This window comes from Staurois parvus, unplaced genomic scaffold, assembly GCF_062004578.1.
Source record: "Staurois parvus isolate SC_StPar_1 unplaced genomic scaffold, SC_StPar_1.0 ptg001008l, whole genome shotgun sequence".
Classification (NCBI taxonomy): Eukaryota; Metazoa; Chordata; class Amphibia; order Anura; family Ranidae; genus Staurois; species Staurois parvus.
In genome coordinates, this window is record NW_028318804.1 from 1,869,135 (window position 1) to 1,921,995 (window position 52,861).

The window sequence follows — 52,861 nt, forward strand, 5'->3', positions numbered from 1 at the left end:
TAGGGGTTGCTGATAACTTGGGTCCCCCTATAGTCCTGCACAGCAGCAGGCAATCTGCATTCTCCACACAAGCTTACATTCAAAGTCTGAAATTACTCCTTGAGTTTTTGTTTTGTTGTTTATTGAGGGGATTTAGAATTTGGGTAGGGTAAGGGGATAGCTTGCATTTGTCTGGAAGTTGACTGAGGTTCTTAAGCCAACATTCAAACAATCTTTTTGTTGTAATCTTTGATCAATTTTTCTCTTTTATCCACGTCCAGAGAGATTAGCTACAGTGCCATGGGCTGGAAACTTCTTGACAATGTTGGGCACAGTGGACACAGGAACATTAAGAATTTTGGAGATGGATTTGTAACCTTGAGGTTGTCCATGCTTTTCCACAATTTTTGTTCTTAAATCCTCAGACAATTCTTTGCTGCTCTTTCTCTTTTCCATGCTCCATGTGGCATACAAACAACAGAATGGTTGAGTCAATTTTTCACCACTTTAACTGGTTGACAGTGTGATTTCTATATTGTCAGCAACTGTTAATTGATACAGGTGAGTTTAATTACAAACTACAGGAGCATCTTAAACTTGAAATGCAGTTATTTCTTACAGTTTTCTGAATGTGCCAATAAGTTTGTCCAGTCCATTTTTAGGCTGTTGCATGGAATGTGTCAGATTTGGCTTTTTGTTTCTCCACTTTTTTGTGTCATACCAATACAAACAAAAGAAATAAAAATGAGAATTCCAAAACATTTGTAATTGCAACAGTTTTCTTGGCGAAGTGATGCATTATCTGACAGAAATGCAGCGGTGCCAATATTTTTGGCCATGACTGTATAACTAAACCCAATAATTGTAAGGGACAAACATGATGGAACTATGGATCATATATAGCTGACACAAATATTAGAAGGGACAGAGATGGCAGATCTATGGATCATATACAGTCACATAAATATTGGAAGGGGCAGAGATGGCAGATCTATGGATCATATATAGCAGACGCAAATATTGGATGGGACAGAGATGGCAGATCTATGGATCCTATACAGTTAAATAAATATTGAAGGGGACAGAGATGGCAGATCTGTGGATCATAAACAGTTAAATAAATATTGGAGGGGACAGAGATGGCAGATCTATGGATCATATATAGCTGACCCAAATATTGGAAGAGACAATTTGACAGATCTACCGATCAAATACAGATGACTCAAATATTGGAGGGGTTGTGGACAGAGGAGACAGATGAATCACATACAGCTGACCCAAATATTTAAGGAGACAAAGATGGTGGACCTACGGGTCACATACATCCGACACAAATATTGGAGGTGATGGTGTCAGAGATGGCGGATCTATGGATGATGTACAACCATCCCGCAGATCTTCTGACACACGGCCGGCACGGTCTGGGCATATCGCACTCGTTTAATTAACATCTTCCATTCATTATAAAATCTCTGATCCTGTATTCCCCCTGGCTGCCTCTCGCTCACCTCCAACAAATGTTTATCTCGTTACTGGCATAATTGTTGAGCGGCGAAGGTCTAATTCCCCGCTAATTGCGTTCATCTGATCTCTCCAGGTAGTGAGTTATGTCACCGGCCTCTAGTAAATGATCCATGAAGGCATTTTCAGATATAATATAGCAAAGAAAGATTCTGTGTAATTAAGACGGGATAATGAGGAGGACACAATACCACCTGACTTGTTCATCGGAAGACGTGCACGTTACGGTGTTTATCCCCTGCCAGCGATCTGTCAGTGCTATCAGAAGACCTCAGAGCGGGATTATAATAATATCGACACACGCTCAGCTCAGGAACGGCAAGGGGAAAGTGAGAAATTGTGCTCCTGGGATCTACACACTGAATGTAACTGTAATATGGTATGGTGAACAACAACAGTACAACAGTAGCACCATCTAGTGTTACATTATTACATACAGGATTGGTCTGGCTGGTACCATCTTAGTTCTATGCTGAATATACAGTACAACAGCATGTTTCCTTTCTAATGCCAACTACAGGAACACTAAAAATCATCACTACAATAAAGAAAATGGATAAATAGTATTAGTCCAATTAAGGGCATGGAAGTCACAAGGAACCCCTTCCCCAGAGCGCCCCTGGCACCTAAAACCCTGCCAGTGGAGGGAATTTCTTCATTGCCCACAAGAAGTCTGTGGAAGGGGGGCTCTTACACAGACCTGCCATCACTGGATTAGACACTGGGGGGGGGCACCTTCAGAAATCGCTGGAACCTATGTTACAAATAGATTGATTAAAAGTGTTGTATGTTTATTTCTCTACTTTTTCTTACCTGCACCCATGGTGGGTTAGAGGTATGACGGACTAGAATACACAGGTGGACAATGGTGGGAGAAATAGACGTAGGGCGGACTGTATGACCTCTGGGATAACACATTCTCCCAGTTGGGGCCCTGTACCCCTATGTATAACAGAGGTGGAAGATAGTGGGAGAATTAGATGTAGGGTGGACTATATGGCCTCTGGGATAACACATTCTCCCAGTTGGGGCCCTGTACCCCTATGTATAACACAGGTGGTAGATAGTGGGAGAATTAGATGTAGGGTGGACTATATGGCCTCTGGGATAACACATTCTCCTAGATGGGGCCCTATACTCTGTATAACACAGGTGAACGATAGTGGGAGAATTAGATGTAGGGTGGACTATATGACCTCTGGGATAACACATTCTCCTAGTTGGGGTCCTAAACCCCTCCATATAACACAGGTGGACGATAGTGGGAGAATTAGATGTAGGGTGGACTATATGACCGCTGGGATAACACATTCTCCTAGTTGGGGGCCTAAACCCCTCCGTATAACACAGGTGGACGATAGTGGGAGAATTAGATGTAGGGCGGACTATATGACCTCTGGGATAACACATTCTCCTAGTTGGGCCCTATACTCCTCTGTAGAACACACGTGGATGATAGTGGGAAAATTAGTTGTAGGGTGGACTATATGACCTCTGGGATAACACATTCTCCTAGATGGGGCCCTAAATCCCTCTGTATAACACAGGTGGACGATAGTGGGAGAATTAGATGTAGGGCGGACTTTATGACCTCTGGGATAACACATTCTCCTAGTTGGGGCCCTGTACCCCTCCGTATAACACAGGTGGACGATAGTGGGAGAATTAGATGTAGGGCGGACTTTATGACCTCTGGGATAACACATTCTCCTAGTTGGGGCCCTATACCCCTCCGTATAACACAGGTGGACGATAGTGGGAAAATTAGATGTAGGATGGGCTAATGACCTCCTAGGGTAATATATTCCCCTAGCTGGCATCCTATACTTCTCTGTATAACACAGGTGGACAATGGTTGGAGAATTATTTATAGGATTTACTAAATGACCTCAAGAAAAACACATTCCCCTAGATGGGGCCTCCATATAACACTAGAAGATGATGGTGGGAGAATTAGGGTGGAGTCTATGGCCTCTGTAAAAACACATTCAGTTAGCTGGGGACCTATACTTCTTTGTATAAAAGAGGACAGTGGTTGGAAAATTAGATGATGGGCTATATGAACCCCAGGGTAACACATTCCCCTAGCTGGGACTCCATACTCTTCTGTATAACACAGGTGGATAATTGTGGGAAAATTAGATATAGGGCTGACTATTTGACCTCTGGGTAAAACATTCCCCTAGCTGGGGTCCTATGTTATAACACAAGTAGAGGATGATGGGAGAACTAGAGTTAGGTCCATATATATTTGGACACAGGAACAATTTTCATACTTTTGGCTCTGTATGCCACCAGAATAATTAAAATGAAACAATCGAAATGAATTTGAAGTGCAGACTTTCAGCTTTAGTTCCAGGGATTGAACATAAATATTAAGTACAAACCATTTTTATACTCAGTCCCTCCATTTTCAGGGGCTCAAATGTAATTAGACAAATTATTATTATTATACAGGATTTATATAGCGCCAACAATTTGCTCAGCGCTTTATAATATAACGGGAGACAATACAGAACAATACAGTTCAAAACAAGAGGGATAGGAGGGCCCTGATCCTTGGAGCTTACAATCTAGGACAAATGAATATAATCATAAATAAAATGTTCATTTATAATATTTTGTTGAGAATCCTTTACTGGCAATGACTGCCTGAAGTCTGGAACCCATGGGCATTACCAAAGACTGGGTTTCCTCCTTTCTGATGCTTTGCCTGAAGTCTGGAACCCACGAACATTACCAAAGACTGGGTTTCCTCCTTTTTGATGCTTTGCCAGGCTCTAACTGCAGCTGTCTTCAGTTCTTTGTTTGTGGCTCTTTCTGCCTTTAGTTTTGCCTTCAGCCAGTAAAGTGCATGCTCCGTTGGGTTGAGATCAGGTGATTGACTCGGCCATTGCAGAATATTTCACCTCTTTTCCTTCAAAAGCTCCTGGGTTGCTTTTGCAGTGTGTTTTGGATCATTGTCCATCTGTACTGTGAAGCGCCGTCCAATCAACTTTGCTGCATTTGGCTGAATCGGTGTCATCTTCGGTGTGGTATGGTCATCCGCGGTGTGGTATGTCATCTTCGGTGTGGTATGTCATCTTCGGTGTGGTATGTCATCCTCGGTGTGGTATGTCATCCTCGGTGTGGTATGGTCATCTTCGGTGTGGTATGGTCATCTTCGGTGTGGTATGGTCATCTTCGGTGTGGTATGTCATCTTCGGTGTGGTATGGCCATCTTCGGTGTGGTATGTCATCCTCGGTGTGGTATGTCATCCTCGGTGTGGTATGTCATCTTCGGTGTGGTATGTCATCCTCGGTGTGGTATGGTCATCTTCGGTGTGGTATGTCATCCTCGGTGTGGTATGGTCATCTTCGGTGTGGTATGTCATCCTCGGTGTGGTATGGTCATCTTCGGTGTGGTATGGTCATCCTCGGTGTGGTATGTCATCTTCGGTGTGGTATGTCATCTTCGGTGTGGTATGTCATCCTCGTTGTGGTATGTTCATCTTCGGTGTGGTATGGTCATCCTCTGTGTGGTATGGTCATCCTCGGTGTGGTATGTCATCCTCGGTGTGGTATGTTCATCTTCGGTGTGGTATGGTCATCCTCTGTGTGGTATGGTCATCCTCGGTGTGGTATGGTCATCTTCGGTGTGGTATGTTATCTTCGGTGTGGTATGTTATCTTCGGTGTGGTATGTCATCCGCGGTGTGGTATGTCATCCTCGGTGTGGTATGGTCATCTTCGGTGTGGTATGGTCATCTTCGGTGTGGTATGGTCATCTTCGGTGTGGTATGTCATCTTCGGTGTGGTATGTCATCCTCGTTGTGGTATGTTCATCTTCGGTGTGGTATGGTCATCCTCTGTGTGGTATGGTCATCCTCGGTGTGGTATGTCATCCTCGGTGTGGTATGGTCATCTTCGGTGTGGTATGGTCATCCTCGGTGTGGTATGGTCATCTTCGGTGTGGTATGTTATCTTCGGTGTGGTATGTTATCTTCGGTGTGGTATGTCATCCGCGGTGTGGTATGTCATCCTCGGTGTGGTATGGTCATCTTCGGTGTGGTATGGTCATCTTCGGTGTGGTATGGTCATCTTCGGTGTGGTATGTCATCTTCGGTGTGGTATGGCCATCTTCGGTGTGGTATGGCCATCTTCGGTGTGGTATGTCATCCTCGGTGTGGTATGTCATCCTCGGTGTGGTATGGTCATCCTCGGTGTGGTATGGTCATCTTCGGTGTGGTATGGTCATCCTCGGTGTGGTATGTCATCCTCGGTGTGGTATGTCATCCTCGGTGTGGTATGTCATCCGCGGTGTGGTATGTCATCCTCGGTGTGGTATGTCATCCTCGGTGTGGTATGGTCATCCTCGGTGTGGTATGGTCATCTTCGGTGTGGTATGGTCATCCTCGGTGTGGTATGTCATCCTCGGTGTGGTATGTCATCCGCGGTGTGGTATGTCATCCTCGGTGTGGTATGTCATCCTCGGTGTGGTATGGTCATCCTCGGTGTGGTATGGACATCCTCGGTGTGGTATGGTCATCTTCGGTGTGGTATGTTATCCTCGGCGTGGTGTGGTCATCTTCGGTGTGGTATGTTATCCTCGGCGTGGTGTGGTCATCTTCGGTGTGGTATGTTATCCTCGGTGTGGTCATCTTCGGTGTGGTCATCCTCGGTGTGGTGTGGTCATCTTCGGTGTGGTATGCCATCCTCGGTGTGGTAGGCTGACTTTTATCCCGGGCTTTCACTGGTCGCACCAGGACGTTCCTATTGGACCTTCAGCGGAAATGATGGTGAATGGACAGGCTCCAGCTTTTCAGGAATGTGATTATTAATGTGGGTGGAGTCATGATGGGTGGTGATGTTTGGGGGTGGAGTCTGGGTATTAAAGCAAACCTATCACAATCAGAAGAGCCACATTCCCATCCCAGAAATGTTTTCTCCACCCTTACAGACTCCGCCCAGGGTCACCTGACCTCTACTGAGGATACACCCCCGGCTCCACACTCAGACTAGAGAAGGGTGGAGTACAGGTCACAAATCACAATTCTGAGCGGAGAGCCGTGTGAGCTCCACCCACCTGTGTGTCACCGCTGACAGGAATGGAGAGAATCCTTACTGCTGAGACACACCCACACTTCAGTTGTAGGTGGAGTTCGTGTTGCCACCTGCACAGCCCTCAATGGCTACATGTTGCAGCGTCTGGGGGACAGACAGGAGGTGATATGGCCACCAAGTGATGCTCAGTACCTCAGCACATTCCCCGCCCCCTTTACCTTGTGGTAGAAGGCACCTCCGCACACAACACGCCCCGTTTTTGAAGACGGGGCGGAGTCACCGCTTACTGGCACCCCCCCTGAATCTTTCAGGCTCTCCGCCTGCAGGCAGGGGGCGTGGTCATATTTTGCCGCCTTTCGCCGTACGGTTACCAGGGCAACAGCGCCTGCCCGCAATACAGCCAATAGGAGAAAGATTACTGTTCACCAATCACAGCGCGCCTCCCTTCAGCGGGCGGGAAAAACGATAGTGTGTGACTGGCTGTGAGGTGACTCAGACACGCCTTTCCCGGGGAGTCAGGAGACGGTAGACGCCGGGCGTCCAACGAAAGGCCGACCACCCATCAACACCGTAGAAAACGGCTGTAATGAGAGTGTTGGATACTGATTGTAACTAGGCGCAGCAGGTTCGCGGTAGTAATTACAGCAACTGAGCAGTTAGTCTGCAGCAGTAGTCATGGTAACCGAACAAAGCAATTCCACAGCAGTAACCATAGCAACCGAGTACTGCCAGCATGCAGCAGTAACCATAGCAACCGAGCACCGCCAGTATGCAGCAGTAACCATAGCAACCGAGCACAGCCAGTATGCAGCAGCAATCCATAGCAACTGAGCACATCCAGTGTGCAGCAGTAACCATAGCAACCGAGCACAGCCAGTCTAAAGCAGTAATCCATAGCAATGGAGCACAACCAGTCCGCAGCAGCGATCCATAGCAACCGCGCACAGCCAGTCCGCAGCAGCCATCCATAGCAACCGAGCACAGCCAGTCCGCAGCAGCCATCCATAGCAACCAAGCACAGCCAGTCCGCAGCAGCGATCCATAGCAACCGAGCACAGCCAATCTAAAGCAGCAATCCATAGCAACCGAGCACAGCCAGTCCGCAGCAGCGATCCATAGCAACCGAGCACAGCCAGTCCGCAGCAGCGATCCATAGCAACCGAGCACAGCCAGTCCGCAGTAGCAATCCATAGCAACCGAGCACAGCCAGTCCGCAGTAGCGATCCATAGCAACCGAGCACAGCCAGTCTAAAGCAGCGATCCATAGCAACGGAGCACACCCAGTCCGCAGCAGTGATCCATAGCAATCAGGCACAGTCCATAATAGTAACCATAGCAAGCAGCCACAGCCAGTCAGCGTCAGTTACCATAACAATCAGGCACATACAATCTTTAACAGAACCCATGGTATCTTGGTAAAACAAGTCTGCAGCTTTAACCCTAGCAACTAGTTGCAGCCATTCCACTGCCAGTAACTACAGCAACCGAGCTCAGCCAGTCCACTGCCAGTAACTACAGCGACCGAGCACAGCCAGTCCTCAGCAGTAAACGTATTGGCTGGATACAGCCAGTCTGTAGCTCCTGGGACCTCACCAATGAGTGTAAGAAAAATATCTTGTTAAGTGTGTATAAAATGCTGAATATTGTGATACTCAGACAACATCAACATTGTATCTCAACACAGCTGTCACCAAAACATTCACATCTACCCAGGGGCGGACTGACCATTTGGAAACTCAGGCACTGCCCGAGGGCCCAGGGTCAGTAGGGGGCCCCATGAGATGCCCCTAGTACATTTCATAGGCTTTTTTAGGTGTGGTTTGAGTGTGTGTGGACACAGGGGCCCCATGATTTCCTATTGCCTGGGGGCCCCATGAGTTGTCAGTCCGCTCCTGCATCTACCTAACCCTGACAAGAGAAATGTCATATACTGCAGATTATTTGTCCTTAGTTGCATTGTTTTTCTCTTCCCTCCCCTCACCCAATGGGCTAATTCACCTCCAATTGGACCCTTTTTTTTTTTTTTTTGCAAAACAGTACACCACAACACAATAAAGTGGAAGTCCCACCTTGTATTTCACAGCAGTGTATCAGTTATATATGTTAAATACATTTCTGGAAGAATTGGAGTTTTCCTTTAAGGTGCCCTATGCTGGCAGTGACATTGACATGACTGAGTGCACCTTGTGATCAGCAGAAGAATGCCAAGGAACAATTTCCTTGCCATAATTTGTAATTATCACAGTGCGGCGTGGCATGTCTGTGCTGGACAGTATACACATCACCCTTCTGTAATAGAAAAAGCAATCTGTCACTGCAATTTATTTGGAATAAATTAGATGTCGCAGGCAGTGTGCCGCTTGTGCGGTCACAGATGAAACGCTGGATAATGAGGTGAGACGCTCAATCATTGACTATTATTATAGACATATTGTAGTAATTATCTCCATCCAGACAAGATAATCCCACAATGACACCGGGAGTGCGATCTGGAATAATAATAGTGTGTCTGAGGTGGGATATTTGAGTGCAAGCTCCTCTGGTGCAGAGACTGATGTGAATGCTTCAGTATTCTCTGCATAGAATATGTCGGATCAGGGGCGGACTGACCATTTGGAAACTCGGGCACTGCCCGAGGGCCCGGGGTCAGTAGGGGGCCCCATGAGATACCCCTGGTACCTTTTTCATAGGCTTTTTTGAGTTTGGGCAAGGACACAGAAGCCCCGTGATCCCCTATTGCCCAGGGGCCCCATGAGTTGCCAGTCCACCCGTGTCAGATATATGTATAATGATAACATCAGCCTGTATTTTTCTTGTGGTTACCTATGGGTTTCCCTTTGTATCCCTAACAATTCTTCTGTCAGTTGTGGCTGCAATTTTTCTTGGTCTACCTGACCTTGTCTTGGTATCAAGAGATCCCCGAACTTTCCACTTGTTAATAGGTGATTTAACAGTACTGATGGTACCTGAACAAAGCAATTCCACAGCAGTAACCATAGCAACCGAGCAGACTGTATGCAGCAATAACCATAGCAACAGAGCACAGCCAGTCCGCAGCAGCGATCCATAGCAACCGAGCACAGCCAGTCAGCAGCAGCGATCCATAGCAACCGAGCACAGCCAGTCCGCAGCAGCGATCCATAGCAACCGAGCACAGCCAGTCCGCAGCAGCGATCCATAGCAACCGAGCACAGCCAGTCCGCAGCAGCGATCCATAGCAACCGAGCACAGCCAGTCCGCAGCAGCGATCCATAGCAACCGAGCACAGCCAGTCCGCAGCAGCGATTTTTATTGTTAGGGATACAAAGGGAAACTCATAGGTAACCACAAGAAAAATACAGGCTGATGTTATCATTATACATATATCTGATTGGCATATTCAAGGCTTTGGACATCTTTTTATGTCCTTTTCCATCTTTATAAAATTCCATTACCTTGTTACGCAGGACTTTTGACAGTTCTTTTCTGATGCCCATGGCTCAGTATCTAGCCTAGTCAGTGCTTTCACATAAGAGCTAACAAACTCATTGACTATTTATACACTGACACTAATTGCAATTTTAAAAGTTGTGGGACATTAACCTCTAATTGGCATTTTAACCCGCCACCTTCTGTGTCTGTACCCAGGCCACACATTCCAGGGGATGGAAACTTTTGATCCGGGCCATTTTGGTGATTTCTGTTATCATTATGATTTAAAAAGCAGCCAAACAACTACTTGATAATAAATGGCTTCATATGATCATCATCCTTCAATAAAAGAGCATTTTTGGCATAATCAGTCATATTTTCAAAATCAATGCCAAAATTTTACAATTTCTGCCAGGGGATGCAAACTTTTGAGCACAACTGTAAATGTATCCATAAGGCCTAGTTCACACTGGCATTGAAAGCAGGTGTTTGAAGGGCATTTGTAATGCTCCTTAAATGCCTATGCAAAAGATACTAGGGACCTCACACAGTGCTGTTCACATTATCAAAGCATGAAGCGTTGAAATTTGAAGCCTTATGTCAAGTCTGGAGGAATTTGAAGCCTTTCAAGGCCTAACATTCTTGTCTGTGGTGACGCTCCGCACTGCTGTGTGGTTACGTTGCGTTAATAACATGACAGTTTATTGTAGGCATTTGTGGTGAGGGTTTAACACTTGTAAAACGCTTATAAAACGTGTCAAAACTGTGCACAGGGCGTTTTGGGAGCATTTTCCATGCTTGTAAAACACCAGTCTAACGCCCATATTAAAGCACATTAATGCCTGTCTACTGCCTGGACTCACGCTACAGGAGCATTTGTTAAGAGTTAAAAGTTTAGTCCAGCGTGAACAAGCCCTATCTCTATTAAAAAGAAGAAAAAACACCATCTTACATCAAGACGGGGGATTAAATAGAGGCAAAAAGGACATAGGACGGTGCATATCCCCGAAACCAGGGGTGGGCAACTGTGGCCTTCCAGCTGTTAGTGAACTACAAGTCCCATCATGCCTCTGCCTTTGGGAGTCATGCTTGTAACTGTCTGTTTTGCTAAAAAGGTTGGGAGAACCACAATCGGGCTCAGGGTAGGATTTCTGCTGCTGTTCCTAATTTTGAGATATGGATTGCGTGCACGCCGGAAAATAATTACACGGACAACTGTCCAGTACAACCACTTTCACATCATCTCATCTCTGTTTATTGCAGGGCGGTGCTTAACCTTTTATACATAGAGAACAATAGAGTATACGTCACTATTACGTATATACAGTCACATTCTAAAAGGCACATTCTGCTTGGTTGAAATATAGGAGAAATGTAGAAACTTGATGCTTGCTTCTCATCCCGTTATCTTTGCACTCCTCACATTCCCAAAGTCTAAGTGAAGTCCTCTGCGAAGGGAGGGGTTGAGAGCATCGCTCTGAGCAAAACAAGTTAAGGAGGACTACAAAGTCCAGCAGACAATATATATATATACACACATATATATATATATATATATATATACACATACATATATATATATACACATACATACACATACATTTAGAAATATAAAAAAAGTATAAAAGTAAATATGTATAAAATGTATATTTTAAACAGAAAACAGAATAGGCATTTTACCAAATCCATCACATGCAATGCCTCATGTGACTTGTAGTTCTACACCAGCTGGGGGGCCACAGTTGCCCACCCCTGCCCTAAACAGCTGGCAGACTGAATGCTCCATTCAGCACATGGGACACAATAGCAGCACTCTGGATTCAAAGTATTCAGCGGGAATAGCTTGCGATTTCCTCCATTGTGCCAAACGGAGTCTGCGGCATGTCACTTCTTCCAAACTGCACTTCTCACCACTGTTGCTTCCCCATAAACGGCACAGTTTGCCACTTTACACTGCATCGCTGTCCCCTACTTGTCACCCCCCAATCCCACACTGCAGCCCCCTGCTCCTGAAAGCTGTGATGTCTTGCTCCTACCCCCCCATCTTAATGTGGTTCCCCTCTCCTAGCTGCAGTCCACCACTCCTCACAAGGGCCAGTTCTAAGGGAAGGGGGGGGGGGGGGGTGCTGGGGTGTTCCCCCCCCTTCAGGGACCAGTGAAATTGGTATCAGGAAGTAAAGGGGCTGGGAGCAGAACGCCTCTGTGGTGCTAAGTGGGTATGACTAAACATTGCCCTGCCCCTGTTCACCGCATGGTATCATTGGATTCCATAGTGCATGGGGGTGGGCCAGGATGCACGGCATCATTTGTTTTGGAGGGAGTATGTTGTGATGGGAAAATGAGGAGGGGGGGGGGGGACTCTGTTGTGATAGGCGGGACTCCAACAGGAGGGGGGACTCTGATGCAATTGGGGGGGACTCTGATTTGAAGGAGGTGATGTAATGGGGACTGACTACGAAGTGCTTGGTGGAATCTGATGTCAATGGGGGAACTTTCTGATGTGGCACTAAGCAGCGGGTGACATCATCATCCAGGGCAGATGTCAGTGCCCTTCAGCCCATTAAATACAGCTCAGGACTGGCGTGTTGTGGGATTTTGCATACTTTCAATGGGTGCTATGATTAAATAAAAAAAAAGGTTGAGAAGTGCTAGCCTAATACATGTGAATTTTGTTGCAGCCAGATGTAGGGAACTAAGCAGAGGCACTAAAACCATAGAGTGTTGACATTATGTCCCCCCCCCCCCAAATCCGACAGGCTAGATCTGGCCCTCGCTCTCGTCCCCAGCTGCTTACCACTCCATCCAATGCATCTGTCCCCCTCCCTTCCCCTATATAAGGCTGTGGTTTCCCAATTCTCACTCCTCCATCCAACGCTGCAACCAGAACATTTTTTTGGGTGCAGCTGAACATCTGTCAGTATGACCACTAAAAACTCATCTTCCTGCATCCTCCTGACCCCCAAGAACAATTTATCATGGGGCACCCAGATGTAGAAAATCTACCTCTTTTATAGTGGCTGCAAAGTCACAGACAGCCACTTTATATTGTACAGTCCTAGTGACCCACATTAACAGGATTAGTAACTATTCCAAGGAGCAGGTGCCGAGACCAGAACCTCCAACACCACTGCTGGGATCCAAACCTGGCTCTCCAAAACAAGAATTTTCTGACAACTAGCAGAGGCTTTTTATTTTAATGTTTCATATTGTCATCTGTCCAGTTTATTAATTTTAAAGAAAAAAAAAAAAAAGCAAAGCTGGGCCATCTGCTAGACAAAGATCAAAAGGATAATTAAAGTCGATCCCAATGAACATTTTATGGTTTTTAACCCGTATTCACCTTTGAAAAGCTTACCGAGAAGTGTTTTACTTTAAAACCTGCAATAAGGGATTATATCCTCTATCAACATTGGTAGGTTAATTGGCTCCCGTCTAAATTGTCCCTAGTATATGTATGAATGTGAGTTAGGGACCTTAGATTGTACACCCCTTGAGGGTTAGGGACTGATGTGAATGTACAATATATGTGTAAAGCACTGCGTAAATTGATGGTGCTATATAAGTACCTGAAAAAAAAATATTGAACTTTGGCCCCTATGAAAGGATCCTATGGGTCGGGTCATAAAAAGTTGCTGACTTCAGGGCTCGTTCCCAGCACAATGAACCTTATAGCAGTGTTTCTCAACATTTTTTCACTCAAGGCACCCTTTAAAATTATGGACAGTCTTGAGGCACCCCATTCAAAAATGTGAAAAACTATTCTAATAATTTTAAACACAGCAACATCCACACATGTAGAACATCCAGCATTAGAGGTGATTTATTCTTCCAAAGCAAATACTTTTGCACACTGGTATCGACTAGTATTCCAATGTTTCTTTTCTCCATCACTGAGCTAATGTGACCCCAGCATGACTAAGAGGGGCAGGGGAGGGTCAAACAAGGATGCTGTGCAGGCAGCTGACATCAACTGATGTCATTGGTTGTCAGGACAGCAGCAGCTAGAAGGTCATAATGGTGCATAATGAAAACCTGTGGCTGTAACTAAGGCAGGCTTGTTCCACCTCCTGGCTTGTATACAAGCTTTGGGCAATTTGTAGACATTTTGCACCCCTGAAGAAACCTCAAGGCACCCTGGTTGAGAAAGGATGCCTTATAGAATCACATTGCATACTAGAGGCAGTCAGTTCCTGAATACCGGGAGTGGCGCTAGTAATAATGATGTGCAACTGTGGTGGCACATTAGAGTGTAAGCTCCTTTAATGCAGATACTGACTGCAGATGAACGAGCACTGAATAGTTCAGAGCCAAATGTACAGAAGTTTGACTGGTTGAACATTAGAACGTAAGCTTCTCTGGTGCAGAAACTGATGCACTTTGTACAGCACTAGTAGGCAGTTGCTCAGATAGCACTTTCCATCACCCCCCTTCCGTTTTTTTTTTTGCTCATCCCCCATCCAAGAGTGTAGTACCTGGTTTATCCCCCAGCACTGCTCATTCCCCATCCAAGGCTATGGTTCTCTGTTCCCTACCATAGCATGGTCTTCTGCTCCCCACCTATCAAACTATTCTTCACCCCTTTATTCAATGTATATTTTTTCATTCCACTGCAGTCTTATGCTCTTAACACCCACCCCCCTTCATTTCAAGCTGCACTCCCCCCACTCCAAACCTCCCATTCCATATGCCACACCAACTGTACACTATTGTGGTATTCTCCTCCTCCCCCCGCCCCCCCACAACCCTGTGGTTTCTTCCTACTTCTTACACTACAGTACCCCACACTGCTGTCCCCTCATACCAACCCCACTCCTCTGATCACCTTAATGCCAACCTCTCTCGTGGTCTGTGCCTCCATTTCCCCCATCACAGGACCTACCCCAGCATCTCTGCACCTTGCTCACAGGACGTCTCTGCTGCCCCCCACCTATCCACCCCCTGGGTCACGTCGGCTTCCACCCATCCATACCTCCCACAGAAAGGACACCTCTCTGGTCAAAATGCCTAACTCCACTCTGTCACTGTTCCTCACATAAAGGCTCAACATATCCAGGACAACAAACGATCATAGGAAACTGATTAGTTCTGAAGCCCAATCAGCTTTAGGCTTTTGACAATTCCATCCCGAGATGCTTCCAAGAGCAGTCAGAACTTTGAGATGACCTGCAAGGGTTTTTTTGCATACCCCTTAGAACTTGTATAGGAATACAAAAACCAGTTGCATTGAAAGCAAAAGATCAGGTATGAGGACACCCCTTTGTAAACACTGGATGCAGCTTGATTTCAGGTAACTTTCTAAACGTTTCAGTAAGCATTTGTTCATATGGGTGGTGTGCTGCACTCAGGACAAGCCCCATTTTGTATGTTTCTGTGCACGATTGTATTGTGGTAACTGAAGTGCAGTTAATACTCATAATTTTGGGTGTATGAATAACTTTATTTTTTCACATTTACACGCAAACTGTCCAGCAAAGTAACAGTTACAGGGTTTGAGACAAAATTTACACAGCCAGAAGCACTTAGAACGGTCAACTTTTATTCATAGGACTTAACCCTTTCTCCAAAAAAAAAAAAAAAAAAAGCCTGTCACAATACAGGTCATCAGAAAAAACCCTGCAGATATTTTAGATATTTTACAGCAAAACAGACAGCGTTCTCATCCTGATGCAGGTTATATCTACTGGCAGGATCAAAACAAACAAACAAAAAAAAAAATACATTTGTGGGGGAACAATATAAACAATTGTATTACTATGGACAGACTCATCCTTTTTTCCCTTCGACCAGTCTTTTATTGCACCTTGCTCTACTAAGAGAAGGCCTCTGTCCATCATTCCCTTCACCAGCCAGTTAAGGTACATCTTAGACAAACTACCAGAAAGGTCATCCCAAAAAACGGCAGCTGGGATGTTCTTGAGTTAGCTGAAGGAAAGTGAAGATCTTCATTAGCTGATCAATGAACTGCCAATTCCTGGAGAGCAAAAAAAAAAGAAAAAAAGAAGAATCCACATTAACATAGAACTAGATCAGAAGACACCGGTATTGAAGTTTCTCGGCAACAATGCTTGTCTGACTGCTCACCTGGCTCCACCTGCGGCGCTTTCCTTCTTTTAAAACCGACAATAGTATCGCTGAGCAGACAGTCTCCAAAGCAATGTACGGTAGTACCTGTACTACATGATGATCCATTACATTGTGACCAGAAACCTCTGCTTTCCCTGCAAGAGACATTGTACAGCTATAAATTACAGCAGCCACATATATCACCGCACACAGATCAGCACTGCTGGTGTATCAGACAAAACTGGCTTAGAATGTCAAACTATCACCATGGTCGATCTGCCGGGGAAAAAATTCTGTCATCACATCACCAGAAAGACCCGAAACTGAGAAAACCCAAAGAGTCCTTGCTTACAGGAGTAGCCCAAAGATTACAACGAACGATCATACCTGTTCAATTTCTTTATGCTGAAGGTAAACTTTACTGAACTCTAGTTCCTGCAAGAAACAGTAGAAAGTTATAAATGAGATAGTAAGCCTACTCACACTCCCTACTGAATACCTGATAGCATATTATTGGGAATATTCACCCAGCTCAGACCAATCTGTTGTCATTCCTGAAGCCTATTTGTTGCTATAGATTATTGCCAAGAGACCAGTCTAGTGTGGACACTGCCAGACTTTAGACTGAACTACAAATGATCTCAAGTGTCCACATGTCTGGGGCACTGGGAGCAAAAGATGGTGAACAGCAGACTGGTGTGGGACAAGAGAATCACATCTGAAGGTCTCTGTATTATACATCTAACGTCACTTCTACAAAAATCTGTGTACATTGTATCAGGATAATAATGGGTGTGCAATACTGGTTGGAGACATCAACACTTGAGAGATATATAGATATCTATCTCTAAATAGCCCCCTCCATGAAGTCCAGATACAATTTAATCAAAGCCATGCTTGGCTTGCAAATATTATTGTAGGGGTGGGCAAAGACACAGAGGGCACCACATATTATAGATCCTTTACCCCCATATATTGTAATGGAATTGTGTTGGGTGTGCAGTACTGGGCACTGCTTTGAATAATGGATCCGAACATCACCTCAGCCAGAAAAATAAACACTTAGGCTACGTTCACACTAGCTTTGTCAGCAGGCGTCAGGGAAGCTTTTAACACTTCTCAAACGCCTATGAAAAATCTGCACATGGCAGCACACAGTGCTGTTCACAGTGAAGCGTTAGTGTCGCGGCAAAACTGATGCCCCATGTCCAGTCAGGAGGAGTTGAAGCCTCCCATTCAAGTCTATGGTGCCTCTCCGCAAATGCCTGGCAGGCGTTTACGACGCGGCTGCGAGGCGTTAATAACATTTAACTTCATTATAGGTGTTTGTGGTGCCGGGTTAATGCTTGTCAAACGCCTGAAAACCGCACATAGGGCGTATGGGGAGTTAAAAACGCTTCCCTAACGCCTGTCAAACGCGATAGGGGCGTTTGCCAAGAGTTGCAAATAAAGTGTGAATGAGCCCTTACACTGGCTATTTATCATACAATTTTCTTGTAGGTTTACCAAAACCATATAATAGGAGGTCAAAATCTAAACTTTCAATTTGTATGCAGGCAGGCCCCTGCAATACATAGGTGAAAAGGTAAATCTAAAGGAAATTGAATAAGAAAATTGTACAGTGTATGGCCAGCTTGAGAAAAAAACATCACCTTTCCCGGCCAATACCCCATCAGTCCTCAGATATCTCCTCTGTTACATACACAATGTACAACTCCCCCTTTCCCCCGATGTACAAGGCCCAACACCGATGCATCAGATTAAACTGGTTTATAGCATCCGTCAACAGAGTCGATCTGTCGGGGAAAAATGTTCAATCACCACACACATCACCAATCTCAGAGAAGACCTCCAACCATGGCAGCTAGGTGGACTACAAGTCCCAGCAAATAGAACCAGATTATGGCATGACAGCAGTGAACATCGTACCTGTGCTACATGATGGTCTGTCACATTGTGGCCAGAAGCCTCTCCATTTCCTGCAAGAGACATTGTACAGATATAAGATCACAGCAACATACATCACCGCACACAGATCAGCACTGCTGGTGTATCAGACAAAACTGGCTTAGAACAGTTGTCTATCAACATGGTCGATCTGCCGGGGAAAAAAAATGGTCATCACGTCACCAGCAAGAGCCAAGACTGGGAACACCCAGAAGTCCCAGCAACCTGGAGCAGCTGAGAGATTAGACAGCGGATGATCATACCTGTCTGCTTTATTACCCTGCACGACAATCTTCATTGACCACTGGAGGACGCCAGTGCCTGCAAGAGACAGTAAAAAGCTATAAATGACAGTAAAAATATTCACAGACCCTACCAAATCTCTAATAGCATGTCATCGGGTGTATTCATCCAGTTCACAATCTGTTGTCATTCCTGAAGTCTAAAATCACAGATCAACAATATTGGTGTATCAGACAAAACTGGCTTAGAACATCCATCACCATGGTCGATCTGCCGGGGAAAAAAACTGTCATCACATCACCAGCGAGAGCGGAGACTGGGAACACCCAGAGACAAGTTCCAATAAACCAGAGCATCCAAGGAATTAGACGGCACATGATCATACCTGTTTAATATGTTATCCCGGAAGGTGATCTTTACTGAATGCTGAAGGACTCCTTTCCATGCCGCAGGACTCCCATTTCCTGAAAGACAGTATACAGCTATAAAGGGAGACGGTAAACCTACTCACAGTCCCAACGGAATATTTTATAGCACATTACTGGGAGTCTGCACTAAATCGGTTGCCATTTCTGAAGCCCAATTGCTGCAAGAGAGTATCGCTAAAAGACCAATGCAGTGTGAACACTACCAGTCAGCTTTAGACTACCATAACTGATCTGAAACATTCCCCCACCATGCCCAGGCCAGGGGGAGCAAAGATGGCGAACAGAAGCCCGGCATCACCCAAGGGCATTGTTTTGTCCCTACTACAAAAGTCAACGTGCATTGCATCAGAATTTGTATGCAACACTGGACAGGGAATTAATTATTGATGCAATTTCCTCTCAATGACCCCCTTCATAAAGTCCAGATAAAATTCATATCAGAGCAATGCTTGGCTTCCGAATAATACTGCAGTATTAGACACAGACACCAATGGCACTGTGTATTATAGATCCTAGAACACCTTATATACACCATTTCCTATACATTGCAACAGAACAGTGTTGGGTGTGTACTGGGCACAGACATTGGGCGATGTCCTATATCACTCAATAGAAGATTCTATCCGTTGTATCAGAAGGTTGCTGAGTGTGCTTCATGGTGTACTGACATGAGGAGGGGGGGGGGGGGGGGGGGGTGGGGGAGGTCATTCTGTGTTATAGATAGAACCACCTCACTCAGAAGAATAAAGACAAAAGAAAAAAAAATCTGTCCCTACCAGTGAGTCATTAGTCCTCAAATACCTTCTCTATACAGGATATGTAACATCAGGGGTGGGCAACTGTGGCCCTCCAGCTGTTGCAAAACTACCCATAATGCCTCTGCCTTTGGGAGTCATGCTTGTAACGGTCACCTTTGCAATGCCTCATGGGACTTGTAGTTCTACAACAGCTGGAGGGCCACAGTTGTCTACCCCTGTGTTAGATTATACACAATGAATGCTCCCCCCCCCTTTTTATGCAGTGAACAAGGCTGAAAACTGATGTATCAGATTAAACTGGCTTATAGTATCCGTCAACAGAGTCGATCTGTCGGGGAAAAAAGTTCAATCATCACACACACCAGCAATATCAGAGATGAACTTCAATCACTGCACCTGGGAGGACTACAAGTCCCAGTCAATAGAACCATATTATGGAATGGCAGAAGTAAACATCGTACCTGCGCTACACGATGGTCCATCACATTGTGGTCAGAAGTCTCTCCAGTCCCTGCAAGAGACATAGAACAGCTATAAGAATGACAGCAGCCACATATATCAGAGCACACAGATCAGCACTGCTGGTGAATCAGACAAAACTGGCTTAGAATGTCCAACTATCAACATGGTCGATCTGCCGGGGAAAAAATTCTGTCATCACGTCACCAACGAGAGCAGAGACTGAGAATACCCAGAAACAAGTCCCCGCAATCTGGAGCGGCTGATATTAGACAGGAAAATCATACCTGTTCTCTTTATTATGCTGGAGAACTCCATGCCACGCCCACTGGAGGACTCCATGCCACGCCCACTGGAGGACTCCATGCCACGCCCACTGGAGGACTCCATGCCACGCCCACTGGAGGACTCCATGCCACGCCCACTGGAGGACTCCATGCCACGCCCACTGGAGGACTCCATGCCACGCCCACTGGAGGACTCCATGCCACGCCCACTGGAGGACTCCATGCCCTGTAAGACAGCGTAAAGCTATAAATTAGATACTTAACCTATTCATAGTCCCTACTAAATATTTAATGGAACATTATTGGATATTTCACCCATCTTAGATCAATCTGTTGCCGCTCCTAAAGGCCAAGTGTTGCTATAGATTAGTTCTAAAGACAAATTGACAGCAAACGCTACAAGATGGTATACTGTGCTATAGCGGAACTGCCATCCCTCAAGTCTGGGCCAGTGGATGCCAACATGATGAACAGCACACCAAGGCCCAAAAAGCATCATGTTTGTGGGGGCTGGATATTATAATTACCAATGACCTAGTTACATTGTATCAGAAGAATAATGGGGGTGCACTACTGGTCAGACAAGTGGGGATGCTGTAAAACTATAGATGTGACCACCTCTCTATGGAATTCAGATATGTTAGAGCAGTGCTTGGTATGTAAATACTGTGTGCAGCACTGGGCACAGAGACAAAGGTGCGGTATATTATAAACCCTGCAACACTCCATATTATATCCTCCATTCATTGTATAAGAGTAGTGCTGGGTGTTCAGTTCTGAGCACAAACACAAGAGGGCACACTGTATAAAACCCTTTTTACACAGGGCAGGCTCCGTTTTGATCAGCAAGGAACCTGCCTGCTGATCAAAGCAGAGCAGGAAAATGACAGGCCCTTGTACACTACATTTATGCAGAGCGGACACAAAAAGGGTCTGCTCTGCGCTCCTCTGTTCATTTATGCCCAACAACCCTCCAATCAGCTTCACCTAGTCAGATGAACAGATCCCCTTCCTTTTATTTTAGCAGACCAGATTGGAGGTAGGTGGGTGTAAATGGACACCTCTGTTTACACCCATCAGCAGTCCGTAGGGGTGAATGAACCGTCCGATCAGGCTTGTCTGAAAAAAACCCGACAGAAAGACCTGATTGAAACCTTTGTGTGAAAAGGGCCTTATACTGTACATAACGGTTCATATAATGCAGCCAGAAAACTAAAGATGAAAAAGATGAAAAGGAAATATTGTACTTTTCTCTACCAATCTTCCCTTAAATATGGGTCCTGTTACATTATACACAATGCCTCCCCCCCCGCAGTGTACAAGGCCTGATCTGATGTATCAGAAAAAACTGGCTTATAGCATCCGTCAACAGAGTCGATCTGTCGGGGAAAAAAGTTCAATCATCACACACATCAGAACCAGATTATGGCATGACAGCAGTGAACATCGTACCTGTGCTACATGATCGTCTGTCACATTGTGGCCAGAAGCCTCTCCATTTCCTGCAAGAGACATTGTACAGATATAAGATCACAGCAACATACATCACCGCACACAGATCAGCACTGCTGGTGTATCAGACAAAACTGGCTTAGAACAGTTGTCTATCAACATGGTCGATCTGCCGGGGAAAAAAATGGTCATCACGTCACCAGCAAGAGCCAAGACAGGGAGCACCCAGAAGTCCCAGCAACCTGGAGCAGCTGAGAGATTAGACAGCGGACGATCATACCTGTCTGCTTTATTATCCTGCACGACAATCTTCATTGACCACTGGAGGACTCCATTGCCTGCAAGAGACAGTAAAAAGCTATAAATGACAGTAAAAATATTCACAGACCCTACCAAATCTCTAATAGCATGTCATCGGGTGTATTCATCCAGTTCACAATCTGTTGTCATTCCTGAAGTCTAAAATCACAGAACAACAATATTGGTGTATCAGACAAAACTGGCTTAGAACATCCATCACCATGGTCGATCTGCCGGGGAAAAAATCTGTCATCACATCACCAGCGAGAGCTGAGACTGGGAACACCCAGAGACAAGTTCCAATAAACCAGAGCATCCAAGGAATTAGACGGCACATGATCATACCTGTTTAATATGTTATCCCAGAAGGTGATCTTTACTGAATGCTGGGGGGACTCCTTTCCATGCCGCAGGACTCCCATTTCCTGAAAGACAGTATACAGCTATAAAGGGAGACGGTAAACCTACTCACAGTCCCAACGGAATATTTTATAGCACATTACTGGGAGTCTGCACTAAATCGGTTGCCATTTCTGAAGCCCAATTGCTGCAAGAGAGTATCGCTAAAAGACCAATGCAGTGTGAACACTACGAGTCAGCTTTAGACTACCATAACTGATCTGAAGTATTCCCCCACCATGCCCTCCCCTATGTCCAGGCCAGGGGGAGCAAAGATGGCGAACAGAAGCCCGGCATCACCCAAGGGCATTGTTTTGTCCCTACTTCAAAAGTCAACATGCATTGCATCTGAATTTGTATGCAACATTGGACAGGGAATTAATTATTGATGCAATTTCCTCTCAATGACCCCCTTCATAAAGTCCAGATAAAATTCATATCAGAGCAATGCTTGGCTTACAAATAATACTGCAGTATTAGACACAGACACCAATGGCACTGTGTATTATAGATCCTAGAACATCGTACCTGTGCTACATGATGGTCTGTCACATTGTGGCCAGAAGCCTCTCCATTTCCTGCAAGAGACATTGTACAGATATAAGATCACAGCAACATACATCACCGCACACAGATCAGCACTGCTGGTGTATCAGACAAAACTGGCTTAGAACAGTTGTCTATCAACATGGTCGATCTGCCGGGGAAAAAAATGGTCATCATGTCACCAGCAAGAGCCAAGACTGGGAACACCCAGAAGTCCCAGCAACCTGAAGCAGCTGAGAGATTAGACAGCGGATGATCATACCTGTCTGCTCTATTATCCTGCATGGTAATCTTCATTGACCACTGGAGGACTCCATTGCCTGCAAGAGACAGTAAAAAGCTATAAAATGATAGTAAAAAGTAGTATTCAGACCCTACCAAATATCTAATAGCACGTCATTGGGTGTATTCATCCAGTTCACATCAATTTGTTGTCATTCCTGAAGTCTAAATCACAGATCAACAATACTGGTGTATCAGACAAAACTGGCTTAGAACATCCAACTATCACCATGGTCGATCTGCCGGGGAAAAAATTCTGTCATCACATCACCAGCAAGAGCTGAGACTGGGAACACCCAGAGACAAGTCCAAGCAAACTGAAGCAACCAAGAGACTAGACTGAGGATGATCATACCTGTATTTTAGGATCCTGAAAGGTGATCTTTTCTGAATGCTGGAGGACTCAATTCACTGCACGCTGGAGGACTCCATTTCCTGCAAGACCATATAAAGCTATAAAATGAGACACCAAAAGCCAAATCACAGTCCCTTCCAGATATCTGATGGCACTTCACTGGATTTTTCACCCAGATCACAACAATCTGTTACCATTGCTGAAACCCCATTGTTGCAATAGATTATTTATTTCTAAAAGACAAATCCAGTGTGAAGACTACAAGACGACTGTGCACTGTACTATAACTAGGGATGAACAGATATCGGTGGCCAAAATGTATCAGCATTTTGCAAATAGAAAAAAAAAAAAAAAAAAAAAAAAAGCACTAATAAAAAATAATATATATAAAAATTTAGCAAAGACTGTCCATTTCGATACACCACTAACTATAACTGCTGTATTTGTATTGTAAATTCTACAAAACCCCATATAATATTGCCCATATATTGCATCAGAATAGTGCTGGGTCTGCAGATAAAAGGGAGCACTGTGTATTATAGATCCTTTAGCACCTCATATAATATTCTTTGTAAATTGTATCAAAATAGTGGTGAGTGTGCAGTACCAAGCACAAACACCAGGGGCACTGTATTCTAGAGCCTATGCACGCCATATACTACTCCCCATACACTGTATCAGAATAGAGCTGAGTGTGCAGTACTGGGCACAGACACTGGGGGCACTGTGTATTGTAGATCCTATACAGTCCATATACTATTCCCCATACATTGTATCAGAATAGAGCTGGGTGTGCAGTACCGGGCACGGACACTGGGGGTACTGTATTTTAGATCCTATACAGTCCATATACTACTCCCCATACACTATCAGAATAGAGCTGAGTGTGCAGTACTGGGCACAGACACTGGAGGCACTGTGTATTGTAGATCCTATACCAGGGGTCTGCAACCTTTAAGACATAAAGAGCCACTTGGACCCGTTTCCGAGAGGGAAAAAAAGACTGGGAGCCGCAAAACCATTGCAACATTTAAAACAAATCCGACACTGCATATATTGCAAAAAGCGCTCTGGTCATGAAGGGGGTTTAAGGGCCCAGTAAGCAAAGGGTTAATCAGGGCCACAGTGTATCGTCATAATCACAATCATAGCCTTAGGTCAGTGGTGGGCAACCTTTTTTTTCAACTGAGCCAAATCTCGCCAAAACCACGATTGAAACTTATTTTGAGAGCCACATTTTTAAAACTGAAAATACATCCCCCATATAGTAATTCATCCCCCATATAGTAATTCATCCCCCCTATAGTAATTCATCCCCCCTATAGTAATTCATCCCCCCTATAGTAATTCATCCCCCCTATAGTAATTCATCCCCCATATTAAGTCCCCAAGTCCCCCGTGTCAATTCACTTACCTTTGCTCCGCGCGTTCCTCTCACCGTGTTCCCGCGCCGTTCCAGTGTAGCATGAAAATCTGTCTCCTATGAGGATCTGTCCCCCTCGACGTATCTGCGCATGTGCCAGTTTCAGGCATTAGCAGCCGATCCGCGATCTCCAGCACATGCGCAGATACGTCGAGGGGAACAGATCCTCATAGGAGACAGATTTTCATGCTACACCGGTCTTCAGGGCGGACTGTGAGAGGAGCCTAGCGGGAGCCTAGCTCCGCGGGCCGGATTAAAAGGTCCGCCGGGCCGTAGTTTGCCCATTGCCTGTCACCTGGTGGGCAGTGTGCTCCGGAGCCGCAGCCAAGGTGAAAAAGAGCCGCATGCGGCTCTGGAGCCGCGGGTTGCCGACACCCGTCCTATACAGTCCATATACTAGTCCCCATACATTGTATCAGAATAGAGCTGGGTGTGCAGTACCGGGCACAGACACAGGAGGGCATTCTGTAATACAGTTCTTACAGCATCCCATATAATATTCCTAACTGAATCAGTCTAGTGCTGGGTATGCTCTGTATTATAGATCCCAATATATGCCATATAACCTAGCCTTACAGTAAACAAGAAAGGAAACATCGTGACCCATCTATGCCAGTCATCAGATCCTTCCTCCATACAGGGCCTGTACCCTCCTCCCCCTGCAGTGTAAAAGGTCCATCAGAGATGTATCAGATTAAACTGGTTTATAGCATCAGTCAACAGTCGATCTGTCAGGGAAAAAATTTTGATCAGCACACACATCACCAATGCCAGAGATGACCTCCAATCACTGCAGCTAGGAGGACTACAAGTACCAGCAAATAGAAACATTATGGGATGGCAGAAGTGAACATTGTACCTGTAGTACACGATGATCCGTCACATTGTGGTCAAAAGCCCTTTTGATCCCTGCATTGGGAGACATTGTACAGCTATAAATCACAGAAGCCACATGTATCACCGCACACAGATTAGCACTGCTGGTGTATCAGACAAAACTGGCTTAGAAAGTTCTATCAACATTGTCGGTCTGCCGGGGAAAAAACTGTCATCATGTGACCAGCGAGAGCTGAGACTGAGAATACCCAGAAATGAGTCCCAGCAAAGCGGAGCAACTGAGAGAACAGAGGATGATCATACCTGTCCGCGTTATCCTGGAAGGTGACCTTCATTGAACACCAGGGGGGGGTGGACTCCATTGGCTGCAAGAGACAATATATATATAAATGAGACATTAAAACTACTCCCAGTCCCTATCAAATAACTGATAGCACAATATTGGATACAACTGAAAGCCCATATCCCCTCCCCCCCACGTCTGGGCCAGCAGGAGCCAAGATGGTGGACAGCAGACCAGTGCGACCCAAGCGCATCAAACCTGCATGGACTCTGTATTGAAAAACCAATGTCTTCTATACAAAAGTCTATGTACATTGCATCTGCGTTCACACCACATGGAATCGCAGGAATTACATGCAAATGTCTGTGCGGTGCAATCTGAGCTATGTGCTCAAATCTCATCCGCAACAAAACAGGTGCAGGACTTTTTTTTTTTTTAAATCTGCACCTGAATCACATCACATGGGTGTTCTCACCGATGCAATTTCTTCTGGCAATCGCATTGCGTTTTGCGATCTGTTTCGGGGGTGTCAATCATTGACACCCGCACCAGATCACAAGAACACGATGCGATTTCAAGGCAATGCAGGAAAGGCAAAGGATTCACAGCGCCGCATTGGTTTGAACCCAGGCTCAATCAGAAGAATAATGGGTGTGCAGTGTTGGTCAGAGACATATAGAAAATATAGATGGGATATCCTCGCTACATCCCCCTCCATAAATATCAGATCACACCTTGGCATGCAAAAAGCAAATCCTGTTTTATCTGAATGAAACAAAAGATCTAGTCAAATAGAGTGTGATCAATAATAAACCAATGAGCATAAGAGGAGAGTGATCTGCCCCAGTACCGAGACGCATGGAGATCGGTGTGATCGGCGCCAGTACCGAGACGCGTGGAGATCGGCGCCAGTACCGAGACGCGTGGAGATCGGCGCCAGTACCGAGACGCGTGGAGATCGGCGCCAGTACCGAGACGCGTGGAGATCGGCGCCAGTACCGAGACGCGTGGAGATCGGCGCCAGTACCGAGACGCGTGGAGATCGGCGCCAGTACCGAGACGCGTGGAGATCGGCGCCAGTACCGAGACGCGTGGAGATCGGCGCCAGTACCGAGACGCGTGGAGATCGGCGCCAGTACCGAGACGCGTGGAGATCGGTGTGACCGGCGCCAGTACCGAGACGCGTGGAGATCGGTGTGACCGGCGCCAGTACCGAGACGCGTGGAGATCGGTGTGACCGGCGCCAGTACCGAGACGCGTGGAGATCGGTGTGACCGGCGCCAGTACCGAGACGCGTGGAGATCGGTGTGACCGGCGCCAGTACCGAGACGCGTGGAGATCGGTGTGACCGGCGCCAGTACCGAGACGCGTGGAGATCGGTGTGACCGGCGCCAGTACCGAGACGCGTGGAGATCGGTGTGACCGGCGCCAGTACCGAGACGCGTGGAGATCGGTGTGACCGGCGCCAGTACCGAGACGCGTGGAGATCGGTGTGACCGGCGCCAGTACCGAGACGCGTGGAGATCGGTGTGACCGGCGCCAGTACCGAGACGCGTGGAGATCGGTGTGACCGGCGCCAGTACCGCGACGCGTGGAGATCGGTGCGATTTGCCCCAGTACCGAGACACGTGGATATCGGTGTGATCTGCCCCAGTACCGAGAAGTGTGGATATCAGTGTGGTCTGCCCCAGTACCGAGACGCGTGGATATCAGTGTGATCTGCCCCAGTACCGAGAGCGTGGATATCAGTGTGATCTGCCCCAGTACCGAGACGCGTGGATATCAGTGTGATCTGCCCCAGTACCGAGACGCGTGGATATCAGTGTGATCTGCCCCAGTACTGAGATGCATGGAGATCAGACATGCATGCTGTAATGGATACTCACATCCTCAGCACACCCCTCCAGGACAGAGAAACACAAACATCACATACCAGACAGAGCTCACCCTCCATACACACCCTGCTGCCAACTCTCAGGGAACATGTGCTCTGCTCCCCTCCCCCTCCCAGGAAGTGAGAACAGCTACAGGGTTTCCAGAAGTCAGCAGGGGCAGGAAGAGACAATCTATCTCCCTTTAAACTTGCTGGTAGTTGTTCAGAAACCCATATCACAGTGCTATCCTATATAGATATATTCCAATAGTTACATTTATTTTTCATGAACAACTTTATCCGCTCTCTTTTATGATGCAGGAGAAGTGACAGTCGGTAGTAATCCTGGTGCAGCAAATTCAAATAATATTGTTATTAAATTATCACTATTATTGTTTCTATTATTAGGGCCAGTTCATACCCGAAAGCCGCGTTCCATGCATGTTTCCTGCACCGCATTCAAAAAGTACTGTAGTTGCGATCTGCAATGGGTGTCACTATTGCACTGCATTGCACCTGAGCACCACAAACCAAAAATGATTATTATTATACAGGATTTATGTAGCGCCAGCGGTTTGCACAGCACTTTACAAAATGAAGGTAGACATTGCAGTTACAATACAATTTGGTACAAGAGGAAACAGAGGGCCCTGATCCTGAGAGCTTACAATCTAGGAGGAAAAATGCATTTGAATTAATTTTTAACATTTAAAGCAAACTCTCAAATCCATCCATGTCTCCATGATTTATTTTCCTGCAAAAATCACTCTGAAAAACACTCCCTAGCATTTCTGGCTGTGACCATCTTAACTCCTTGCCTACCGGGCACTTTTACCCCCTTCCTGCCCAGACCAATTTTCCGCTTTCAGCACTGTTGCACTTTGAATGACAATTACACGGTCATGCAACATTGTACCCATATGAAATTTGTATCATTTTTTCGATATGAGGATGGATTTTGCCGTGATTGCCTCGGAGCCCTTCTCGGGTTTGTGTTTTTTTTGTTTTTTTTTCTTCTCGTCCGTGTCTCTCTACTGTTTGTCTCTTTCTAATCTATTGTCCAAACTATCCTTAATCATATTTTACAGATTGAATTTACTGTTTCATGTGCTACATTTGCATCAGTATCTAGGTATCCTAGACTTCTTTATATACCTAAGGTTTGGAACATGTATCATTCTTTGGAAGGGCCTTTTTTTTTTTTCTCATGCCTGTACGGTCTTCTATAATGTTGATGCAGCAAAACTCTCTTTTGAGCGTACACTGTCAGTACCCTGATTATCAGTGCAGATGTCTCCTTTGATAGTTGCCAGTTATCGGCAGTACTTTCCTCACACTGTCACAGTGTGAGGAAAGTACTGCCGATAGCCGGAAAAAATGTACATGGTGGTCAGCTGTGATTGGGTCAAACCAGCTCACACAATCTTATTCCAAAGATCCTTGTATTAGGTGTTGCTCACATAGTTCCACCCAAACAACCTCCAGTAATTCTGTGGGATCTCAAACTGGTTCTCTCAGCTCTTCAACGACCGACTTTTGAAGCCATCAGAGATATCCCTTATTCTTCTCTAACTCATAAGGTAGCTTTGCTCTATTAGATGACTGAATTGGAAAACCTTGTCTTCTCTTATGTTTTGTAATGATAAAACTGTCTTTAGACCCAGTGCTTCCTTTCTTCCTAAAGTAATCCCAGCTTTGCACCTTAACCAGGACATTGTTCTTCCATCTTACTGTCCTGCTCTGGTTCATCCTAAGGAGACAAGCTATTGATACAGCTCTTTTATGTTAAGTTGCTGTTATTTTTTTTCTTGGAGTGTTAGTGTTGTGTTTCTAGGTTTCTCCCCTGAGTTGGAATACTTTTGAGATGTCCCAATGTCCCTGAATCTACTGATTCTGTGTCCTTTGAATAACTCCAAGAAAAGGATTTTATGGTGAGTGCAAAACCCATGTTTTTATTATCATCAATTCACTATTCTTCTACATCTTTATATTCTTATTATTATCATCATTCTTTTTATTATTATTGTAGCACCCTCTAGTGTGCTATTAGAATAGTGTAGTGAATTGTAGGTAAAATCATTGTGTATGACTCCTGGTAATTGTGTGAGTCTGTGATTGAGGTCGGGTTACTTAAGGTCAGCTGGATGACTCAACAGGTTGTGGCTCTATTGCCTCTTACTGACTCTGGAGGACCATAGAACCTTCCAGAAGTCGGTAAGCAGGAAGGGGTGGATATCTAATCTGCATGTTCATTTCAGGTCTGGCCAATCCCAGTTTTGGAGGCCCTGGTAGAGTGTTGGACTGGCCCATAAAAATGGGAGAGTCAGGCTGACAGAGGAGTCAGGTGGAAGATGGAATGCTGAGGAGACTGTTGGTGCCTGGGCTGCATCCCCTTGGTCTGGGGGGGAAGGGGCTCCAGGCTAGGCTCGTTCTGGCTCAGGAGGATACATTCACAGTAAGGGATGAATAGGATCGAGACCAGGAGCAGCAGGGAGCAAAGAGGACACAGCGAGTACAATAGCACTCTCTGGGATCTATAAGGGGAAAGACTGCCACAAGTAGCAAGCTTTCTAAGGACAGTGCTGGGCTCAATCCTTTATCCTTGTCCCGAGAGATCTTCCAAGAAGCCAGGAGGGCTGGTAGTGCTTGAAGGCTGTGGGGCTGGGAGAGACGATATCTCTGCATGTAATTATGATAAGCTAAGCTGATTTTTGAGGAGCTGCTAGTTGCTGGTGCTGGTCCGCAACGACTGACTGCTTTCAAGCAAAGAACAGTCCAGAATCTGCTTTTGTACATAGGTTGGAAGTGTCCCCCCTTCATTGATTCAAGCCAACTGGGCATCCCATAATTCCTATTTCCCTATCCAAGTTGTTTTCCCCTAATAAAACAACAAAACCAAGCCCATGTACTGGTTACTGTCTCTTGGATGCAAGTCTGTGTGAGAAATACCTGTTGCCTGGCTGTGAGGAGCTTAGGGGTACCCACAACACAATGACCCTTGTGAGGATAATGCTACATTATTATAATCCATCCAGTATTCTTCTTACCTCTTTTTATTATTATTTTTAATTTTAATGATGCCAAAACTAGTTTTTGATTTTAGAATTTTGGGTAAATTTGATGTGTGCGCTGGATTTTGCAACCAATTTGCTTTTGGAATAAAATTATATTTGGACCCTAATATTATGGTGTAGCACTTCAATTCTAGACTCACCCAAAAGTGATTGTGGAAATCCTTCAGTGTGGAGAAGCTCCAGCCCAAAATTAATTATGTAGTCATATTACCATCATACCTTTGGTTGACAACAATTTAAGGGACACTTCAACCACCCAGGTTACCTGACTTCCAGAGACATTTCAACCACACATGTCCCCTAATTACTAGGAACACACCAACCACTTAGGTCACTGGTCGTCCTGGGATAATTTAACCATTTAGGTCACTGGTCTTCCAAGGACAATCTAACTACTCAGGTCACCTAACTTTTAAGAACACTCAAACCATTCAGGTAACCTGACTTGCAGGGGCACTCCAACCACCCATGTTACCTTACTTTGAATTCCAAACACTGGAAGCAACAAGGTTCCTTGTCTGTCTTCCAGGGACAATGCTTTGTTTTTTTTGTGAAGTTGTCCCTGGTATTCATTATCTAGAAGTGTTCAGTTCTCATTATCTGGATGTTGTATTATTAGATTACCAGTCTGAAAAATTGCAAATGCAATTTAAAGAGATTCCTTGTAATTGAACTGAGGTGTGCCAAAAGACCCAGTAGCATGGTGTCCTCGGAAATTATTGGCCCCGTGTGCTTTGAAGGGAGACTTGCAGATATTTTCCCCCTGTGGTTGGTTTACTTGGCAATGATGGTCATATGATCAGATAGGACATGGTAGATGTGGACAATCACTATGGACATTGCTAAGCATTATCATCAGTTTTCAGAGTGAAAAACAATGGGCACAGGAATAATGCAGGCCATAGACGTCCGCACGAAAAATCGGCCGATATTCACGCCGTTAGTGGGGCCAGCCCGTCTGTCGTTTTTCGCGGATTTTCTCATTTAGTATTATCAGTCATACTGGAAAATCCACAAAAAAATGGCCGTTTTTCGTGGACATTGGTGGCAGCATCGCTGCCAGCAACAACCGATTTTTCGTTTATCGGCCGAAAAACGACCCGTGTATGGCCAGCCTAACTCTGAGTGTGTTTCTTCTTCTTCCAGATGTGCCTGAAGTGGTCACACGTTACAATGTGAATGTCCAATCTCACTTCTCCACTAGCTGAATGCTCACAGTGTGCGTGGTGTGCAAATTTCAGGCAGACTGAGCAGGAATTCAGTTCCATCCAAAAACATAGTGATCATATGAGGCACAATGGTTGTCTTGTGTTCGATATTAATCATTAGCTCCACCTGGTTGGAATGTCTTCCTGTTTTCGAGTTTGTTGTGTGAAATCTGCAATGTGTAAATCCACATTATACAGTCAGGAATTCTCCTGAAAGGTGCTATTGTTGGGGATTGGCCATGATCCTTTAATCCTATCATATAATCGAGGCTACGCCGGTCCTGAGAGTAGAACGGACAGGCTGCGCCATGGAGGTCCTTCGAGATTTTCTGCTGATGTTCTGGAAAGTATTCGGCTGTATCGTTCCTTCGGTAATGCGATGGGTGGTCAGGCCCAAGCAGAAAAACGTGAGAGGTGCCATCTGCCTGGTGACTGGAGCCGCCAGTAATGTCGGGAGAAATTTTGCCCTTGAATTTGCCAGGAAAGGGGTACTTGCCCTTGTACTGTGGGATAAGGACAGAGAAGGAATGGAGGAGACAGTGCGCTTGGTGAGGTGTCTGAGGGCCCGCGCATTCCCCTACACCTGCGACATTAGCCAGAAGAATGAAGTCTACGCCATGGCCCGCAGAGTGCAGCGAGAGGTGGGAGACGTCACCATCTTAGTTAACAATGGCAGTATTGAAGCCGGCGAGCGATTCTTACAATGTGAGGATGACGTTATTGAGAGGAGGATGAGGATGAACTGCCACGCTCATTTCTGGGTAGGCCACACTTCAGAAGGTGGGACGCTGAAATATACGTATGTACATTGTCAGGTAACCAGTCGGAGGCCACTGTCCAGCAGTATCACCACCAGCCACAGAGGGTTGGTGAGTGTGTAGGTGGAACTCTAGGAACACAAATACTTTTGAGCCCTGGTTCACACATATGCGATTTGTGATGCATTTGCACAGACACTGATTTGAATGACAGGACACATAGCATATATTCCTATGAAGGTGGATCACACTCATGCGATCCAACTGCATTGCCTTTTTGGCTGCGTTTCTAAAAAGGGTCCTGTGTGAGTTTGGAGCGATGTGTTCCAAACTCGCCTGCTATAGAGTACTTTGGGACTCTGATATTATTGCTTACATATGAGTGCGATTTGATGCGTTTTTACCATAGAAGCAGAGGATTTTAAGGATAGAGAGACAAACTAAAAAAAAAACCCCAAAAACCTATAGACAATGCAGATCTAAAAATGGAGCACTTGAAAAATCTCATCAAAAAACACATAGGTGTGTAAACAAAGCTCATGGGAATTGAGGGGAAGAATCACACTAGCAAAACGGAGCGATTCCAGAACGCATATATGTGAACCAGGGCTGAATGTTCAAAAAGGCAAAAACCAACCAATTAAATTTTATCTTTCACTGATCCAGCATAAATAAAATGTCGTCTGATTGGTGTGGGTTACTGCAATTTGCATATCACCATTTCTATTGAATACATTATATCTTCTAAGTCAGCCTTTCTCAAACAGGGTGCCCAGGCACCCCGGGGTGCCTTGAGGTTTCTTCAGGGGTGCCTTGACAAAATGTAAAAAACTGCCCAAAACTTGTATAGAAGCCAGCAGGTGGAACAAGCCTGCCTATTAGTTACACAAAGCCACAGGTTTTCATTGTGCGCCATTACAACCTTGTAGCCACCGGCGTCCTGACAACTAATGGCATTATCACTTGATAAGGAGGATGTCGGCTACTTGCACAGCATCCTAGTTTGATCCTCCCCTGCCCCCCTCCATCAGTGCTGGGGTCACATTAGCTCAGTGATGGAGAAAAACTGAGGGAGAGGAGAAACATTGGAATACTAGTCAGTACCAGCGTGCAAAAGTGTATTTACTTTGGAAGAATAAATCACCTCTAATGTTGGGTGTCCTACGTGTGTGGATGTTGCTGCGTTATATAAAACTATTAGAATAGTTTTTCACATGTTAGAATTGGGTGCCTCAAGACTGTCCGTAATTTTAAAGGGAGCCTCGGGGCTGTTCATAAGTTTAAAGGGTGCCTTGACTGAAAAAAGGTTGAGAAACAGTGTTCTAAGGAAAACTGAGTATATCTGTCAAACTAAATGATTCGTTGACATGGCAACTTATACAGAGGGAAAGCTATACCTCCATGTAGAGGGTCAGTTACTGGAAAACGTTCATCCTGGGAGGGGATAGACATGCTAGGATGGGGTGGAGGGGGGTCACAGGTAATGAACTGAGTGTGGAACCTACAGAGATCTCATATAAAATGATATTATAATAGGTGTTATATGTGAGGGAATCCTGGACAGATGGAACTCTATGTAGTAGCACAATATCATCATTTGGGGGGTATAAATGTCTGCACAGAGCCCTCCCTGTACACTAGGCACCCTGCTTATGGGTCATGTGACCTAAATGAGTGACGCTGCACAGGGGTGCTGATTGTGGAACAGTCTTCCATTAAAGTGATTGAATATTGTTCCCCTCTGTTGCTTTCCTCCATGTACGAGAAATCCATATTATTACTAATCAATGAAACAATAAGTCTATAAAATGAACATTTTGTCTGTTTACTTCTACCTGCATGCATGTCAGTGTTCGTGATTAACAGTGATACAATATGCAGATACTGACACCAGTTGAGGTCTGCTGACACCTGCTGATTCCTGCTACCAACCCTTGATGTCTGATGTCACCTGCTGACACCTGTTGATGCACTGACACCTGCTGATTCCTGCTACCAACTGTTGATGTCTGATGTCACCTGCTGACACCTGTTGATGCACTGACACCTGCTGATGTCTGCTGAAGTCCACTGGCACCTACTGACAACCACTGACACCTGTTGATGCACTGACACCTGCTGATGTCTGCTGAAGTCCACTGGCACCTACTGACAACCACTGACACCTGTTGACACTCTGACATCTGCTGATCTCCACTGAACCTGTTGATGTGCTGACACTTCCAGCTGCCCGTTGACACCTGCTGATGCCCACTGTCACCTGTTGATTCACGCTGACAACTGTTGAGGTCTGCTGACAGCTACTGACACCTACTGATTCCTGCTACCAACTGTTGATGTCTCATGTCACCTGCTGACACCGGTTGACGCACTGACACCTGCTGATTCCAGCTACCAACTGTTGATGTCTGATGTCACCTGCTGACACACTGACACCTGCTGTCTCCCACTGACTCTTGTTAACACACAGACACCTGTTGATGTCTGAGAACACCTACTGACAACCACTGACACCTGTTGACACTCTGACACCTGCTGAACCTGTTGATGTGCTGACACCTCCTGCTGCCAGTTGACACCTGCTGGTGCCCACTGCCACCTGTTGATTCTCGCTGACAACTGTTGATACCACTGAGACCCAATAAACCCAAAGCTCTGCTCCATCAAGATCACCTGGAGATTTCAGCCCTGCTCGGTGCTAGTTTCCTAAAGGCCCCTCCTAAAATCTGAAAATGAAAAAGTGGAGGCGCACCCTGGAAAGTCAACTGATTTTAAGTATATCAAAAAGGCTTCAGCTTTGCCTCTTTCTTAGCCATGCCCCTAATGCGTTAAGGCCTTAATAGTGGACTATATTCCAGGTCAAATGCATTAGAGGAGGTGTGGCTTGGGAGGAGGCAAAGCTGAAACTTTTCTGATACACTTAGAACTAAGCAGCCTAACAGTGTGCTGCCACTTTTTCAGATTCAAGGTGTTGATACCAGAGAACACCTGCTGACTCCGGCTGGCACCTATTGATGTGCTGACACTTGCTGATGCTCCCTGACATCTGTTGTAGTGATGACATCTGCTGTTGCCCATTGACACCCATTGACAGTTTCTGCTGCCCACTGACACCTGTTGACATCTGCTAAATTAGCAACACCCATAATTTCACCCTATAAACTGCTGTGCCATGTTGACATCTTTGATGATCCTGAACTGAAGCACCACAGAAGCTGCGGTCAGAACTGTCTCTCACACCCTCATCTAACCTCCTGAAAAAGTCCTGCTCAGTGTGACCCCACCCCCCAGCACTTCTTGCCCACAGGACGGTGGAGATGTAAAGCAGGTGGGGCTCTTTGTACATACAGGCTGGGAGTGATTGCTACTATCACAGTGATCTGCAGCAAAAATGAGGCAAAAAAGCATATGCGTTTTTGCCACTTTTTACTGCGTTTGCAATGCAATTTTTTACAGGACATGTGACTCAAAAAACGCACCCAAAATGCAATGCAGATGCATTTTGTATGGTTTTTTTTTGCAGTGTTTTCCATTAATTTTAATGGGGAGGTGCGCTTTTGGTGCGTTTTCTTTACCACGCTAAACCTGCACCAAAAATGCAGCAAGCAGGATTTTAAAAAACACATCTGGCACACAACGTATACGTGTGAAGAGTTCCATAGGATTACATGGTCCCCTTTTTTCTTCTGCTTTTTTTTAACACAAAAGTGGAAGAAAGACGGATCAGTGTGAAAGCAGGCTACTTTCTGTAGGTTCCATAGATAATTATGTGATTTCCTGGCAGATGTTGAAGTGTTTCCTTCCCCGGATGATGGAGAAGAACGAGGGGCACATTGTCACCGTGTCCAGCCATCTGGGACTTGTGGCGGCACCATACCAGGAGGTTAGTGTCTCCACCATTACCGCCAACTGCACAATGAGAGGTCAGGAGGAGCCAACAGTGTAATACTGTAAAAAGTAAGATGGCGCTGCATGTAAATGAGGGGGAGGAGATGCTGACTGCTGATACTATACTGTATGTAAATAATGAAGGGGGGAAATGCTAATTGATGTTATATGTGAAAAAAGGGGGATGAGATGTTGACTGCTGAAAATAAACTGCTCAAAAAAATTAAAGGAACACTTTGAAAACACATTGATTCTCAATGGTGAAAAATCTCCTGCTGGATCTCTATACTGATATGGACTGGGTAATGGGTTAGGAACGTAAGGATGCCCCATCGTTTGATGGAAATGAAAATTATCAACCTACAGAGGACTGAATTCAAAGACACCCCGAAAATCAAAGTGAAAAAATAAAGCAGCAAGCGAGTCCATTTTTCTGAAATTTCATTGCAGCAACTCAAAATGGTCCTCAGTAGTTTGTATGGCCCCCACGTGCTTGTATGCATGCCTGACAATGTCGGGGCATGCTCCTAATGAAACCACGGATGTTGACCTGGGGTATTTCCTCCCAGATCTGGACCACGGCATCTCTGAGCTCCTGGACAGTCTGGGGTGCAACCTGGCAGCGTTGAATAGAGCGAAACATGACATCCCAGAGGTGTTCTATTGGATTTAGGTCAGGTGAGCGTGGGGGCCATTCAATGGTATCAATTCCTTCATCCTCCAGGAACTGCCTGCAGACTCTCGCCTCATAAGGCTGGGCCTTGTTGTGCACCAGGAGGAACCCAAGACTCATTGTACCAGCATAGGATCTGACAATGGGTCCAAGGATTTCATCCTGATACCTAATGGCAGTCAAGGTGCCATTGTCTAGCCTGTAGAGGTCTGTGCGTCCCTCCTTGGATATGCCTCCCCAGACCATCACTGACCCACCACCAAACGGTCATGCTGAATGATGTTACAGGCAGCATAACATTCTCCACGGCTTCTCCAGACCCTTTCACGTCTGTCACATGTGCTCAGGGTGAACCTGCTCTCATCTGTGAGGACGCCAGTGGTGGACCTGCCAATTCTGGTATTCAATGGCAAATGCCAATCGAGCTCTATGGTGCCGGGCAGTGAGCACAGGGCCCACTAGGGGATGTCGGGCCCTCAGGCCACCCTCATGAAGTCTGTTTCTGATTGTTTGGTCAGAGACATTCACACCAGTGGCCTGCTGGAGGTCATTTTGTAGGGCTCTGGCAGTGCTCATCCTGTTCCTCCTTGCACAAAAGAGCAGATACTGGTCCAGCTGATGGATTGAGGACCTTCTATGGCCCTGTCCAGCTCTCCTAGAGTAACTGCCTGTCTCCTGGAATCTCCTCCATGCTCTTGAGACTGTACTGGGAGACACAGCAAACCTTCTGGCAATGGCACATATTGATATGCCATCCTGGAGGAGTTGGACTGCCTGTGCAACCTCTGTAGGGTCCAGGTATCACCTCATGCTACCAGTAGTGACACTGACCCTAGCCAAATGCAAAACTAGTGAAATACAGTAAGAAAAGATGAGTAGGGAAAAAAATGTCAGTGGCCTCCACCTGTAAAACCATTCCTGTTTTGGGGGTCGTCCCATCTAGTGTACCTGTTGTTAATTTCATTAACACCAAAGCAGGTGAAACTCATTAACAAACCCCTCTGCTACTTCACTGATCAGATCAACATCCCAGGAGTTTCAATGACTTGATGCTATACTCTAATTAAAAAGTGTTCCTTTACTTTTTTTGAGCAGTGTATATGTAAATGAGCGAGAGGAGGACATGGTGACTCCTGAGGCTGTATGTAAGTGAGGGGAGGAGACAGTGACCCTCTCGAAGTGTATTTGCCATGAACTAATCCAATTTCCATTTCAGGATTTCTGTGCCAGTCAGTTTGCTGCAGTTGGCCTCCATGAATCGCTCAGCCATGCTCTGAAATCCAAAAACATTGATGGCGTGAAGACAACCCTGATCTGTCCTTATCTCACCACTCACACTTCTACTGACATCCCCTCCATCAGGTGGGCACTGACAATGTGACAGGTCCTCTTGTCAGTGCTGATACACTAATATATGGAGAACCAACACAGACTATTTTACACCCCAATGTATGTCTACACAGAAATAGTCTGGTGTGTGTGATTGTACAACTAAGAGAGTGTAAATTCCTCTGGTGCAGAGACTGATGTGACTTGATCAGTGTTCTCTGCATAGTGGTGTGGACTATGTCAGAACTATATAACTCATCAGTAATAAGCGTGTATCAATTATATGTCAGATCTACATGATTGTATAATAAAAACAGTGTGTGACTGTGGTTGGACATTTAGAGTGTAAGCTCCTCTGGTGCAGACTGATGTGACTGGCTCAGTGTTCTCTGTACAGCACTGTGGAATATGTCAGAGCTACACTATATTGCCAAAAGTATTGGGCCAGTCCTCTAAGGCTAGGTTCACATATGTGCGGGTGGTGTGGCTGCGGATCCGCACGAAAACCCATGCAGCCGCACCACCCGCACAGAGGAATTCGGACCTGCGGGCGGTTGCCATTAGTTTTAATGGCACGCTGCCCGCACTGGAAAGTGCAACCGTACTGGAAACCAAGGTTCCTGTGCAGACTGCGTTTTCAGAAGAAGTGCAGGGACTTCTTCCCTGCGTGTCACGGGGCACAGGAGCCCATTCAAATGAATGGGCTCTCGTGTCCACACAAAACGTGGCCCGCACAACCGCATATATGTGAACCAGGGGTAAATCATTGGATTCAGGTCTTCCAATCACCTCCATGGCCACAGGTGTATAAAATCATCGCCTAGGCATGCAGACTGCTTCTACAAACATTTGTGAAAGAATGGGTCGCTCTCAAGAGCTCAGTGACTCCAAGCGTGGTCCCGTGATAGGTTGCCATCTGTGCAATAAGTCCATCCGTGACATTTCCTGGCTACTAAATATTCCACGCTCAACTGTTAGTGGGATTATAACAAAGTGGAAGCAACTGGGAGCAACAGCAACCCAGCCACCAAGTGGTAGGCCACGTAAAATGACAGAGCGGGATCAGCACATGCTGAAGCGCACAGTGCGCAGAAGTCGCCAACTGTCTGCAGAGCCAATAGCTAAAGACCTCCAAACTTGGTGTGGCCTTCAGATGAGCCCAACTACAGTGTGTAGAGAGCTTCATGGAATGGGTTTCCATGGCTGAGCAGCTGCATCCAAGCCTTACATCACCAAGTGCAATGCAAAGCGTCGGATGCAGTGGTGTAAAGCACGCCGCAACTGGACTCTAGAGCAGTGGAGACGTGTTCTCTGGAGTGACCGACCACGCTTCTGGCAATCCGATGGACATGTCTGGGGTTGGCTGTTGCCAAGAGAACGGTACTTGCCTGACTGCATTGTGCCAAGTGTAAAGTTTGGTGGAGGGGGGATTATGGTGTGGGGTTGTTTTTCAGGGGTTGGGCTTGGCCCCCTAGCTCCAGTGAAGGGAACTCTTAAGGCGTCAGCATAACAAGACATTTTGGACAATTTCATGCTCCCAACTTTGTGGGAAGAGTTTGGGGATGGCCCCTTCCTGTTCCAACATGACTGCACACCAGTGCACAAAGCAAGGTCCATAAAGACATAGAGGAGCCAGTTTGGGGTGGAGGAACTTGACTGGCCTGCACAGAGTCCTGACCTCAACCCCATAGAACACCTTTGGGATGAATTAGAGCGGAGACTGCGAGCCAGGCCTCCTCCCCCGACATCAGTGCCTGACCTCACAAATGTGCTTCTAGAAGAATGGTCCAACCTTCCCATAGACACCCTCCTAAACCTTGTGGACGGCCTTCCCAGAAGAGTTGAAGCTGTTATAGCTGCAAAGGGCGGGGCCAACTCAATATTGAACGATACGGACTAAGATTGGGGGGCCATTAAAGTTCATGTGCGTGGAAAGGCAGGGGGCCCAATACTTTTGACAATATAGTGTATATAAACGTATAAGTGTGTGACTGTGGTGGGACATTAGAGTGTAAGCTCCTCTGGTGCAGAGACTGATGCGACTGCCTCAGTGTTCTCAGTACAGCACTACAAAATATGTTGGAGCTATAAAAATATAGGAGTCAATGTGACAAGCGTGTCTTCCTTGTTTTGTGTCATTAGACCAGAATTAGAGGCTTTTCTCTCGCCGGCATCACAGGAGAGATATATCAAGAATGCTGTCAGAGGGATTCTCAATGGACAGAACATGGTCTGCACTCCCAGAATCCTCTACTTTGCTGCTCTTCTCAAACAGTGAGTAGAAATAACTGCCTGTATTATGGAGGATGAGTGTCAGTGTCACTTCATTGCTGCACTGGGGCTCTGACTTGTGAGCTTTGCAGTCCAGGAACACAATTGGCCAATTGATTGTGAAGTATGACAGCACATTGCTGAAAACTTACATAGGATTTTTAATGATTCAGTGTGTCTGTGAAGGATCCCATCAACATAATCATTCGTGAATAGCAAACCATGTTTAATTTCAGTAAAATACCAGATTTATAGAGAAAACAGAATTCTCTCCAGGTGAGCACTGATGACTTTTTTCCTAGCACACTTCCAGCTAGATCACATAACAAAAGAAAAAATGACCACCACAGCACTGTTTTGCAGAGGTTTTAGTTGCACAATGCACTTTCCCTTCAAGGCTTCTGTGTATAATGCGGTCCTTACTCTAGGACTGCACTGTACAGAGGGACCTTGAAGGGGCAGCATGATTTGTTTTTGACTGGTTAGTCTGCTGGAATAACATTTTGTTTGTTTTGTGCAAACTTTTCCATGTGCACCTTACTCTGAAACATTGGTCTCCAAACTGCGGCCCTTTGCTTGCTTTTATACGGCCCTTGGAGCATAATTTCATTCACGGACACTAATAATGGGGCACAGGTCCTACAAATGATGGGGCATAGTTCCTCCCAATGACACCAACAATGGGGCACAGTTCCAGCCAATGACACCAACGATGGGGCACAGTTCCTGCCAATGACACCTACGATGGGGCCCAATGACACTAATGATGAGGTACAATTCCTACCAATGATGTAGCACAATTCCCCCAAAGGACACCAGTGATAAGGCACAGTTCCTCCCAAAGACACCAACAATGGGGCACAGTCCCTTCCAATGGCACCAACAATAGGGCCCAATAGCACCAATGATGGGGCACAATTCCTCCCAATGACACCAGTGATGGGGCACAATTCCGCCCAATGACATCAACGATGGGGCACAATTCCGCCCAATGACATCAACGATGGGGCACAATTCCTCCCAATGACATCAACGATGGAGCACTATTCCCACCAATGACATCAACAATGGGGCACAATTCCGCCCAATGACATCAACGATGGGGCACAATTCCGCCCAATGACATCAACGATGGGGCACTATTCCTACCAATGACACCAAAGATGGGGCACTATTCCTACCAATGACACCAAGGATGGGGCACTATTCCTACCAATGACACCAAGGATGGGGCACTATTCCTACCAATGACGGGGCACTATTCCTACCAATGACACCAAGGATGGGGCACTATTCCTACCAATGACACCAAGGATGGGGCACTATTCCTACCAATGACGGGGCACTATTCCTACCAATGACACCAAGGATGGGGCACTATTCCTACCAATGACACCAAGGATGGGGCATTGTTTAGTCCAACTAATGCTGGCACATTTTCCACTCCCAATGGTCACAGTACAGCTCCTCTAAAGTCTTAGCGATAGTATACTGGCCCTTTGTTTAGAGACCCCCTACTCTAAAAGCTAGTTCTAAATGGAGACAGTGGCCATTATTGTTAGAGTTTTCATAGAGTGCTTTATGACTCAGAGGTGGATTTACTGAAGGCAAGTAGACAGTGCAATTTGCAAGTGCAGTTGCACTCATTTTCCCCAGAGCTTAGTAAATATCTTCCGATTCCCATCATCCAATCATGTGCAAGCAAAATGTTTTTTTTTTTTAAAATGTCCTCACGTCCGATATTGGGTATTCTTTACAAAGTGAAGCTTTACCACACTGACATTTACAAAGGAAAATGAGTGCAAGCAAACTTGCAAAGTGCACAGTCTATTTGCCTTTAGTAAATCAATCCCAAGGAGTTTTTAACCATCTTCACCTGCTTTTGTTCTGTAGATACTGAAATAGGTCCAGTTCATTGTGTTCTCATATTGTTCCAAGTGAGTGCTAAAGGGGAAGGCTCTGTGTATGTAATCATCCCAATATCGGTTCTAGTGCAATACTGCACACCTGACATCTCTGTAACCATGCAGCACTCAGAACACACCTTGGTAGGTAATACAGGGATAGCAGAATGAAATAAGGTTCAACCACAAAATGGCTCAGGGTGTTTTTAATGTAACTGATTTTTTTTTTTTTAAAAAAAAAGGAACAAGTGACTCCACTGTGTACTTAGGTACTATGTAGTTCTGTGCCCCCGGATGCGGCGGAGAAGCTTGGTGGTAGTACTGGAGTACACTGTCCTCTGAGGTCACACAGACTAGCAAAACTCTGACCAGCGCTGAAACTACCATATGATGCCTGGTTTGCACTAGCAGGATATAGGTGACTAGTTCTCTTTAGCGGCAGAGCCCAGGACATGCAGACATAATGTGAAGTGACGTCATGTAGGAATATCTGTTATCTGTGTTTTCTCTCCCCAGCATTGTGCCCTGGGAGGTGCAGCTTCTCTGCTACAAGTTTCTAGAAGGACCGAAAAGGACACAATGACACCGCCAATACCTTTTCAAATGTCTCCACCCGAGCTCACGACGATACCCATAACCTGAATTTCACACTCTATTGCTGGGTCCATGAATACATGTTCTTTTATGTGTCTTGGACACTAAACAGTTATCTGTACCCTGAACATATAATATTAAAAGATGGAGGTGAATATGTGTATGTATGGATCTGTCCCAGAGCAGAGGAACATGTCACGTGCATGGATTTTTCCTGAAGCAGAAGTGACCGCATCATGTGCATGGATCTGTCCCAGCGCAGAGGTGAATGTGTCAGATGCATGGATTTTTCCTGAAGCAGAAATGAACACGTCATGTGCGCAGATCTGTCCCAGAGAAGAGGTGAATGTGTCATAGGACTTTTATCTGAGCACCAAAAACACTATTTCACTCATTTTAATATTCAAAGCAAAGTCCCCCATACATGCATTATTTTGCTGAGAAATCACTTTGAAAAACACTACCCTAGCATTTCTGGCTGTGGCCATCTTGAGTAAGGGGAGATGATTCATGTAGCATTTACTTACTGGAATCCATCTGCCCTTAGCTCAGGCACGCAGGCAGGAGGGTATGCATAGCTGAGAAAACCCCTCCACAAGACATTTGCCTAGGCGAAAAACTAGAAAGCATCTGTAGAAATGTAGAAAAAAAAAAAGTTTAAAACAAGTAAATACAAGATATTTTGCTATTTATTTACTAATGCTAGCAACATAAGGATTAAAAATAGTCAATGTTGATTGAGAGAGGGAAGTTCCTCTTTTAAGCTGGCCAACTGCAGATCTGTACCAGAGCAGAGGTGAACATGTTGTGTGCATGCTGTCCTGAAACAGAGGTGAACATGTGTGCATGGATACAGTCATGGCCGAAATTGTTGGCACCCTTGATATTTCTCCAGGAAATCATGTATTTCTCACGAAACGTATTGCATTAACACATGTTTTGCTATACACATGTTTATTCCCTTTGTGTGTATTGGGACAAAACAAAAAAAGGGAGGAAAGAAAGCAAATTCGACATAATGTCACACAAACCTCCAAAAATGGGCTGGACAAAAGTATTGGCACCCTTTCACAACTGCGGATAAATAAGAATGTTACAAGCATGTGATGCTCCTGTAAACTCACCTGGGGCAAGTAACAGGTGTGGGCAATATAGAAATCACACCTGAAAGCAGATAAAAAGGAGAGACGTTCACTTAACCTTTGCATTGTGTGTCTGTCTGTGCCACACTAAGCATGGACAACAGAAAGAGGAGACGAGAACTGTCTGAGGACCTGAGAACCAAAATTGTGGCAAAATATCAACAATCTCAAGGTTACAAGTCCATCTCCAGAGAACTAGATTTGCCTTTGTCCACAGTGCGCAACATTATCAAGAAGTTTGCAACCCATGGCACTGTAGCTAATCTCCCTGGTCGTGGACGGATGAGGAAAATTGATGAAAGATTGCAACGCAGAATAGTCCGGATGGTGGATAAGCAGCCCCAAACATGTTCCAAAGACATTCAAGCTGTCCTGCAGGCTCAGGGAGCATCAGTGTCAGCGCGAACTATCCGTCGACATTTAAATGAAATGAAACGCTATGGCAGGAGACCCAGGAGGACCCCACTGCTGACACAGAGACATAAAAAAGCAAGACTACAGTTTGCCAAAATGTACTTGAGTAAGCCAAAAGCCTTCTGGGAAAACGTCTTGTGGACAGATGAGACCAAGATAGAGCTTTTCGGTAAAGCACATCATTCTACTGTTTACCGAAAACGGAATGAGGCCTACAAAGAACAAAACACAGTACCTACGGTAAAATATGGTGGAGGTTCAATGATGTTTTGGGGTTGTTTTGCTGCCTCTGGCACTGGGTGCCTTGACTGTGTGCAAGGCATCATGAAATCTGAGGATTACCAAAGGATTTTGGGTCGCACTGTAGGGCCCAGTGTCAGAAAGCTGGGTTTGCGTCCAAGATCCTGGGTCTTCCAGCAGGACAATGACCCCAAACATACGTCAAAAAGCACTCAGAAATGGATGGCAAAGAAGCGCTGGAGAGTTCTGAAGTGGCCAGCAATGAGCCCAGATCTAAATCCCATTGAACACCTGTGGAGAGATCTTAAAATTGCTGTTGGGAAAAGGTGTCCTTCCAATAAGAGAGACCTGGAGCTGTTTGCAAAGGAAGAGTGGTCCAAAATTCCGGGTGAGAGGTGTCAGAAGCTTATTGATGGTTATAGGAAGCGACTGATTTCAGTTATGTTTTCCAAAGGGTGTGCAACCAAATATTAAGTTAAGGGTGCCAATACTTTTGTCCAGCCCATTTTTGGGGTTTTGTGTGACATTATGTCATATTTGCTTTTCTGCCTCTGTTTTATATTTGTTCCAATACATACAAAGGGAATAAACATGTGTATAGCAAAACATGTGTTAATGCAATACCTTTTTTGTGTGAAATACTTGATTTTCAGGAAAAATATCAAGGGTGCCAACAATTTCGGCCATGACTGTATGTCCCGGAACAGAAGCCAACGTGTCACGTGCCAGATCGGTCTCTGAGCAGGGGTGAACATGTCTGACCACAGGTGAATGTGTCGTGTGCACAGTTCTGTCTCAGAGCACAGGTGAAAGTGTCACATCAACTGTTCTGTCTCAAAGCATAGGTGAACGCGTCACGTACGCTGGTTCCAACCCAGAGCACAGGTGACAGTATTGTGTGTGCACAGATCTAACCAGGTGCAAATGTGAACTTATGTGTGCACATATGGCCCACAGCAGAAGTGAACGTGTCATGTGTGCTGATTTATCCCAAAGCAAAGGTGAACTTGTACTTTGTGCTAATCTGTCCTGGAGCAGATTTAGGCTACAGTCACACTTTTTTCAAGCATTTTTTTCAGGCGTTTTTGAGTGTTATTTCAGAAGCTTTGCAAATATTATAGGCGTTTTTGCTGTGGCCAATAGAAATAGAAATAGCTGCTATGTGTGAGCTCATTCCCACTATTCAGGTGTTTTCCATTCAAGTCTATGGGGACATAACGCTCAGATCGGCCTGAAAAGTAGCGCAAGTGCTTTTTTGAGCTACAGGCATTTTACTGCAGATGAAATAATGGGATGTTACTTGTTGAGCATTTCTGAGCATTGAGCTAAAAAAAACCCGCTGAAGTGCCAGCGTCATGCATGCGTGCAGATCATATGTGCGGATCTGTTACTGAGCAGAGGTGACTGTGTCGCATGCGGATCTGTTGCGGAGCAGGAGGTGAATGTGTCGCGTGGGGATCTGTTGCGGAGCAGAGGTGAATGTGTCGCGTGCGGATCTGTTGAGAAGCAGAAGTGAATGTGTCGCGGGCGGATCTGTTGAGAAGCAGAGGTGAATGTGTCGCGGGCGGATCTGTTGAGAAGCAGAGGTGAATGTGTCGCGGGCGGATCTGTTGAGAAGCAGAGGTGAATGTGTCGCGTGCGGATCTTTTGCGGAGCAGAGGTGAATGTGTTGTGTGCAGATCTGCTGCGGAGCAGAGGTGAATGTGTCGTGTGTGGATCTGTTCTAGATATCTCTATCGGGAGAGCCTAAGCTGGGAGGGGGGGGGGGGGTCACAATCCAAGACCCTGTGAGAAGCTTGATGTACCCAGCTACGATTATCAAATCAGGGGACCGTTTACCTACGATTATCAAATCTGTAGCGGAGCAGATGTGAATGTGTCGTGTGAGGATCTGTTGCGGAACAGAGGTGAGTGTATCGTGTGCGGATCTGTTGTGGAGCAGAGGTGAATGTGTCGTGTGCGGATCTGTTGCGGAGCAGAAGTGAATGTGTCATGTGCGGATCTGTTGCGGAGCAGAAGTGAATGTGTCATGTGCGGATCTGTTGCGGAACAGAGGTGAATGTATCGTGTGCGGATCTGTTGCAGAGCAGAGGTGAACGTATTGTGTGCGGATCTGTTGCGGAGCAGAGGTGAGTGTATCGTGTGCGGATCTGTTGCGGAGCAGAGGTGAATGTGTTGTGTGCCGATTTGTTGCGGAGCAGAGGTGAATGTGTCGTGTGTGGATCTGTTGCAGAGCAGAGGTGAGTGTGTCGTGTGTGGATCTGTTCGGGATATCTCTATCGGGACAGCCTAAGCTGGGGGGGGGGGGGGGGGGTCACAATCCAAGAACCTGTGAGAAGCTTGATGAACCCAGCTACGATTACCAAATCAGGGGACTGTTTAGCTACGATTATCAAATCGGGGCATCTGTTGCGGAGCAGAGGTGAATTTGTCGAGTGCGGATCTGTTGCGGAGCAGAGGTGAATGTATTGTGTGTGGATCTGTTGCGGAGCAGTGGTGAATGTGTTGTGTGCGGATCTGTTCGGGATATCTCTATCGGGAGAGCCTAAGCTCGCCTAAGCAGGGGGGGGGGGACGACGACGACAATCCAAGACCCTGCGAGAAGCTTGACGAACCCAGCTACGATTATCAAATCAGGGGACCGTTTAGCTACGATTATCAAATCAGGAGACCTCCAGACTGATACAGCAATGAAGGGTCTCTGACTTCACAGATTTGAAAATCAGAGCCTAAGTGAAAATTCTCAACCCACCTAATGCAAGATCCAGGCCGATTCCAGCCGCCTTGGTAAAGCAGTGTCAATAAACACAACTCTCCGCCAAGCTGGTTCGTTTTATTGATTTATTATTTTTTTTGTATTTTTTTTTTCTTGTGACAAACACTAGTTACATTCCATGGGGAGAAAAAATTCCGGGTAAACAATGACCTGAAGCGATACTGAACTTGGCGACGCATGATGCGTTTTAAATAGACAATATGCAAAATGTACTGCAGGTGTCGCGGGCACGCTACCAACACACCTAAAGCAACACGGCTCATACACAGACGAAGGCATTTTTTCAGCCCGACATGGAGATGTAAGTCCACGGGATAAAGCACACAAAGAAAATCAAATGAGCTGGTGGCACCCCGGTCGGATCATATCCTGTGATGCAGTGATATAGGCTGCACAGCTTCCACATACTTCATGTAAACTCCTTTATACAAACACAAAAATAAACACTCAAATGATTGAACACTGTCTATCGCTAATGATAAAATAAAAAAATTCATATATTTATTTCTACAATTGTTAATTAATTGCTACCTGGCAGCACTGGCTTTAGCGGTAGCGCATTTTACAACTGAAAACAAAACTCGATCGCCACTAATGCCTCATTAAAAAAAGAAACAAAATCCATCCATATATGACTACATGTGAGGATATGATCAATTCGTGAAATGTTTCGAAAGTGATGAAACCGATACAAAAACTATAAAAATCATCATTTGAAATTACAGGCGGGAAAGAGACGCGAGAAAGGGGAGACGGGACTTGTCGCAGCGGTTCAAGTACAAAAACAAAAATTAAAAAAAAAAAAATTTGATTTTCTCTGGTGCTTTGAAATTCCATCTGCGGCGGTCATCAGGCTGTATTGTCCAGTGTTTGTCCCAAAGTGTTTGAGCTAGCTGGTTTGAGGAGAGAGTCACTTTCCATCTCGGGTTTGACACACCTGGGGGGGACAGGAAAGACAACGCAGAGTGTTATGGTATCTTGCTATCATTACACCCATCACTACAATATGCATAGTGGATCGTTAGAGGTCTGAAGGTTCAGCTGGAGGGATCAGCAACAAATGGATTAAAGATGGGGAGCAATGAGCAGTATGGTAGGAAAGGAATGGGCGGGTCTCTGTGATCGGCGGGACAGAAGACGGATAGACAGATCTCTGATCAGCAGTATAGGAAACAGATAGGTAGGTCTCTATGGTCGTCAGGGTGGGAAAGGAATGGGTAGGTCGTTATGGTCGTCAGAGTAGGAGAGAAATGAGCAAGTCTTTGGTCAGCAGGGTAGGAGAGAATTGGGCAAGTCTGTGGTCAGCAGGGTAGGAGAGGAATGGGCAGGTCTGTGGTCAGCAGGGTAGGAGAGAATTGGGCAAGTCTGTGGTCAGCAGGGTAGGAGAGGAATGGGCAGGTCTGTGGTCAGCAGGGTAGGAGAGGAATGGGCAGGTCTGTGGTCAGCAGGGTAGGAGAGGAATGGGCAGGTCTGTGGTCAGCAGGGTAGGAGAGGAATGGGCAGGTCTGTGGTCACCAGGGTAGGAGAGGAATGGGCAGGTCTGTGGTCACCAGGGTAGGAGAGGAATGGGCAGGTCTGTGGTCACCAGGGTAGGAGAGGAATGGGCAGGTCTGTGGACAGCAGGGTAGGAGAGGAATGGGCAGGTCTGTGGACAGCAGGGTAGGAGAGGAATGGGCAGGTCTGTGGACAGCAGGGTAGGAGAGGAATGGGCAGGTCTGTGGTCAGCAGGGAAGGAGAGGAATGGATAGATCGCTGGTCAGCGGGGTAGGAGAAGAATGACCAAGTCTCTGTAGACAGCAAGGTAGGAGAGGAATGGGTGGTTCTCTGGTCAGCAGGGTAGGTGAGGAATAGGTGGATCTCTGGTCAGCAGGGTAGGCGAGGAATGGGTGGTTCTCTGGTCAGCAGGGTAGGTGAGGAATAGGTGGATCTCTGGTCAGCAGGGTAGGCGAGGAATGGGTGGTTCTCTGGTCAGCAGGGTAGGAAAGGAATGGTGGTTCTCTGGTCAGCAGGGTAGGCGAGGAATGGGTGGTTCTGTGGTCAGCAGGGTAGGCGAGGAATGGGTGGTTCTGTGGTCAGCAGGGTAGGCGAGGAATGGGTGGTTCTGTGGTCAGCAGGGTAGGCGAGGAATGGCTGGTTCTGTGGTCAGCAGGGTAGGAGAGGAATGGGTGGTTCTCTGGTCAGCAGGGTAGGAGAGGAATGGGTGGTTCTCTGGTCAGCAGGGTAGGAGAGGAATGGTGGTTCTCTGGTCAGCAGGGTAGGAGAGGAATGGTTGGGTTAATGTAACTGGCAGGGTAGGATAGGAAAAAAGCCGGTATTTTGGATTGGCAGGGTAGGAAAGGGATGGGCAGGTCTTTGTGATCAGCAGAGTATATACTGGGTGGACAGAGTGGCTCATAAACTTACACTGATATTGGTCCATTCCCTGTCCTCAGCACCTCGGGACTTTGTTGGTCCATCTCAGAGAGCAGCTTCAAGATATTCAAAGCAGCCTATAGTAAAGAGAAGAAAGTGTCAGCTCTGCTTGCCAGAGACTAAGGGTTGCAGAACAGTTCCTCAAACACTATAAACTAAGGGTGCTCAACTTTTGAAGAACGACGGCCACTTAAGTGATTTTGTTAACGGTTTGCAGGCCGCAATAAAATTAAGTGGTTCAGAATTTTAAATGTTTTATTTTGAATAGCATAATGAACATTTTCCTGCTGCATCAGCTGAATTCTGGTGGGAGGGAGAGGAGGAGAAGCTGTATTTCAGCAGCTGTAGGAGGAGGATGGAGAATTGGTTCCTGTAAATGCTGTCCCCGCTGCTCCTCCTGTCCACATGTAAAACAGAACGTGACTGGGAAGCCACATGGACGCCCTGGAGCATAGGGTGGGCTATCATTGCGATGTCTGATGCTACACCTGTGGTGGGGAGGGAGAAGGGGGGAGTTAAAAAAAAAAAAACAGTCTCCCCCCCCATAAAATTACAAATGTATACAGGCCCTTACTGTCCTGAGCCTGCTATAAGACTGCTTTCACACTGATGTGCTGCCATTTAGCCGCATGCACCTGCGGCTTTCCTGTGGGTTAGCTACGCTTTGCTATAGACTTCTATAGGTGACCTGCACTTTCTGAAAGCACATCAAACCCACAGAAGTGCACTTCCCCGATTTGATATCGAGGGCCACAGGTTGAGCACACCTACTATAAAATGAATGTCATTACTTCACCCACTGTGCCCCCCTCTGCAGCGCCAGCAGCCATCTTACCATGTCATGGCAGGACTCCACATCTTTTCCCACACCGTGGCTGATTAGCGGCGGTTGGAAGGAACAATTAATTAGAGATACAAACTCGTTTTTGTTGTTTTTTGGAAAGTCTTTATATTCCACCTGCAAAACAGAAAGTTACACATCAGACCAACTCCAATCAAATTCCGTCATTTACAAAACAGCACTGTCCAATCACATTCCTTCATTTACTAAACTGCATTGTCCAATCGCATTCCATCATTTACTAAACTGCATTGTCCAATCGCATTCCGTCATTTACTAAACTGCATTGTCCAGTAACATTCTTTCATTTACTAAACTACATTGTCCAATCACATTCCGTCATTTACTAAAAACTGCATTGTCCAGTAACAGTCTTTCATTTACTAAACTGCATTGTCCAATCACATTCCGTCATTTCTTAAACTGCATTGTCCAATCACATTCCGTCATTTACTAAACTGCATTGTCCAATCGCATTCCGTCATTTACTAAACTGCATTGTCCAATCGCATTCCGTCATTTACTAAACTGCATTGTCCAGTAACATTCTTTCATTTACTAAACTACATTGTCCAATCACATTCCGTCATTTACTAAAAACTGCATTGTCCAGTAACAGTCTTTCATTTACTAAACTGCATTGTCCAATCACATTCCGTCATTTCTTAAACTGCATTGTCCAATCACATTCCGTCATTTACTAAACTGCATTGTCCAATCGCATTCCGTCATTTACTAAACTGCATTGTCCAATCGCATTCCGTCATTTACTAAACTGCATTGTCCAATCGCATTCCGTCATTTACTAAACTGCATTGTCCAGTAACATTCTTTCATTCACTAAACTGCATTGTCCAATCGCATTCCGTCATTTACTAAACTACATTGTCTAGTAACATTCCGTCATTTACAAAACCACACTGTCCAATCACATTCCTTCATTTATTAAACTGCATTGTCCAATCACATTCCGTCATTTACTAAACTGCATTGTCCAATCGCATTGTCATCTACAAAACTTAAGCATCCAAATTTCACATCAGAGCAGCACCAATCACATTGCGTCATTTACTAAACCCACAGAATGCAATCACATATTGTCATTTAATAAACTGCAGCATCCAATCACATTCCACCAGTGTCCATATTCCAATTAACAAGCATGCTTTCCTTTAGGAAGGAAAATCGCAGTATTCCCAAAGAGGACACAGCAGTCTTGCTGTGATTTCTTTATTACAGTATGATATTCAAGATATTTTTTACTAATAAAACTGATATTTCAATGTAAAGCTTTCACAGGATGAGTTGGCTAAACCTTCCACATGTAAAATTGAATGTACAAAGATTAGAAGGTTTGTAAAGGCTCAAGGTTTTTACCTTTATGCATTGTATGTATGAAGGTAAAAAACCTTGTGTGTGTAGCAGTGTCCCCAGCCCCCTCAGTACTTA

At 45.6% G+C, this 52,861-nt stretch overlaps 2 protein-coding genes, 1 long non-coding RNA gene and 13 other non-coding genes across 25 annotated transcripts; 1 reads left to right on the forward strand and 15 right to left on the reverse strand.

Moving 5' to 3' along the window:
- Positions 1-15,369: 15,369 nt before the first annotated feature.
- On the reverse strand, positions 15,370-28,020 carry LOC149441282 (uncharacterized). Of its 9 annotated transcripts, none has more exons than XM_089657554.1 (17): positions 27,976-28,020; positions 26,036-26,097; positions 25,755-25,804; positions 23,473-23,552; positions 23,098-23,155; positions 22,818-22,867; positions 22,236-22,315; positions 21,871-21,928; positions 21,591-21,640; positions 20,139-20,364; positions 19,854-19,903; positions 18,592-18,670; positions 18,227-18,284; positions 17,946-17,995; positions 16,404-16,451; positions 16,035-16,171; positions 15,370-15,924 (listed from the first exon to the last, which is right to left on the reverse strand). In XM_089657554.1, exons 10-12 carry the CDS (start codon positions 20,359-20,361, stop codon positions 18,623-18,625), a joined length of 321 nt encoding a protein of 106 aa, XP_089513680.1. In that variant the 5' UTR covers positions 20,362-20,364; positions 21,591-21,640; positions 21,871-21,928; positions 22,236-22,315; positions 22,818-22,867; positions 23,098-23,155; positions 23,473-23,552; positions 25,755-25,804; positions 26,036-26,097; positions 27,976-28,020; the 3' UTR covers positions 15,370-15,924; positions 16,035-16,171; positions 16,404-16,451; positions 17,946-17,995; positions 18,227-18,284; positions 18,592-18,622. The 9 variants fall into 9 exon arrangements, 8 of the variants coding, with proteins under 8 accessions (XP_089513680.1, XP_089513678.1, XP_089513681.1 ...); XM_089657552.1 differs by having other exon boundaries at positions 17,669-17,995; XM_089657555.1 differs by having other exon boundaries at positions 18,227-18,476.
- On the reverse strand, positions 16,239-16,328 carry LOC149441283 (small nucleolar SNORD12/SNORD106). Its single transcript, XR_016307413.1, has one exon. It is a non-coding gene; the product is annotated as a small nucleolar SNORD12/SNORD106 (small nucleolar RNA).
- Positions 17,763-17,850, reverse strand: LOC149441284 (small nucleolar SNORD12/SNORD106). The gene has a single exon (XR_016307417.1). It is a non-coding gene; the product is annotated as a small nucleolar SNORD12/SNORD106 (small nucleolar RNA).
- Positions 18,061-18,150, reverse strand: LOC149441285 (small nucleolar SNORD12/SNORD106). Its single transcript, XR_016307410.1, has one exon. It is a non-coding gene; the product is annotated as a small nucleolar SNORD12/SNORD106 (small nucleolar RNA).
- LOC149441286 (small nucleolar SNORD12/SNORD106) lies at positions 18,427-18,511 on the reverse strand. The gene has a single exon (XR_016307415.1). It is a non-coding gene; the product is annotated as a small nucleolar SNORD12/SNORD106 (small nucleolar RNA).
- On the reverse strand, positions 19,671-19,758 carry LOC149441287 (small nucleolar SNORD12/SNORD106). The gene has a single exon (XR_016307407.1). It is a non-coding gene; the product is annotated as a small nucleolar SNORD12/SNORD106 (small nucleolar RNA).
- LOC149441288 (small nucleolar SNORD12/SNORD106) lies at positions 19,973-20,062 on the reverse strand. The gene has a single exon (XR_016307411.1). It is a non-coding gene; the product is annotated as a small nucleolar SNORD12/SNORD106 (small nucleolar RNA).
- Positions 21,468-21,555, reverse strand: LOC149441289 (small nucleolar SNORD12/SNORD106). The gene has a single exon (XR_016307419.1). It is a non-coding gene; the product is annotated as a small nucleolar SNORD12/SNORD106 (small nucleolar RNA).
- On the reverse strand, positions 21,706-21,794 carry LOC149441290 (small nucleolar SNORD12/SNORD106). Its single transcript, XR_016307409.1, has one exon. It is a non-coding gene; the product is annotated as a small nucleolar SNORD12/SNORD106 (small nucleolar RNA).
- Positions 22,071-22,155, reverse strand: LOC149441291 (small nucleolar SNORD12/SNORD106). The gene has a single exon (XR_016307416.1). It is a non-coding gene; the product is annotated as a small nucleolar SNORD12/SNORD106 (small nucleolar RNA).
- Positions 22,933-23,021, reverse strand: LOC149441292 (small nucleolar SNORD12/SNORD106). Its single transcript, XR_016307408.1, has one exon. It is a non-coding gene; the product is annotated as a small nucleolar SNORD12/SNORD106 (small nucleolar RNA).
- Positions 23,303-23,392, reverse strand: LOC149441293 (small nucleolar SNORD12/SNORD106). The gene has a single exon (XR_016307412.1). It is a non-coding gene; the product is annotated as a small nucleolar SNORD12/SNORD106 (small nucleolar RNA).
- LOC149441294 (small nucleolar SNORD12/SNORD106) lies at positions 25,576-25,661 on the reverse strand. The gene has a single exon (XR_016307418.1). It is a non-coding gene; the product is annotated as a small nucleolar SNORD12/SNORD106 (small nucleolar RNA).
- LOC149441295 (small nucleolar SNORD12/SNORD106) lies at positions 25,875-25,959 on the reverse strand. Its single transcript, XR_016307414.1, has one exon. It is a non-coding gene; the product is annotated as a small nucleolar SNORD12/SNORD106 (small nucleolar RNA).
- A 4,429-nt stretch (positions 28,021-32,449) lies between the features above and the next one.
- On the forward strand, positions 32,450-43,742 carry LOC149441296 (retinol dehydrogenase 10-like). 2 transcript variants are annotated; one of them, XM_089657561.1, is made up of 5 exons: positions 32,450-32,931; positions 36,713-36,811; positions 38,706-38,851; positions 40,961-41,092; positions 43,510-43,742. In XM_089657561.1, the coding sequence occupies exons 1-5, from the start codon at positions 32,479-32,481 to the stop codon at positions 43,574-43,576; spliced, it is 897 nt and encodes a 298-aa protein (XP_089513687.1). In that variant the 5' UTR covers positions 32,450-32,478; the 3' UTR covers positions 43,577-43,742. The 2 variants fall into 2 exon arrangements, with proteins under 2 accessions (XP_089513687.1, XP_089513689.1); XM_089657563.1 differs by lacking the exon at positions 38,706-38,851.
- A 4,468-nt stretch (positions 43,743-48,210) lies between these two features.
- Positions 48,211-51,553, reverse strand: LOC149441297 (uncharacterized). The gene is made up of 3 exons (XR_016307406.1): positions 51,407-51,553; positions 50,563-50,648; positions 48,211-49,096 (listed from the first exon to the last, which is right to left on the reverse strand). It is a non-coding gene; the product is annotated as an uncharacterized LOC149441297 (long non-coding RNA).
- Positions 51,554-52,861: the final 1,308 nt, after the last annotated feature.

Coding starts and splice junctions, on each gene's coding strand:
- LOC149441282 (XM_089657552.1), bottom strand. CDS start 21,905: ATGAAGATTGTCGTGCAGGATAATAAAGCAGACAG. Junction 21,641..21,870: donor CAGGATAATAAAGCAGACAG/GTATGATCGTCC, acceptor TGTCTCTTGCAG/GAAATGGAGAGGCTTCTGGC. Junction 20,365..21,590: donor CAGACGATCATGTAGCACAG/GTACGATGTTCA, acceptor GCTGTCTTACAG/GGCATGGAGTCCTCCAGTGG.
- LOC149441296 (XM_089657561.1), top strand. CDS start 32,479: ATGGAGGTCCTTCGAGATTTTCTGCTGATGTTCTGGAAAGTATTCGGC. Junction 36,812..38,705: donor TGGCGGCACCATACCAGGAG/GTTAGTGTCTCC, acceptor TTTCCATTTCAG/GATTTCTGTGCCAGTCAGTT. Junction 38,852..40,960: donor ACTGACATCCCCTCCATCAG/GTGGGCACTGAC, acceptor TTGTGTCATTAG/ACCAGAATTAGAGGCTTTTC.